The 72,089-nt window shown below is 37.2% G+C and overlaps 1 protein-coding gene and 1 pseudogene across 2 annotated transcripts; one reads left to right on the forward strand and one right to left on the reverse strand.

Moving 5' to 3' along the window:
* Window positions 1-1,658: 1,658 nt before the first annotated feature.
* Window positions 1,659-49,484, reverse strand: CAND1 (cullin associated and neddylation dissociated 1). Of its 2 annotated transcripts, XM_003824783.5 has the most exons (15): window positions 46,877-49,484; window positions 34,604-34,747; window positions 23,879-24,033; window positions 21,497-21,620; window positions 18,990-19,246; window positions 18,800-18,905; window positions 17,558-17,703; window positions 14,036-14,328; window positions 11,906-12,047; window positions 10,055-11,548; window positions 9,160-9,255; window positions 6,577-6,746; window positions 6,331-6,495; window positions 4,717-4,824; window positions 1,659-3,894 (listed from the first exon to the last, which is right to left on the reverse strand). In XM_003824783.5, the coding sequence occupies exons 1-15, from the start codon at window positions 46,942-46,944 to the stop codon at window positions 3,670-3,672; spliced, it is 3,693 nt and encodes a 1,230-aa protein (XP_003824831.3). In that variant the 5' UTR covers window positions 46,945-49,484; the 3' UTR covers window positions 1,659-3,669. The 2 variants fall into 2 exon arrangements, with proteins under 2 accessions (XP_003824831.3, XP_034791375.1); XM_034935484.3 differs by lacking the exons at window positions 1,659-3,894; window positions 4,717-4,824 and adding an exon at window positions 4,831-5,606.
* Window positions 49,485-49,594: 110 nt separating this feature from the next.
* Window positions 49,595-57,447, forward strand: LOC100994203 (N-acetyllactosaminide alpha-1,3-galactosyltransferase-like; annotated as a pseudogene).
* The last annotated feature ends 14,642 nt before the right edge of the window (window positions 57,448-72,089 follow it).

Here is a 72,089-nt window from a genome sequence, read left to right on the forward strand (position 1 = left end):
GAGCAAAAACATGTTGCTGAAAGATCTTGCCTGAAACTACAGCAAAGGTGTTTACAAAATTTTTTCTGGTATTAATAGGAAAACAAGCAATTTACTGTATTGGAAAAGGAAAACGTATGATTTCATTTTGCATTTCCTTTAAGAAAACAGCCTTATCTGATGAGGTTTTGGTAGCCTGTAGCCAAATACTTCCACTGTGTTCCACTTTTGCAACCAAAATTATCAAATGAATTTTATTTAAATGGAAAAGTCAGTTAAAACCAGAATATCCTTTGTTCAATCAGTCAATAAACTATTACCATACTGTCAATTTTCCATTCCATAAACAAGATTTCAAAAACAGGTATGAATCTGGGGTAGCAGTGATTTGAAAATTAGGATTCAATTTAAAACAGAGCTAGAATCCAAAATTTACTTGCTGAAATGTTTAAGGTCTTTAATTTCAAAACACTTACTAAGCATAATATATCTAGAGATTGGCAATTAATTTTAACAATTTAGGTCTTTAGTAAAATTAATGTGGGCAGAAAATGTTACTTCATTACAAAGTGTTACTATATACTTTGTCTTGTGACTAACTAGAGCTTACAGGAGTATAAATAAGTTTACCGAATTTTTCAGTGGCTGAGGATTTTGTATGCTTCCTCATTTTGAACTTCAATCATGACTATATAATCATATTCATACATCTGAGACTGAACTAGATATAAAGATATCACAACACCCACTAGAACTGGTTAATTAGATATGCCCGTTATTTCTTCACTATTTACCGAAGAAAAGTATGAAGAAAAAAAGACTAATTTGGTTTAATTATGGTTACATAAAAATTATGTAAATATTCAAACATTTGATGAAATCATCATACTCCAACCATAAAGAATTGTAATTCCTAATGGTTAAGCAGCTTTCAGATATCATTAATAAAATACATGACTGTCATTAAAAAAATTATCATTCAGTGCTATTGATTTTATAAATAACCTTTTAGGTTAGGCCCTGCCATACCAAATTTCCTTTCTGCCTTTTTTTTTTTTTTTTTTGAGACAGACTCTCGCTCTGTTGCCCAGGCCAGAGTGCAGTGGCGTGATCTCGGCTCACTGCCAGCTCCGCCTCCTGGGTTCACGCCATTCTCCTGCCTCAGCTGTAGCAGCTAGGACTACAGGCATCTGCCACCACGCCCGGCTAATTTTTTGTATTTTCAGTAGAGATGGGTTTTCACAGTGTTAGCCAGGATAGTCTCGATCTCCTGACCTCGTGATCCACCCGCCTCGGCCTCCCAAAGTGCTGGGATTACAGGCGTAAGCCACTGCGTCCAGCCCTCTGCCTTCTTTTAAAATAAATCAGGTAGACCTAAACTAACTTAAATGTTCTCATGAAAATCAGTAAACAGCTTGGTTTTGTATTAACTTTTAGATCTCCTCAGGAACCTACATGTGACAAATTGCTAAGTTTAACACCTTAATATTACTAGTAAGTAGCATGAGTGGTAGACTATGTCTGGACTCCACATCCTGCCACTTCCATTCCAGTATCTGGACCACATCACCACTAGGAGTATGGAGTTAATCATCAGTATGACACAGCATTGAAATTCTAAGCACTGCTGTTACTAATTTTGTTAATGTATGCATATAAACAGGTATATAAACACTAAAGCCATAAAAGAGCAGTATCTATTTCTTTAGTACTAAAAGAATTTCAACTGTTAGAAAAATGAATTGGCTTAAAAGACAAAAACAAAGCAAAACAAAACAAAACATGCATCTTGAAAGTTAAAAACAAACAAACAAGAAAAAGCCAGTTGAAGTATTTGGATTTAACTTTACCCAACTAAGACATTCACACAACATATGCATGTCAGTCTCCTGTTCAGTCCTAGAGCCTGCAGTATTGTAATTTATTGTGAAACCATGTAACCAAATACTTAAATATATCCACAACATCTATACCACAGAAATGCATAGTACATAATATACTAACATCTCAAAATAAACTTCTATTACAGTTTTATGCAAATTATGGTAAAAGATTATCACCTGCCACATTTTGAAATGGCACCAACTTCAACATCAATGCACTAGTCAAAATCCTTACTAGAAGTGATGTCTTCTGCATTATCATCTGAACATTCAAAATCAAGCTGTTAATCTAATAACCACAGTATGTTATCATTTAAAATCACTGTATATTTGGATGTTAAAGCAGGTAGTAATACAGCAGGAAAAGTGTTTCTAATTCACAGTTTCAAAAATAAAGGGTGCAGTTTTCAAATATCTGATTGCTTAAAATTGGTCACTCAATTTAATAACTGCCTCCTTCAATACATGTAAACTATGTTTGCACAGCATTAGGAGATGTCTTTTATTTCAGAATTAGTTCTTACTGTTACAGGAGCACCACAAATTTTAAGGAAGAGGCTACAGTGTGAAATGAGCTCACTGAAGGATATGTTAAATAAAATTTTAACTACAATATAAGGTACTGCAAAAGCTTTGTTCCCCAGCACAGATCCCTTAATCAGGAAAAGTAGTGAACACTTACCCAATACAATATGTAAATTCGCTCTACAGGAGATGGGGAAAAACCTAACTCAACTAAAAGAAAATACTATTGTTAGCTAACAAACCTGTGATAGCTGGCTTCAGAATTTTCCTAAAAATAAAATTCAAAAGCATACACGGTATTTATATCCTTTGATAAGGAATGTAGACATCCAAACGGAATGAAAGAAAAATCAGGTTTTAAGAATTTCTAAGTGGAATCACACGCACACAAATGGGTAACTGAGAAAAACTGAGCACTTAAATATTCAAAATTTAAGTAAGAAGATTTATAATAGAAAAAAGTGGCAAATTGTTACTGTGACTTGATTTTCTGAAAACATCTGCAAATTCACACTGGCATTAAGAAAACCCAAGTCTCAAAAATTCTCCTTTCTTTCTCTCCAGATAATGTGTTTTCTGTGCAAAAATAAATATCTGAAAATTGCACTAATACTTATTTTAACTTCTATATTATGAATAATCTGCACATGCTGCTTTACAGACGATACATATTTGTAAACTTGCTCATGCAAAATTAGTGTGCGCAACAGGGATATTGTTAATTTTCATACTTAAAAATGATACCTTATTATCTTTTAAAAATTGCCAAACTCTCTGAAATGGTTAACGAATCTTATATGGATATTCTTGTCTGCCAGCTAAAAATCAATTTATGTTGCTGAAAACAAAAAGTTATACAAGAAAAAGAAACATGGTTTTTGTTTTGCAAGATTTTTGATTTTTAAATGAGAAAATTTATAAAAGAAAGAAATTCATGGTCACAAAATTTTAACATTTTAATCCTAAACATTACAGGGTAAATAGATACTGGACCCTATCTCCATACTCCATAAAATCCTAACTTTTAGTTTCCATTTCAAATGTTGCTGTAACCACTAAAACACTAGTGGTTTTACAACCTCTGGATTATGGAAATACACATTTCTGAAATAAATGCTACAAAAACAACAATGGAAGAAAGCCAAACAAACAGTCTCCATGAAGGAAAAAAAGTGGAACATTTTGAAGCTTTTAGACACTTCTCTTTCCATGTCTTATGATTAACCTGTCAATTCAGTGCATTGTATGGTCATATGTAATGGTCCCCATGGTGAACAAACATCTAACTAGTGTCCATTGATTCCAAGTTAGTAGATGATGAATCTTTCTGGATACTTTCAAAGATAGCCGCCAGCTCAGGGTTTGAACTGATCTGTGACTGGAATTCACTCATCAGTGGACTCTTCTCTGCTTCTGGAATGGTTAGCAGTGCTGCTACTGCTCTCATGGCAGATCGCTTTAATTCATCTTGTTTTTCAAACTCCTGCTTTACTGAGTTTGCCTTTACCTGTAAGATGGAGCAAACTTAGATTACATGCTATAAAAGGCAGCTCTTACATGAACAAAATTTAAGCACATAAGATCTTCCTGGTAAAAGCTATTCTCGTAGGTCCATAAGGCATATTACATTCTAAGAACAACTGTTTTTAAACTTATTTTTAAAGTAGCTGTCTCCTTTTCTTTTAAGGGAGTATTTTACACAAAGCCCCATTATAAAAACAGAAAATCTAGACCCAAATGATTCTAACAAAGAGAGGAGGACACTCTTTGTTTCAACTATCTGCTTAGCAAGTCTCACACTTTAGCCCCCATCAAGAAAGTACTCCTCTAGCTACCCTATTCTTTGCTATACTCTATTATTCACTTTTTCAAACACACCATATGATGACATCTCCAGGCCTTTATTCAAAGCCCGTTTCATCTTCTTGGTGTAAAAAAAAAAATCTTGATTTTTCGAGGTTCATTGCAAATGTTGTCACCCTAATATGAAACCTTCTGACTCCCCTTCCAACCAGAATTAAAAACTTCCTCTTTTGTGGCCTGATCACATTTTATCCCATATCAGTACTTCAAGTATGTATCAGTACTTCAAATATGTATCAGTACTTCAAAATGTTAACATATTGATATAGCAATAAACAAAAACTTTTAAGAATAGCCATTAACAGTGCTAAGTTTTATAAAATATCAGTATTCGATAGGTTAACTTTTTAAACCAACTGCTACACAGAGCACTGGAATAGTTATATTTGGAAAGCTAGAGAAAAGAATTGGCTAGGAATCCCCAATACACCAAGTCTGACCTAGGTTGATACTTATCATTTCTTACCTTAGTTGTACATGTTGCACGTAATGGCTCAACAAGTCGGTCCAACCTCTGCAGTACTGCACTTGGACAAAGGGTAGACAGTCTCACCAACATTAAAAATGTCAGCATCTATTAGGAATAAAAAAGACAGAATTTAGATTTGACATCATTTTCTAAAAACAAAATTCTAAATTCTGACAAATCCTTTAAAGGAAAATAACTAGCATGCCAAGTAAAGCTTCCTTTTAATGTAATCTGCCAATCAGAATCAGACAGATTTGTCTCAAACCTTACCTGAATTAAGTGCTAAAGAGACCTCACCAGATTGTATTTTAGGTGAGGTCTATCGAGCAGCATATTATAGGTGAGGTCTCTTTAGCATTTAACTCAGATAAGGTTTGAGACAAATCTGTCTCAAACAGATACAAGAACTAGAAAAGTGGTTTTCAATCTTGGTTGCACATTAGAATCATCCAGAAAGCTTTAGAAACATACCCATTCTTCAAGCCCCATCCCCAGAGAGTTTTACTGAACCTGTCAGAATACGGCACACATTTTTTTTTTATTATTATTTTTTAAAGCTCATGTGCACCAGAATTGAGAATCATAGAACTAGAAAATTACTGAACTGGAACACAGTTTCATAATAAGTTTCCACTATCATAACAGAGTTGACCAGTTATTCAGATTAATCCATGTAAAACCTGATAACCCATAAACCTTTTTCTCTTGGACTATAAACTCATAGAATTAAACAAGCACGTCCTTTTACGTCTTGGTGGGGAGGCCCTCTTCATTGAACTTTGAGAGGCTCAGGTCACTACCACACATGGAAACCTAAGAGTAGGAGTTCGGGTAGTATGGCTCAATTACTGCTGAGTTACCACTTTTGTCCCGCTTGGCCAAAAGCCCTAAATGGAAGAGTAGATGAAAAAGACACAATGCATGTATTTTTCATTTTTCAAATCACCCTTTTACTGTTCACATTTTAAATGGAGATGAACACACAGGAAAACAAAGAACACTTATATGCAAAATTCATTATCCAAACATAAGACGCAGTATGATTTCTCTCAAGTAGCTTCTACAGATTGTTTTGTATATCTGAAAAGTTCCATGTCCTATAACAAAATTCTTGATATTAAACACAGTACATTATATTGAAAAACAAAAATTCCTCATTCAGGTAAATGATACAGTTACAATTCAGACTAGCCCCCAGGGTAGCTCAGGAGAATTAATCAAGACAATGCTAAGAAAACCCTCCATGGGTAGCAACTATGGTCCAATGTTAAGACAGGCCAAAAAGTTACAGATTTATACTTTAAACAGCACAATCTGTCGGGACTTTTTTGAGGGAAAGGATCTAGGGACTATTCACTAAGCAAGTGGGCACACAGCATTTTGCATCCACTGCCACTTCCTCCTCCAATAAAAAGGGCTCTGGATCTTTCTTACATGTCAACTGGTGTTACACTGCCTATTACTTTTGCACTTTATAGTTTACAATATGTTTATCAAAATCTTGACAGACAACCTGATTTTTCTCAGACACATGAGGAAATTACAAGGGTGAAAGTTGCTCTAGCAAATTCTTCTTCTAAAACATTGTATAAATAGGCACAAACATCTTACCTTAATATCATAATGGTCCTTCAAACCATCTTCAACATGATTTAGAAATTCAAAGATATCAAGTCTATCAAGACAACTGTCTAGAAGTGTGTACATACACTCAAATGCTGCCTTTCTAATATCCAGACCATCATCAACTGTATGTTTAAATGGACCCATTTCTACCTGTTAAAGCAAAAAAGAACATGTGGATATACAATACTTACGTCAAAGACAAGCTCAAATAAACAGTGTGATCTAACTTACCTCTCTTATAAGCTCCTTTCTAACTTTTGTTTCATTGTAAAGATGCGGAAGAACAGTATCCAATAGATCCCTTATTAATGATGGCTTGTTATGTGCTGCTGAATTAAATGTGACCAAGGCTACTCTTCTCACATTCAAATCTGGGTCTTCCAAAGTTTTTAGGAAATCACCTGAAATATTACAAGAAAAGCAACAGACAGACATGATAAACTTAAAATACAATATACATTATATTTTCTCTAAGTTGATATAATTTATTTTTGGTGGTGTCATTGTTATTTCTTCAGTGACGGTCAGGGAAGAACCTGATGAAACACTAAGTGAACCATAAAGTTTCTTTCAGCAGCAAGGCAACTATCATTTCTGAAGGTGAATATATTTTCAATTAATAATCCACTCTCAGCACTTACAATGCAGAGGGTATGGAAGAAGAGTCCATAAAGTTCCTCAATATCACTTCTATAGATATAAGATATGACAGAGACAGCAGCTAAAAAGACTAATCACATGCATGATTCTCCTTGTAGTTCACTAAAAGCAGCAACAAAAATATTTTTAAACTAAGTTCAAAATAAGAATAAAAAAATGAGGTGAAGACAGACCCACTGCTTAATAAAGATGGAGTACTATTAGCAGATATACAATTAATCAAATGAAAGAGAAACGTGCCTCCAAAAGCCCTACTTTATTTCTGTCTTCAGTAAGAAATACACGAATTCACAGGAAAATAATACAAAAGGAGAAAATTGAAAGCTAACATAGGACAAAAGCCAGAGAAGCCATCTAGGTATTTTAAAAGTCTGCTTACTCTTGCAAATGTGGGCAAGAAAGTATAATGCAAAGATCTTTGGAGTCACATGGTTGGTGGTTCAAATCATTTTACTTGTTAAATGTATGATTTTGTGCAAGTTACTTTAGGCAAGAACCTCAGTTTCTCAGTCAATAAAATGAGGATTATAAACCTTTTAGAGCTATACTGAGCAGAATAAATGGCGCATATATTGTTGAAGACAATGTCTAGTACACACTAAGTATTCACATGTAGCTATTATTCATCATTATATGATCTCAACTCTATCATCAGCAATCTTTTAGAATACACAGGGAAATGTAGGAGAGATAAAAGACTTGAATGCCAACTTGAAAAACCAGCAATTTGAAAATATGGGAGGAAAGAGAGACTTCAGATACTGTAGATTGGCAAACCCAATGTTGATATCCAAGAAAGTTCCAGCACTGATTTAAAAAAAAAAAAAAGTCTGAGAAACAGCGTGGTTTCAAAAACAATATAAATGTACCAAACTAATCTCCCCTCCCCTTTATTTGCATACTAAACTGGTAGATTAGAAGAGTAATTACAATAGAGTATATATCTGCTTTCAGTAAAGCATCTAAAATATTGCTATTATGGACAAAATGGTGTCATGAACTAGCAATTTCAATTTTTAAAAAGTTTCCCAGGTGGTTCTGATGTTCAAATAGTCACGAATACTTAACTAGATCATAATTCAATTAGAATGCTAACTACCTAGCTGAGTAACTGTATCAACAATGCATACTGGTTGACTGCTGTCAACATGGAAAGATATTTCTAGAGATATGGCATGGGCCTCTTCCTCTGTCCTATTTTGCATAATACCAATGTCCTCAATAAATATATCAAAGCAGAAAATGGGTGGGGGAAATGCCAATAAGAAGTTTCTCACATAGACTTTAAATAATTTCTAGGCCCTAGCAATAGAACCCATTTGTGCCTGTGCTTTCCTTATTCTGAATTGGCAATCCCTTTCTATGCAGTTCAAATTTTATATTGTATTTTTTTTCTTTCTGGCACACTGCAGAATGGCACAAAGCTACAAAGCTTCTTTGCCAAATCCCTCAGTCCTCCCTGATGGTTATCTCCATTATCCTGTCCTCAAGAAAGCAACAAACTAAATTCTAAGGTGTTTTTGGTTATTAGCAAACTCTAGGAAAACCAATGATAAAAACAAAATGCAAGGAGGTTATAAAATCAGAAATAATCCCAAAAGCTAATTCTTGTCTTCACAGAAATAGAGAAGCCCTAGTTTTTCTTGGGTTATCTCCTCTTAGTTCTTCTGGGAATTAGCTCTCCCCCGCTTTATTTTTTATTCTTAGGTTATTTTGACCTTAAATATGGAAATCTCCACAGATCTCCTTGGGTGTTAGAAGTAATAATTGAAATTTGAGGCCTTAATAGCTCAAGCAAGACTCGTTTAAATCTAGGGAGAAACTTCAGACTGGCCATATAAATGTAGTATCTTTTTGCTTTATCCACTAAAGCTATCTTAGGTCACCCCAAAAATATGGCTATCAAATCTGTAGTTGACTCTAAAGACATGCTGGTATATTACAACTTCATTTATGTGCAAAATCATCTAGGAATAATTACAAACAATATAGGCAAATGCAATTTGTTAAAAGTTGTAAGATCATATCAATTTTCTTTTAAACAATTATTTTATAAGCATTTTAATTCCTCGATATTTCTAGTTACTAAGTTCAAGAGTTTCTTGAGAATTCTAAAGTCCAAAAATCAGTATGTTTATCTTTGTTTCCACTTACCTATGCAGTTCTTTAACAGTGGATCAATAGGTTGTGGATGGTCAGAAATTGTAAATTTCACAGCCGTAACCACTGAGCTTCGGGCATATGATGAACCTAGTTAAAAATAAATTGCAAGTCTATTGGTATGTAGTCCACTAAAACTCACGGACATCATTTTTAAACCACTTCAAATAACACCAGTGTCTTCAATTCCTTAGAATTCTCCTTGGCCAAGAAGGGTATTTCTTATTGCACGCATGAATCCAAAGGAGCAAAATTAACTTACTTATGAGCACAAAATATAATCCCATTAGATTTCAAAAGAAACAATTCCTTCTGGGAAGGAGGGACTTGAAGCAGCAGTGGAGGATCTCGCCCTCACAAAACAGAACTAGCTAAATCCAAAACCGCTTAAAAATCTTCAAATTTTTTACTAAAACAGAAAGCAATGTCTAAGAATGAATGGCTATTACTGCTATTAATATTACTACCTTTTACTTGTTCTAATGGGGATGACACTGGTAAATCTGAAAATTCTTCCAGAATCTTCCATTTGAAAAAAGTACTATCACCAATTATACTTATTGTAATTAGTATCAACAAGCTCTTCAGATTATGTTAATTCATTAGATACGTCTTTTCCACATTTTAACACAATATAGTAACATTAAAATGTAGTTATCATGAGGAATTAGAACAGATTTAACCATTATCTAATTACCACTCTATCCTTTAAAACAACAAAATGTCATTTGAATATCACTCCATACTACGAAAGAGAGTTTTTTTCATCACATACTTAGCTTTTAGGTTTAAGAAAATATAGACATGGCTTAACTTCTTTATTAGGTGTCTTTTAAGGCAACCAACTATCAATAAAAAAATTTTTAAGTAAGAAAATCTAGATACCTACCTGATATCAAGTACCCCTTAAGCCGTGGAAGGAGAGTTTCTGGATCAATTAGAGTGAGTTTTCCTAGACATTCAGCAACAACATTTCTGGTTCCTTCCTCTGCACACTCACAGTGCTTTAGTAATAAGGCCCAGATGTTTTCAACATATGGTTTAAGGCCCACCACTGATGCAGAGCTAATAATTTCCTTCAAGGAATGAAGTAAAAGATACTGCCTTTTGGGCTGACTAGTTATTTCTTGCAGGACAAATGGCAGATATTCAGGAAGGTTGCCCACACTAATGCTGCCTAATGCATAGGATGCAGCTGATTTGACTTCTTCACTAGGAGATGAGAAAGCTTCTAGTATTACAGATTTTAGTTCCAACTGTCCACTTAAGTCAATATGATGCCCAACTTCTCCAAGAGAAAGTAGAGCTAAGAGACGAATGGAATCTGTAGACCTTGAGTTCTTGACATCTTGAATAAACTGACCTACTACAGCTGGTCCCTCTTTAGGGCATGCTCGAGTAAGGGCAGCTACACATTTGGCAATGGAATAATAAGACTGCTTATGAGTAAGAGCTGTGCTCTGAGAGTAAACTGGACCAGTCAGCATGCGCAACAAATCCATGTATCCTAAATTATTTGTTCCAGTGACAACCAGAGCTTGGAAAAAGTCTAGCATGGCACTAAGAGCTCCCCCCTGCAATAAGGGTGATCTCACAAGTCCAATAAGTTCATTGAGAATGGATCCGCTTATCTTTGAAAGGGAGGAGGGATATACTTTTGCCAAAGTGGTAAGAAAACTAATGGCCATTTGTGAAACATGCATATCACTTTCGCTGATAAGAGGTGGGAGCTCATCTAGAACTGCATCAATCATGGCAGCTGTCAAGCTGTCACTATAGTTTTTTATTAGAATATCAAGGGCAGAAAGAGTACCCAGTTTCAAAGCTCTCTGGTTTTTTCTAAGAAATGAAGCAAGGATAGGAACCCCTTCTCCCAGAACAGGCCTCAAATCTATCTTCAAAGGTGACCCAGCAATCAGTGTCAATGCCTTTACTGTAGTTAACCTGGTAATTTCATTCTTTAGTCTCTCCAAGAAAATCTGAAGTGTATTAGGCAAGTCAGAACCCAAATTGTCTCCAAGGTTGCAAATAATTTGTCCCATACAGGAAATAGCCCTTTCCTTGACTTCCTGATCAATGTCAGCTGCTTTTAATCTCTTAATGGTACAGGTAAATAGATCTTTGATATAAGGAGTTGCATCAAACGAGGAAGGCTGATCTAAAGGACGAATTACTTTGACAAGCTGTTGAGTAACAAGAAGTGCTTCAGATGTAATTTTGTAAAATGGGTCTCCAACACAAGCCACCACTGGAGGAACCAAAGCCTGAACGTGAGGATGGAAGACTTGAGGAGAATGGTTACAGAGGATTACGTATAGACATGACAAAGCATCGATCTTCAAATTCGATGAGCTTGATTTATCATTCAGTGAGAAAATGATTCCTAAAAAGCCAACAAAAAATCCAATCATTGCTGTGCAGACTATTAAGAAAGAAAAATTAAAAATCAACCCCTATAGTACTGCTAATGTTCCCACTTCATTATATTATTTCTATAAGTAGAAATTTTCACCATCTACAATAAATATTACAGCCAAATATTTTAGGGTAAGACTTTTAACCTTTTACTTACAAATTTCTAACTTCAGGTATTCAAGATTGTTAGATTAAAAAGTTAGCTCTATGTGCATATTAAGTTGTCATATATATTCCTTTAAAAGGAAACAATTATTTAAGCTTATCTAAGTCCTAACAAAAAGGCTACAATAAGTCCCAAAAGAGATTTATGTTTCTTTCATACCTGGTACAAGTACAGGAATGTGTTGAGTTAGGGCCCCAGGTAATACATTTACCAGCTCAGTTAACATGTTAAAACAACACTGTCGGGTCTTCACACTTTTTTCTTTCATCTGTTTGTGAAGAGCTTTAACAATGTTGGGAACCTGCAATTATCATATACTCATTAGCTGGTTCAGCTGTTGGTGTTTCCTCAGTACACTTAACATGAATTATGGAGAATGAGGATAAAGGGAAGAGTTTATCTTTTTTTGTTAAATTCCTAATTCAGCTATCTACTGCTATTGCTAACACAAGATCAAGTTTGTTGCATGTATTATATATGTTCTCTTGTAACTATATTTGCTTGATACTGATAAGAAATTACAGAAAAGCTATCATTTAGCTTTCCAGAGAGCAACAAAATAGTCTTCCCTACTTAATTTTTAATTGTGAAACATACATGACTAAAAAGAAATTAATAGGCTGGGCACAGTGGCTCACGCCTGTAATCCCAGCACTTTGGGAAGCTGAGGCAGGCAGATCACGAGGTCAAGAAATCAAGACCATTCTGGCCAACATGGTGAAACCCCGTCTCTATTAAAAATACAAAAATTAGCTGGGCGTAGCGGTGCATGCCTGTACTCCCAGCTACTCGGGAAGCTGATACAGGAGAATCGCTTGAACCCAGGAGGTGGAGGTTGCAGTGAGCCGAGATAGCACCATTGCGCTCCAGCCTGGCAACAGAGCAAGACTCCATCTCAAAAAAAAAAAAAAAAAAAGAAAGAAATTAATCAAATCATATTTTCAATCAAAAATTTAGGAGGTTAATTTATAAATGGTATTTTGAATGACAACAGCACAGATAAAAATCAAAGGAAACAAGACAAATTATGGAAAAGCAACCATCGAACAGGTCCTTTTCTTACTTTCCATTTGCTGTTACAAGGAATCAACCTCACTTCAAATGTAGCTACAAGCAGCAGGGGTATGATTAAAAGACATCTGCTCTAAACTTCCTAATGTTTTGCTAGTCAGTAAAACAAATAGGGTCTCTACTAACAAATCTTACGGATGCAAAGCTATCAATGGAGCTTCTAGAATACCTCAACAGCAAAGCAAGTAGAGAGTAAAAACAAAAAAACCAAGAAAAATCCCAACAACCAAACTACATGGACACATACCCTAATTACACAATGATCTAAGAACTAGACAAAACAAAAAAATGGTCTAACTTTCCATAGCATTGTCAGAATTCCTGGCAACTCTACTGAGCAATATCTGACTTCTATATACTCACTCACTTGCATATATCCTCCATACACTTTATCTCATTTCCTTCTACAATTAATCTTCAACATTCACCTTTATGAGTAAGTTCACCCCAAAAATGTATTTATTTGTACTACTTAAAAACAAGATAGATACAGTATGTGTGTCCCGTCCTCTCCACTGGTTTAATCCCTGGCAATATCTGTTTTGTAATCTATAAAAATTGACCTACTATTTGTGCATCCCATAGGGCTGCTGTAGAGATTACATATAAGATAGGAGAATGCCTGGTATGTAATAAATATTCAATAAATGGGAGCAATATAATAGCTCTAATGTTTAGGATCTTAGAAAACAAATGCCCTCAAGTGAAAAAATGTGTATTTTATTAGTAAGTACTGGCATATATCAAGCATATATGTAGTAGGCACTACACTGAATGCTCTACACAGATCATCCAGCTCTCACAACCACAGGTAGATATTTCTAAGTACGTTCTTATTACAAATAAGAAAAGTGAGGTTTAATAAAATGACTAAATAACTTGCCCAAGATCACACACCTAAATTAGAAATGAAGTCAGTTATGTGATCGCAAGTAGTATGACTCCACAGCTCTAAGACTTCTCTATTAACATCAAAGATAAAGATTACTTTACTGAATCTTAAAATTATTTAAATATTGTTTATCATGTAAAGCCAAGAATACTTCAATTAGAATAGTTTACAAGTAACATAATATGAACATGCATTAACTATATAAACATATCCTAGAACTTTCTGCTTCTCTATAGATATTCTGGAACTCACCTTTCCATATAAAGACAATTTTAAAAGCATTGCATTTACTATCATGATTTTCTAAACTTTACTTTAAAACCCACCTGACTCTGAAGCATTGTTAAAGGTGTTTCTCCCTGTTCCATTGCATCAGGGTCACATAGCCAACTTTGCACAGGACGAGTTTGCTTCAAAAGAGAAAGGTATGCGTGAAAAACATCTGCCTTTACATTCTCTTCACGCTCTTTAAATCTGGATATTAGTGCAGGAGAGACGGTCTTGTAGAATTCTGGAAGCATTTCATGCCTTGTGCTAACTACAGCATCCAAGCACTTCGCAGCTGCACGTCTCACTTTCCAACTCATGTCATCATCATCACTGTATTCATCATCACTCCCTAAGGGTAAGTTTTAATGTAAACAGGCTATTAATGACAAGAGAAGTATATCATTTAAAACAGAAAATGAATTGATATTCTTAACCAAATCAGTTAATCTAACTTTCCGGTAACATATACAGCAACAGGTAGGTTTCAACAGAACTAGAACTTGAACAAAGAGCTTGTTATTTCTGTAAATCTGCACATAAATTAAACTTAAAAAACAAACATAATGGTATTTTTAATTAGTTAAACATTTTCTCATTTACTTTGTAATGAACTGCTGCTTATTTTAACCCTTTAAAATCATCAATTAACACATTCAACTTCTTTAGAATATAAATATTTATAGTCATAAATTTCCCAGCCTTTGAAACAAAATTCAAAGAACTTACTTAACAGCATAGGAAAAATCAAGCAAACAATCAGGGACTTTATAAGACAAACCATGAAATGGATTTGTGGTAATAGAGTAGGTGATAAAAAGAATGGTTACCAATCCCAAAACACTGTAGAACTAATTTGCTGGGAATAAAAAGAAGGTTGACATCAGCTTTGTGACTACAAGGCTTTTCACTCAACTTGTTGATAAGCTGTGAGGAACAAATATGTATATTCTAAACCTTTCACAATTTTGTCTTAATGTACTTTAACAAAACCATTTTTGCTTAATTATACCAAGAAAATGCTGCACACTTAACAGAGGACCATTTTTTTCCCCCTAATGCTAAACCTTAAACATTCAAAGCAAAAGCACTAAGAATTGTATCTCACTTATCTATACTTGATGGATAACATGTGTGTGAAATCTCCAGAAAGTCTTTCTTTCTAACACCATCAGGTTTAATTAGTTGGGTAATATGAAGTCAGAAAGGTGGCAGAAATATTAGCAGTTATCATGACAGTCTAAAATTATCTCACAATAATTTCTTTATTCTTAGATAAAACTATACATAGCCTTGAAATAATAGAGCGGAGTAGTAAACTTTTTACTGGCTTTTATTCCAATTAGCTTAGTTTGACAGTCAAATGTAGCCAGCTAGGCCTTAGAAGATTCTACAGTATACAACAAAATAATAAAATTTTCCAACTCAAAAGCTTAAAATTCACCTTAGCACATTACAGGAAAATACAACCAAATACTGCTAAATGCAAGACGTTTGCTTATTTACCAATATCTATTCAAATAAAGTTAAAAGATACTGCCAAAATACACTATCAAGTTAACAGCACATAAAATTTTTTCCATGTCAATACACTATGGCAATTGCCTCCCAGAAATATAAGCTTTATTAAAAACAAGATTATAAAAAATTAACAAATGTCCTTATTCACTAAAATTATGTTGATTTTATAAATCACAAAAACACCATGGTAGAAAGTCATTTAATGGGTATAATTCATATTAAGTGATAAAGCAGGTGAAGTACCTAGTTTGTTATACAGCACACAAAAAAACAAAATTCAAAACCTGGAATATACATTGCTACTGCTTTCTTCAAAAGATATTCATATTAAAATATAAGCTAAAGTTTCCCTTCATTAATACAACCCATTTATTGATTGCCTGTGTGTCAAGCACTGTCCTAGGCACTGGAATAAAGCAGTCAATCAAGAGATTAAAACATCTAGCCTTCATGAAACTTATATTCTAATAGGTAGGAGACCATCAATTACAGTATGTCAGAAAGTTACTAAGTGTGATAAACAAAATAAAAACAATAAAATGAAAGATAGTTCTGAGGTGGAAGACTAGCTGAGGGATGTGTGAAAAAGGAATCAGGTATGACTGCAAGGTTTTTGACCTGATCAACTAAGAAGAATGGAGGTACCATTCTGAGATGGAAAAGGCTAAAGAAGAACAGGTTAGGTGGGAGATGGGGAAGGGGCAGGGAAAAGATATTTTAGGTATCCAAGCAGCAATATTAATTAAGCAGTTGCATATGAATCTGGATTCACAAGTGAGATCTGGATTAAAGATAGGATCTGGGTTGCCAGCATATTGATATTAAAGCCAGGAGACTAGATGAGATCAACAAAAAAATCAAGAGTATAACAGGTAAGTTCAAGGACTGAGCCTTGGGATACTCTAAGTACAGTGGTCAGGGTGAAGAAGAAGAAACAGCATGGAAGACTGGAGTAATCACAATGATAGGACTACATCCAGGCTAGAATGGTATCCCAGAAGCTAAATAAAGAAATGTTGCTGAGAATGAGTAATACGATAGGCAGAGTCAAACATCTGCAATCTCATCCATCACTGGAGGAGTGGATTCAAGAGAGAATGGAAAAAAGAAAACGGAACTGCATTCTTTTAAGAAGCTCTGTTGTGGAGGAGAGAAACTAGGCAGCAGCTGCTAGAGGAGTATATGGTGTTAAGAAACTCTTTTGGTAGTTGTTTTTTAAAGATGGGTGAAATTACTGACTTGATAGGAAAGCTGTTATGTAAATTCATTCAAAGAATCAAACTAAAAAGTATTCTCAAAAATAACAAAAAATCCACCAACCTGTTTACCTAGTAATTTACCAACTTAAATATTTGTTATTATGATTCTTCCAATACAAACAGAAACAACTGACAATGAGCAACCCCTATGTCCTTGAAGTGCTGCTACTACTTTCCAGAGTAAATGTCATAAATCATCATGTGATGACATCAATCTTAGGAGCCTCAGAAATGTTGTAAGCTATTAATGAACGTTAAATGGGGCCTCGAACAGTATTTAGAATTTTTCATGAACTATGAATAAACAAACTAATATTCTTTCAAGCCAAGCTGCCCTAAATATGTATATCTACAGATTCAATTCTTTCTAAAACCTTGGTTTATCTCCTTACAAAAATGCTTTGTAGAAAATTTGAATAGTACTTAAAACCAAAAATCATACATAGTTCCTAGCCAAGAGAAAACAAGTGGTAATAGTACTAGTTGTAAATATACAGATTTTTTTCTGTATACTTAAAGAAATAAAATTGGGATATGGTGAGCAATTTTTGCTACATACTTTTCACTCACCTTATTAATAGCATTAATGAATGATTTTTAGACATGATTTTTTAATGTGCTGCATAACAGTTCAATACATGGATGCCCTCTAACTTAATTTGCTGTTGTCAAATATTGAGATCATTTCCCTTTTCACTATTATAACTAAATAAAACAAACAGTACAATTTCCACTAAGAATCATCTCCATCTATAAGTGTCTTTCACAAAAATTCAAAAGATTCTATTTAATTTGAAATACCTTGATCATCATCATCACCACCATCAGCATCCATTGCATTTTCATCTTCATCTTCATCATCGTAATTATAATTTGGATCATAGGTAAGATATTTAAGACAAATATTTATAATGGTAGAAACATGAGGATATACTTCCTTAGGACATCTAAAGACAAAAACAAAAGCTGCCTTGAAGAGCTGCATTTTACTCCTTGATTCATTACCTGCCACATTTTGCTTTATTACCAGCAATAACATAGGACAGTAGTTCCCAGACTGCCTAGCACCAATGATTCTTGCTCTTTCTCTCCCATGGACTTACTATTTTAAAAGGTTTACCTTTCAAATTGTACTTATTAAATCAATTTTAAGATGAACTCCCCTAATCCCGATTTTAACTATGTTATGGTTAATGTATGGCAGTATAGACAGAAATCGGTATATAATCAACATGTTATTAGAAAACCAAACCCAGATGAATGTGCTCTTCAGTAACTAGGATTATCTGTGGAAATGCCAGTGCATATTCACCTAGGCTTGGTCTTCTAGCGATGTAATGAGAGGACAGAACATATAAATGCCCACAGGGCCAGCAAATAAAAGAATACTTTGTGTTTCTCAACTAAAGGAACAAAAATGAATCCAACAATTTCTGATTTTCACAATATGGTATGATTAAAAGCCACTTCTCAAAACCAGGAGTGTCAAGGGATAAATGCAGAAAACAACCAGTAAGGTCTCAAGACACCATGCTACTGCATTAGTCAAGAGGAAAAATAATGTTACTTATCTTGTATTGCCTTCTAGTACACAAATACACAACTTTTACTAAGCTTTTAAAAAATATATTAGAATCAGTTTCCAAATTGAGAATCACTGACCTAGCAAAATGGATGTGACCTAAGAAATTGTTGAAAAGGCAATTCACTACTTATTTCTGACGAATAATTTATCCTGCTGGGCTTTCAGTACAGACTACATTATTACACTGGCATTTCTTCCCTTCTAAAGTAAACCCAAAATAATTATAAATACCTTTCCAAAATTCTTTAAATAAAGTCCTAACAATGACAAGGAAAATTTTCAAAATAAATGTGATGACCACATTTTATAATAGCAAGATGACATTAGTTTCAAATACTGTATTGTCTGTTATATCTGAAATCCAAAAGGCTGCTTCTCCTCACACACCTAATGTAGACCTTATGATTCTATTCTTAAGGAAAAACTTTTTGTAAAAAATAGAGATCTTAAAAACTTACCTTCTTACAAATGATTCAAAGGCTTGAATACAGTACTCTCTTAATTCATCATCATCTACATTGCAAAATTTTACCACCAAAGGAATTATCTTCTCAAGGTATTCACCTAATAAAAACATAATGGTTCTTTAAAAACATGCATTAATTTTTTTAATTAAAGAAAACTGTAAAACTTTTAAAGATTTCTTACCTATTCTATGACCAGCTTGCCTACTAATAGCAGCAATACATTGTATGTAGGTTCTTGTTGTTGACATAGAATCATTTTTGGACAACTCTGACAACAGATGTTCAATAAGATCTACAAAAACTATATTTCCACAGCTCATAACCAGATGGCCAAGAGCGATAATGGTTCTTTTCCTCACTGCAAGTCTAGGGCTGGTCAACTGGGGAAGTAGACAGGTCAGAATTGAAGGATGGAAATTAACAAGAAGTCCTCCTTGCCTTAAAATAAAATAAAAAAAAGAAAGAAAACAACAAATGAATTCAAGATGCCTGGCCACTACTAAATGTCTGGCCTCTGACCTCAATGCAAATATTCAGAACACAAATTTAGTTGAGACTAATTCATAGTGAAAGAAAAATTAAATTATCACTTTATCTACCAATGCAACTGAAACCTGAGCTAAGTGAATGCAGCACTGAAATTTACATTGCCAAACTGACTCCGGGAATCTAGACCTAAATCCCCAATTATAGGATATCTAATTGATTGGCTTGGGAAAATATTAAAAAAAACAACAACAAAAACCACAAGGTTGGGTGTGAAGGCTCACACCTGTAATCCCGGCACTTTGGGAGGCTGAGGCAGGCAGATCGCTTGACCCCAGGAGTTCGAGACCAGCCTGGGCAACATGGCAAAACCTCATCTCTACAAAAAACACAAAAATTAGCTGCGTGTGGTGGTGCATGCCTGTAGTCCCAGCTGCTCAGGAGGCTGAAGTGGGAGGATCACCTGAGCCTGGTAAATTGAGGCTGCAATGAGCCATGATCATGCCAATGCACTCCAGCCTGGGCCAAAACCTGTCTCAAAACCAAAACCAAACACAAACAACAACAACCCAAACCACACAATGATCTTGTCACTTTCTCCTTCCAAAATCTCTAAATGATTTTCTGTGCCAGGCATGATGGCTCATGCCTATAATCCCAGCACTTTGGGAGGCTCAGGCGGGTGGATAACTTGAGGTTAGGCGTTCGAGACCACCCTGGCCAACATGGTAAAACCCTGCCTCTACTAAAAATACAAAAATTAGCCAGTGGAGGTGGTGGGCACCTGTAATCCCAGCTACTCAGAAAGCTGAGGCAGGAGAATCACTTGAACCCAGGAGGCGGAGGCTGCAGTAAGCTGAGATCACAGAACTGCACTCCAGCCTGGGTGACAGAGTGAGACTCCATCTCAAGAAAGAAAAAAAAAAGAAATCTAAATGATTTTCTGTATTCTGACTTTCTGTATTGCTTTTTTAGGGGGGGATTCACAACACTAAAAAAACTGACCTTCTCTTGAGTTCTCCCTCTCCCTTATTGGCTTTCCTCTATATATAGTTTCATTGTTCCTGTTGTTCCAACACCCCTCTTCCAAATCATCTCAAATGTATAGTTCAATGAGTCACTACTACCCAAACCTGTGCCAGGACAATCAGTGTTCATGATTAAATCACGCACAGGACAAAAAGTCTGAATTTTCAGTTTATCAAATTAGACATAAATTCCTCATCCACCTCAACATGACCCCAACCTATCAGAATGATTTCCTACTGCTTTTCTATTCATTCTATATTCTAGGAAACTAGAATATGCTTCCCCATTCGCATACTACTTATGTATTCTACACCTGGGCACATCTACCTATTGAAGGGCTACCCATTCTTCAAAACCCAATTCAAACGCCACTTTCCATAAAAACAATTTTCTTGAATCCTTCCATTTTAAAACCCAAAACACACTATGCTCCCAGTTAGTCTTTAGTCCCATTCTGCCCTGTAGCCATCTGTGTTCTTATGTCCTATCGTAAAGTATAAGCTCTTTCAGTGCCAGGATGATAGCTCCTCACTTTATACACACACACCCACACACCCACGTGAAGGCACTTGATGGTTTTTAAGTTGACATGAATTTGCCACAAAAAACACACAAATAATGGTGGCCTATAATGAATATGAGAATCAGAAATTGACAGGTCCTTTAAGGTATTTTCTCCTAGGAGTTGCTTAGGTCTGTCTATGTTCTAACATCTGACTTCCAAAGGAAAGTGAAAAAGCAACAAATACATAAAAGCCAAGGTCCTCCCTCTCCTAAAATATGCACTATTAATATGGTTACCGAAGATTACCAGCATTCTTTTAACTGGAAAATCCGTAACTACCAGCACATCTCCTTATCTAAATACACCACTGAATGCAAGAATATATGAGTAAAACAAAACATGAACTGTGCTAAAAAAAATTTAAAATCACAAATTTTATTAATTACTTTAAAGAACTACAAAATGTTTACTATACAGTATTATATACTTATATGTTAGTGTAATTAGCTTACTTCCCCCTCACTCCCAATCACACAAATTGATAAAACAGCCACCATTTAAATATGAATAATTTCTGACCAAGTTTTATTGTATTTACTAGAAAGGGTTTTTAGTAAATTAATGTAGCATCTGTATTACAAGTAACGGAAATAAACAGGCACACTTACCTGCTCAACATATCAGCCATAATATCCAAGGCTTCTAGCTGAACAGAGACATCTTCCTGTTTTGCTATTGCACTTGTAAGACGTCCAGTAATCTTTTTACATACATTAGCAGCTAATGCAGAGCCTGCATGAATAAGAAGCCAATAATAATTTCAAGGCAAGCATGTTGAATTCCCTCTTATATTCATGGTAGTTACCAAATATTTAACAACTCCACACTTGATCATGAGACACAAGAGATCCAGGGCAGAAAAACACATCTTTCAAAACAGGCTGCTTTTCAATAAAATAACTTATAGAAATAAACAAGAATTAGACCAAATATTTAACAACTCCACACCTGATCATGAGACACAGGAGATCTGTGGGAGAAAAACACATCTTTCAAAACAGGCTGCTTTTCAATAAAATAACTTACTGGACATAAACAAGAATTAGAGATGACAACTTCAGAAGGGGTAAAGGACACAGAAAACAATACAGATGTCAGCAGATTCTTTCTACTGGATAATAGTAGATATTATAGATAATAGATAACTAGTAATAGTTGATAGATAACTATTCTATCTACTGGATAATCTGTATGCATTGGTATGAACGCTAGCTATGGAGCCAGTAGTAGCTGTAGAGCTTGCACACCTAGATTGAAAAGCAGCAAGGAGAGTTTTCTCTATTTGAGTCTTTTCTAGTAGACTAGCCTTTTAAACTTCAGTGAATTAAAAAGCATATATTCTGAGCTCCAATGCTTAGCAGCTTCTTTTAAAAAAAAAATTAGCCATAACTTTTAATAAGGTCCTTTCCAACCCAAAGATTCCGTAACTTCATTATAAAGCAGAAACCTCGTTCCAGGACTCATAAATCAGAATTGTTACTACTTACAGTAGGTCATGTTGTTACTGATGAGAGAAGAAAAAGAACAAGTCACTGTGAAAGTAAGAATCTGAATGGTTAAAAAAATTCTTGTAAGAACCGGAAATTGGCTCAATGCAAACACATTTCAATGAGAGAAAAAAAATTAAAAAATATATACATAGCTAATACAATTATAAATAACATACTTCTGAGTTGGTGAAATGTTTTATTGAAATAAGTAACTATTTAATAAAGGTAAAATAACACTGGTATGATACATTGAAGAAAGCATCCTTTTTGGATTAAAAGATAATGGATTTGAATCTTCACCCAATTACTCACCCAACTTCGGGTGAATTAACCTAATCTCTCTGAATTTCAGTTCTCCCATCTACAAACTAGAAGGAACAGTAAGACCTCCCATATGATTGATGTTTAGACTAGTTTACGTATGCAGCCTTTAGCATGAAAACTAGTACAGTGAATGATTTAAGTACATGAGTGGAAATAACATACCCAGACTACATTATTTTTTTGTTTTTTTATTTTTTTTGACATGGAGTTTCGCTCTTGTTCCCTAGGCTGGAATGCAATGGCACCATCTCGGCTCACCGCAACCTCCGCCTCCTGAGTTAAAGTGATTTTCCTGCCTCAGCCTCCCAAGTAGCTGGGATTACAGGCATGCACCACCACGCCCGGCTAATTTTGTATTTTTAGTAGAGATGGGGTTTCTCCACGTTGGTCAGGCTGGTCTCGAACTCCCGACCTCAGGTGATCCACCTGCCTTGGCCTCCCAAAGCGCTGGGATTATAGGCGTGAGCCACCTCGCCCGGCCCCCAGACTACATTATTACCAATCTAAATCTTCCCATGAAATAGGTGATAATCTCACCTTTTGCAGATGAGACAAAAACTTTTAGCCTAATAATTTTAGCAATAGTTTAGTAGTCAAGACCAATTCTAAAATTTATATTACCTACACATTTCTATCAAAGGCCAAAAGCTAATTAGTTGACAAATACGTTAATCATAGTTTTAAATTTGTTTAATTACCAAGTAGCTGTAAAAGGCTCAGCTTTAATTAAAGCTACTAGTAAACTGAACTATTCCACAGCTATGTCTGAATGGTGTTAAATTTTACATAGCAAATACTGACGCAAAGTAAAATTAATACTGGAAACAGTGAACTCATCAGGACGCAATATTTTGGTTATCTCTTCCCTCACTGCATAGGTTGGCATAACTCTAGTCTGCAGTCATGGTACACACAGTATAAAATCTTGCTCCAACATATAAAAATCCTTCACTGAAATTCATATTACATACAAGTTCAATCGAAATATTCATTTAACATTTATTTCTAAGAAAAATAAGGCTTCATGCTTTAATTTTCTTAATTGTCCAAAGGGATTCCTATGAACATCTGTAAGGACAGCCACCTCCCTCCCTCCTTGGCCAGAAGGGGAAAAAAGGGTGGGGAGAAATACCTCCACACAAAAAGAAATAGGAAGAAAAATGTGCTCTTGCTTACCACTGGAAGCTGGAGGAAGTTCTCCAATTACTGTTTTAAGACCAATACTTGAAATGTCTCGAAGTTGTTCTTTATCAGAAAGCATGTTAGTGCAGAGGGTATCTACAATTGTCTCTACTTGGTATTCTTTCACTTTACTCACTAAAGGACCAAGACTGTAATACAAAGAAGAAATTGTTTAAAAAAAGCTAGATAAGCACAAAAACAGGAAAATACATAAGTAGAAATGTTAACCTTTCTGCCTAGAACTTTCAAGATAAAGTATATACCATGTCTGTATCACAAATAGCATACAAATGACATAAAAAATTGTGATTGGTTAAGATTTTTGCAGTTGGTTTCCAAGTTTTTCTCATTGATTTCCATCCTAGTATCATGAAACTGAAGCTGCTTTCCGTATCATACCCCACGTCATACCCCTAAAGCTAATTAGTTGACAAATATACAGAAAACTTATTTTTTATTTTTTTGAGAGACAGGGTCTCACTGTTGTTCACACTGGCCTTGAACTCCTGGGCTCAAGCAATCCTCCCACTTCAGCCTCCTGAGTAACTAGGACTACAAGGGCACAACACCATGGCTGGCATAAAACTTTTTAATAGTAAGGTAAGGCCAGATGCAGTGGCTCATACCTGTAATCCCAGCACTTCGGGACGACCAGGCGGGTGGATCACTTGAGGCCAGGAGTTCAAGACCAGCCTGGCCAACATGGTGAAACCCCGTGCCTACTAAAAATACAAAAAAAATTAGCTGGGCGTTGCTGGTATGTGCCCGTAGTCCCAGCTACTTGGGAAGCTGCACAAGAATTGCTTAAACCCAGGAGGCGGAGGTTGCAGTGAGCCGAGATTGTACCACTGCACTCTAGCCTGGGCCAGAGGAGACTCTGTCTCAATTAATCAATCAATCAATAGGTGAATTAGGAGTCTGCTCCTAACAAGAAGTTTTTCCTACAATGGAAGTTCCATCCAACATATAGATTTAGCATCCCTCATCTAAAAATTCAAAACCCTCTGAGTGCCATGGTGGAAAATTCCACACCTGACCTCATGTGCTGGTCAGTCAAAGCTTTGTTTCGTGCAGAGAATTCTTTTTTTCCCTTCCTATCTTCAATGTACAGAATTACTAAAAATATCATATAAAATTACCTTCGGGCTATGTGTATAAGAGATATATATGAAACATAAATTAATTTCATGTTTAGACTTGGGTTCCATCCCCAAGTTATCTCATTTTGTATATGCAAATATTCCAAAATCTGGAAAAATACAAAATATGAAACACTCTGGTCACAAGCATTTCAGATAAAGGACACTAAACCTGCATCACTTTGCCAACTTTGACCCTTTCTTTCTATTACCAAACACCACCTCGTGAACCAAAAGAATTTCCACTGCCCTTGAATCTCCTTGAGGAGATTTATAAAACAATGTGCCTTTTATATTCTTGTCTAAATGTTAAAAGCATAAAGTAACTGGTTGTAAAGATGAAAACAAGTCAATACTACACTACCCTGTGCTCCCAAAGCACCTTGCATATACTTTTCTCATTACTATTATGGATGTTGTTACAAGTTTGCATTATGTCCACCAATTGAACCATTTCTTGAGGATGGAGGAAAGTCCTTCCTTTGTGTTCTTCCCATAGATTTTAGTAGGTAAGTTTGGTACATGAATCTCATTAAGACAGCAGTTCCCGACCATTTTGGCAGCAGGGACCGATTTCATGGAAGACAATTTTTCCACAGATTTGCAGGGGAGGCAGTTTCAGGATAAACTGTTCGACCTCAGATCATCAGGTATTAGATTCTCATAAGGAGCATGCAACCTAGATCCCTTGCACGCACAGTTTACGATAGGGTTCGTGCTCCTATGAGAATCGAATGCCACCGCTGATCTGACAGGAGGCAAAGCTCAGGCAGTAATGCTGGCTCGCCCTCTGCTCTCCTCCTGCTGTGCAGCCCAGTTCCCAACAGGCCAAGGATCTGTATGGGTCCATGGCCCAGGGTTTAAGGACCCCTATATTAAGAAGTCACTGTATTCAAAATTATTGAATAACAAAGACAGTATGGCCCCTATCTTCAAAAACTTAACCATCTGGTTGATGAACTAAGGAACTCACGTAACTATTTATGAAATGAAGGCATTCACTACTCTGGCATGATTAAAAACAAATTTAAAAAAACTTTTAAATGCAATGTCAGCATTTACAGGGTAAGAGACTGAACATTAACAGTCAGATTTTTAGGTATTAAGTTTTTTTTTTTTTTTTTTTTTGAGACACTGTCTTGCTTTGTCGCCAGGCTGGAGTGCAGTGGTGTGATGTTGGCTCACTGTAACCTTAGCCTCCGAGGTTCAAGTGATTCTCATGCCTCAGCCTCCCAAGTAGCTGGGACTACAAGTGTGTACCAACATGTCCCATTACTTTTTGCATTTTTAGTAGAGACGGGGTTTCACCATGTTGACTAGGCTGGTCTCGAACTCCTGACCTCAAGTGATCCACCCGCCTTGGCTTCCCAAAGTGCTGGGATTATAGGCATAAGCCACCACGCCAGGCTGGTACTGAGCTTTCATGAGATAGTGAGAAAAGAAAAGCATTTCAAATGAGGAAACAAGTTCTTGTAAAGAACAGAGACTAAAACAAGTAGAATGCATATTGAAACAAATTAGGAATAAAAAGAACTGCTTTATACAAAAGGCAGATGGAAAACACCATAGGAAAAATAACCACCTATGATATTACAGAGAAGTCTTAATGTCTGGTCAATGACTTGAAATGTGATAAAACTGGAAGCCAATGCATTTTTTCAAGCATAAGTAACATCATGAAAATTTAATTTGATAAATGCTCAGATCAGTGTCTCAAATAGATGCTCAATTGATGACTGCTGACTGCTTGACCAGAGAAGTAGTAGGCAGGTCAATTTGGTGATTTAAAAGAAAAGATAAAAATAAAAAAACTGAAAGGTTAAACATAGCCTAATCCAAAATGAAGACAGTGATAACTGAAACATGGCAGATACATGGAGAGACCGAATATAAAATAATAAAAATTGGGAGTGAAGTTAAAAGGAACTCAAAAAATGAATTTAAAGAGTTCTAGCTTTCAGCAGAATAGTGGCGAGTCACGATTGTAATCCGAGCACTCTGGGAGACTGAGGCGAGTGGGCTCCTTGAGCTTGCCCAGCCTGGGCAACATGGTGAAACCCTGTCTCTAACAAAAATACTAAAATTAGCTGGGTGTGGTGGCATGCACCTGTGGTCCCAGCTACTCAGGAGGCTGAGGTGAGGATCACTGGAGCCCAGGAAGTCAAGGCTGCAGTGAGCCATGATCACACCACTGCACCCTCACCTGGGTGACAGGGTGAGACCCTGCCTTAAAAAAAGAGAATGTTATTATTAATTAGCTGGACATGGTGGTGCATGCCTGTAATCCCAGCTACTCCGGAGGCTGGGGCAGGAGAATCACTTGAACCTGGGAGGCACAGGTTGTGGTTAGCTGAGATGGCACCACCGCACTCTAGCCTAGGCAACAAGAGCAAAACTCCATCTCAAACAAATAAAATAAAAATAATAAAAAATTTAAATGCTGTATTTAAAAAACTAAAAATAAAAAATAAAGGGCAGAAATTATAAAACTGAATAAAAGAAAAAACAAGACTTAACTACCTGCTATCTACAACAAACAATTTTAAAATAAAAACAGACAAAACAAGAAATAAAGAAGATACATATGCACATACACCAATCTTGAAACAAACGGGAGTGGCTATATTACTAACATCAGAGAAAATATATTTCAAGGTAAGGTGTATTACCAGAGATAAAGAGAAATGTCTTATATTCATAAAAGGGTCATACATCAAGAAGACACCACTACTATAAATGTTTATGTACCTAGTCATTGACAAAGACTCTCTGACCAAACTTCACTAAGCCACGTCTGAGCCCTCTTCTCAACAAGCAGTTCTTGACCCTGGGCCCCTGTCCTTGCCAGGCCTACATAGCCCAACTGTAGTGAGAATCTCACCAACCCTGATGTTTGCTCTTGTGTAATGTTCCATCTCTGACTGACTCTTTCCGCTCTTTGGCTACAAATTTCCACTTGTCATAGTATTTGAAGTTGAGACCAATCTCTTTCGCCTATTGCAATAGTCTTTACACCTATCACAATAGTCCTGATTAAAGTATTTCTTACTGTTTAAACAAATATCAGAACAATTTTGTCTTTAACATTATACAGCTTTAAAATGCAAGAAAAAGAAACTGACTTTACTGCAGGGAAAAGTAATACATAGTTGAAAGTTTTAACATCCTTCTCAACAGTCAACAGATCAACTAAACAAAAAATCAGAAAGGACGGCCAGGCATGGTGGCTTATGTTTAAAATACCAGCTCTTTGGGAGGCGGAGGTGGGTGGATTACTTGAGGTCAGGAGTTCGAGACCAGCCTGGCCAACATGGTGAAACCCTGTCTCTACAAAAATACAAAAATTAGCCAAGAGTGATGGTGTGCGCCTGTAACCACAGTTACTTGGGAGGCAGTCTGAGAATCGCTTGAATCTGGGAGGTGGAGGTTGCAGTGAGCAAAGATCACACCACCGCACTCCAGCCTTGGTGACAGACTGGAGTCTTAAAAAAAAAAAAAAATTCAGAAAAGATATAAATCTGAACACTATCAAATACCTTGACCTGACACTTATAAAACACTTTACCCAACAACTGCAGAATATACTTTCAAGTATATATAAAATATTTGCCAAGACCTACCATGTGGTACACCACAAAACAAATCTCAATAAATGTTAAAAGAAGGTGCCCTGACCACAGTAGAATTCAATTATAAACCAGTAAAAAAATAGATAACCTCCAAATATTTGGAAACTGCTTCTAAATAACCAATGGACTAAAAAAAAAAAAAAAAAAAAAATCACATCAAAAATTAAAAATATTTCAAACTGAATAATGAATATACCCAAATTTGTAGGATGTAGCTAAAGACATACTTAGAGGAAAATATATACCTTTATATGTTTAAATTAGAAAGAAAGCCATTAGGAAAGCAATAATCACAGAAAAAATCAATGAAACAGACAACAGACAAAATTAATAAACCTACAAGTCAGGTATTTGATTAAGATTAGTAAAGCTGGTAAGTTCCTGATTCAATTAATTGATGATTAAAAAAAAAAGGAACATAAATCACCAAAATTAGGATTGAAAGAAAGGGATATTCACTGATGACGATTGTTTAGGTAGAAAATCCTGAGGACTCAGCAAAAACGACTTTAACAAGTATGAGATACTATGGTTCATGGTTGAAAGACTAAGTATTGTTAATACACAAATTCTTCTCAAATACTCCTAAAGCTTCGACAGACACAATTTTAATCAAAATTCAAGCAAGCTTATTTTTAAGAATAAAAGCTGACAATTCTAAAATTTACATGGAAATATAAAGGACCTAAAAAACTAAACTACTCTTGAGAAAGGAAGAATGAAGCTAGAGAACTTAAATTACCTTTTACTTTACACGTATCTACACCCATGTTTCTCAACAGGGCAATTTTTGCTCTCCAAGAAACATTTTTGATTGTTACAATTGGGAGAGGTGGGAATGCTATTGGCCAGGGATGCTGCTAAACACTCTACAATACACAGAATACATAGCTCCCAACAACAAAAAGAATTATCTGGCCCAAAGAGTAAGTAATGCCAAAGCTGATAAACCCTGAGTTACAATGAATGCAACTGTTGTACTGGTATAAGTATAGACAAATAAACCAATGGAACAAAACAGCATCTAAAAACAGACCCACACTTTTATAGTCAATTGATTTTTTGACGAAGATGCCAAAGTAATTCAGAAGGGAAGGAAGGTCTTTTCAATAAATGGTGCTGCATCAACTGGATATCCATTTGGAGAAAAAAAGAAAAAGTTAATTCCTACCTCACATCCTTTGCAAAAATAAATTCAAGATAGATCATAGAACTAAAAGTAAAGCTAAAATTAGAAATCTTATTTGGAGAAAACCTTTACAACCTAAGGTAAACAAAGATTTCTTAGGACACAGAAAACAATAACCATAAAAGAAAATTTTAAATTAACTTATAAATTAAATCAAACTAAAGTAAATTCAAAACCAAAATTAAAAACTTAAGCTCATCAAATTCAGAGAAGAACTACAACTTGATAATAAAAAGTCCATGCACAAAAAAACAAATGGCCAAAAAACACAGGAAACAGTGCTTGACATCATTAGTTATCAGGGAAATAGAAATTAAAACCACACTTACACCCCTACTGAAGTGGCTAAAATTAAAAACTGACACAACCAAATGGCTGGTGAGAATGTGGAGCAACTGGTACTTTCACATAAAGTGGTAGATAGACTTTGGGAAACAATTTGGCGTTTTCATAAAAAGCTAAGTGAACAAGAGCAGTTTCACTCTTGGGTATCAGTGAAAAATAAAGACGGCAGGGCGCGGTGGCTCAAGCCTGTAATCCCAGTACTTTGGGAAGCCGAGGTGGGCGGATCACGAGGTCAGGAGATCGCGACCATCCTGGCTAACATGGTGAAACCCCGTCTCTACTTAAAAAATACAAAAAAATTAGTTGGTCGTGGTGGCGGGCGCCTGTAGTCCCAGCTAGTCAGGAGGCTCAGGCAGGAGAATGGAGTGAACCCGGGAGGCGGAGCTTGCAGTGAGCAGAGATCCAGCCACTGCACACCAGCCAGGGCGACTGAGCGAGACTCTGTCTCAAAAAAATAATAATAATAAATAAAATAAAACAAAGACACATGTCCTAAAAGGGACTTGTACACGAAACGTTCACTGTATATTTATTCACAGTAGTCAAATCCATGAAAGAAACCAAATGAATAAACAAACCATCAATGGACTACTAATCATTAATAAAAAGGCATGAACTACTAATATACACAACATGGATGAACTTGTGGTGTTACGAGAGCAAAAATAGCCAGACACAGGAACACATACTATGTAATTCCATTTATATGAGTTTTGTAACAGGCAAAACTAATTTATGGTAAATAAAACATGAATAATAGTGACCTTGATTGGAGATGTTGTATGATAAAATTATACAATTTTATCAAACAATTATCCAGTCATTTGAAAAAGGTCCATCTTTTTCTCAGTGATGCCACCTTCATAACATACTTTACATTCTATTTTACCTCACTGGTCTATTAATGCCCCACTACCTCACTGCTTTGATTATAGAGACATAATATTTATAGGGCTAACCAACACCTCTCTACCTTCAGCAATTGTTCTACCTGTTCAGAGTTTTCTTAACTATCTTCAGCACATGCTCACTCTCAACCCTAATATACTTTAGTCAATTTGTCTAGTTTCTGGAAAAAAACTTAATGATTTTTATAATTAGTTTAGCATAAAAGTAACCTGAAGAGAACCAAAAACTTTATGATGTGGAGTTATCCCATCCAAGGACATGAAATATCTCTCTGCTTGTTCAAGTACATTTTTGTATCTTGAAGTATTTTAAAATTTTTCTCCCATAAATTTGGAACAACAGCAAACTGTAATCTTACCTTACACTACACAACACTGCAATACAAGGTCACCACTGTAACAATTCTTGTTACATTTACTCCTACGTTGTCTTTCTGTTGCTATAATAAATGGGTGTTCCTTTCTATTGTATCTTCTGATTGCCCATATGAAAAGCTACTTATCAAAAGCTTATATGAAAAGCTACTAATTTTGTAAATTTTACATCCTACCTCACTGAATTCTTTTTGTAAATTCAATTTTTCTTAATTGACTTGTTTTTCCCACATATACTTTTCAATTCTTATGCCTCTAACTTTCTTCCTACCCCTCTGTCTTAAAGTGGTTAATACCCTCAAAAGAAACAGCAGAGAGATACACATATTTGCCTTGTCCCTGACTTTAGGGTGAATGTATCTGGTATTTTATAACTTTTGGGCTGAAGTAAGTGTGTGTATGTGTGTGTGTCGGGGGCGGGGGCTGAAGTGTGTGTGTGTGTATGTGTGCATGGGCTGAAGAAAGTTTGTGTGTGTGTGTGTGTACATGCATGTGTACTCTTTTAAGGACCTATCAATTCCTATGTTGTTACATGTTTTACCTGGAACAGATGATGAATTCTGTCAAGTGGGATAATACATCTTCAACCTGTTCTTCACTCTAATGACAAATCAAGTATGATGCTGGTTTTTGGAAGTTCTTTACCTCCCTAATTATACTAAGTAAACTAAGTGCTTTTGTTTGTTTTGTTTTAATCAAGAGTCAATGTTGACTCTTACCAGTGTCTTGACAACTAACCAGATAGTTTTTTCTCCCTTTGACCTACTAACATAATAACTGTATTAATAAAGCATATAATACTGAACTGCCCCCTTAAAATCTTAGTCACAGTATGTTACTAATAATACACTGCTATATTTTATTTTGAACATTTAAATGAAGCTAGTCTATAGTTTTCTTTCTTTTTTTTTTAAGTATTATCATTAGTAAGGATCTGTTATCAGTACTTAATTTAAATAAAAGTCTGGAAGGTTTTCATACTTACCCTATGTTCTAGAACAGTACTACAACTCTGTACTGGAATTATCTGTTCTTTGAGGTTTTAAAGACATCTGTGAAATATTTCTGGATCTTTCTTTTGGGTGATGAATTCTTTGTTCAATTTTTCCAAAAATGGAAAGTTTTTGTTCAATTTTTCCAATTTTTTGATATGGCTGCTTAATAATTGATATATGGCTGCTTAATAATCTATTGGGATTTTCCATCCTCCAAGACCCAGCTCTTAGATTATTTACTATCATTTTATCCCCTACTCTATTTATTTATATCCTAATTCCTTTATTTTCTTGAATATATGTTATTTCTCCCCAACTCCTCTAATTATAAATATAAAATATCAACAGAAGGTCAAGAAACTCAGGTTCCTAATGAGTAAAGATACATACTAAAGTGACTAAGAAGTACGTACCTCCCAACTCTCAATATGGGACAAAGATTACTTTTTTAAAGACTTATTTTTTTAAAAGGTTGAGAAACATTCAGGATATATTTTGAACAAAGTTTAATTTTGTTTATTAGGCACATGGCAAAAAGATATTAAAAGATAAAGAATTAAAGTAAAATTACTGACTCATCTGTATCATTCTATAACACTTTTTTTTTTTTTTTGAGACACAGTCTTGCTCTGTCGTCCAGGCTGGCATGCAGTGGCACGATCTTGGCTCCCTGCAACCTCCGCCTTCCAGGTTCAAGTGATTCTGCTGCCTCAGCCTCCCAAGTAGCAGGGATTACAGGCGTGCGCCACCATGCCTGGCTAATTTTCATATTTTAGTAGAGACAGGGTTTCTACATGTTGCCCAGGCTGGTCTCCAACTCCTGACCTCAGGTGATCCACCTGCCTCGGCCTCCCAAAGTGCTAGGATTACAGGTGTGAGCCACCACTCCCATACAACACCATTTTTTGAAAGACCCATTTTATTTTAAACTTGCAAATGTCCCAAGTTAAAGAAATTTGTATTGCATGTCTGGAAATTCTATGCTGACAAATTAGTTCTCATATTTTTATTTACTTTTACAAGGGATATGTAAAAGTTTAGGCTAAAACAAATTTAAAACCCTTTAAAAAGAAGTAACAATGGGATAATGCTTTATTTAAATTGATACCAAATATAATGATGTACAAAAAGACATAATTCCATAATTTTTATGAGGCTAAAGGTTATACTAATAACTATGTAAATTAAGGGTTTCTAAAAGTTGACATTCATAAACTAAATCAGTATGTTAATGGAATTTATTGAGAACTCAAATTCTTTACCCTACTAAAAATAAGAAACCAAACTGCCAACATCATGCATAGCAAGAAGCTCCCACTGCAATGTATACACAAAGACAATCAGAATCTCCATATTTCTTAGAAAAGACTCTCTGTAACTATCGTATATGTATATTGTATCAACTGATGATATATATATTGTATCATCAGTGTTGTTTTGAGTTAACTATGGTTTAACTGCTGCTATTCTTTATTAAGAATTTTATTATTATTAGTTTTTTGGCTGGGCATGGTGGCTCATGCCTATAATCCCAGCACTTTGGGAGGCCAAGGTGGGAGGATCACTTGAGCCCAGGACTTAGAGACCAGCCTGGGCCACAGAGTGAGACCTTGTCTCTACAAGAAAATTTTAAAAAATGAGGCAGGAGGATTTTAGCCCAGGAGGTCAAGGCTGCAGCGAGCTGTAATCACACCACTGCACTCTCACCTGGGAGACAAGGTGAGACCCTGCCTTAAAAAAAAAGAATGTTATTATTATTAGTTTTTAATTTTCCTTAATCATTTCATTTTAAAATTTCATCCCCACTGGAATACAGAGATACATAGAGGCAAGTAGGCCTTTAACTCAGCTAAAAATGTAGACTATAGTGAAACAAATGAGAGAACCATTGTTTTTGGAGTTCCCTACATGCACTTCGTAAGAATTAAAAGAAAATACCATTTAGTAACTTATATGCTGTAAGGAAATACACTATATATACCATATACAAACACTAAACATTAGTCACCTAAAAATTCTACACACAAACACTAGAAAGAGATAGTACAAGGCTAAGATAATTTACTAGTTATCATACAGTTTTTAAAAACAGGGTTGGGGGAGCAGGAAGAAAGACTCAACCAGTAAAAAACAACTTACCATTTGACAGCTAAATTCTGTACCTCTCCATTTTTATCTTCCAATAACTTTAAAATCATTTTCACTACTTTCCTTTCACTATCATCATCCAACTTGATGGAATCTTTCTGCAGTTCCGTCATCAAATCATTTGTAGCCATAAACCTATCAAAAAAATAAGATTTGTTAATTTTAAAATTTTAAAGCATTAATTTAAAAAGATAATGATTTTTCAAATCCACTGCTATACCATTCACTCAACAGAAACATCTTTTATTATAAAACTCATCCACTTTTTAAAAAAAGTGATCATAAATTTAATCTAAAAGCTACCGAGGAAAAGAGCAATAATGTACTTAAAATTCATTGTATCCAGAGAGACGGTGAGATTTTTTAAGTACTGATTTGCTTTTGTATGAGGTACCACTATCCAAAATTATTTTCCCCAGGTCAGTCTTGATCTCAAATTGACTACCAGGACCTACAGTGAGTACTCTTTCATTCTAATTAATTGCATCACTGCTTTTAGGTGAGAAAAGTTCCTCTTTACTTTTTCTTTACATGAGATTTGAATTCTATCTAGGAAGCCCTTAACCAAAAACATTAAGAACACCTTCCAAACATTAAGAACACTTTCAAAACAAGTATGTTGCATTGCAGGGGATGATCACATATTACTGGAAATTTTCCAAAATACCCATCACTAGGTATCAGGCCTATTTTCTTTTTCATTCTCTTTTTTTGGTAGAGGGAGTCTTGCTCTGTCGCCCAGGCTGGAGTGCAGTGGCAGGATCTCGGCTCACCGCAACCTCCGCCTCCCAGGTTCAAGCTATTTTCCTGCCTCAGCCTCTCAAGCAGTTGGGATTACAGGCACCTGTCACCACGCCCAGCTAATTTTTGTATTTTTAATATTTACTATACAAAAATAATAATTTAGTATTATTTATAATAATTATAATTTATAAAAAATAATTTATAAAAAAAAATTTAGTATTATTGTATTTTAGGGTTTCACCATGTTGCCCAGGCTGGTCTTGAACTCCTGACCTCAGGGAATCCGCCTGCCTCGGCCTCCCACAGTGTTGGGATTACAAGCAGGAGCCACTGTGCCCAGCCACCAGGCTTATTTTCAAAATAGTGAAGAGGTGATTCTAGAAAGTAGCTCTTCCCCCTGACATCTCCCACCTCCCCTCCCCTTAAGAACCACTGCCAAAGGAAGGTTTAACAGTGTGTTGCCTGGCAAAAACCCAGAGTGATCAATCATCTAATCTGAGCTTTAAATGAAAAGGACTGAATGGTGGACAAGATAAATAGAGTCTCAGGTAAAATAAGGTATAAACAGCATCTCAGATTTTCTTCTCCATATGCCTCACCAAACAATTCATTGTTTTAAAAGTGATTTCTCAGAATATGAGATAATCACATTCAAATAAAGCCCTAAGACCTCCTTAAAAGCCAAATGAACTTGTCCCATAATTCTTGGCTCCCCTCCACTTACGGAAGCAATCCAACTAAGATAACTAGTTAACACTTTTTTCTTTTATTTGAACCAGATACAGTTTTAGTAAAAATACATTATTTTGTACACTACAGAGAAATGTCAAAATCCATGTTTAAACAAAAAAACAACTATTGGAGCTGAATTGATAAACAGCTACGGAGATAGTCCGCAACATGGGTAATAAACTGTGTGGTAAAGGTTGGCAAAACAACTTAATAATTTAGAAATGCATTACATGTACGGTAATTTTAAGGATAATTCCAATAACTAGTATGTTCATTTAATGCTGATCTGACAAAGTTTTACACTACATGCAAGTATGTATTATGGCAAAAACCACAATTACTTTTGCACCAACCTAATAGTTTAATTCTTACCACGTTCTGTAAAACTGCTTATTTTTTAAAAAGCTTATATTTGCATTGGGGCAATACAAGATCAATTAAGCATGTACTTTTAAAAAATGGACACAGCTCTCCTAATTGGAAGCCCCTCACCCATTTTATAATGTGACAAAACAAAATTAAAACTACATGACTAATTTTCATTAATATTCTGGAAAGTGGAAAAATTGCATAACACATTAATGCAGGCACTCCTGCACACAAAGTACTGAAAAAATCTTAACTGTTTTACTTAAACAAAATCCATTAAATAACCATAATAGTTATGACCTCTAAGAACCACTGCAGTGCCAGTTATCTGCTTCGAGAGAAAACAGGGATCATCAATTTAAGTAGAAAAACATAATCCCAAGTAAAAAGTTGTTTTATGGTCCTGTATGGTTCTACCGGCACAAATTCATTCTTTACTTATTGTTTATTTATTCACTGTCTATTATGTAAGAAACTCTGGACTAAGAAATCAGGACAGATAAAAGTTGAATACAGTTTGGCCCCCCTAACATCAAGAAGCTTACTTATATTGTAATAAAGAAGCCTGCTGATTTTCAAAAATCTATGATTAATGGTTAAATATTTTAAAAAGTTGAAATGAGCACTATCAAAATTAGCAATAGATATTTTTAAAAAGCAGAAAAAGTAGATTATTATAATACCAAGAGTTGCTTTTAAATGGTGACCCTGAAATCATAAAGTTCTGGGAATAATTTATTCCTTCTATAAATGTGGTATTAAAAATTTACACTATTAATCTTATTAAGGAAGCTGTTTGACCAGTTTGAAAGCTGTCCATGTCTCTTCAGCATTTACTCTTTTAGGTATGGTGCTAAGGGCACAGATCTCAATACATTTTATAAAACACTACTCAAGAGCATATGGAAATTATCACACCCAAGAGTTGACTGTTAGGTTGGATCTCAAAGGATGAATAGGGGTTTGCATGGGAAAAATTGGTTTGGAATTTAAATTACTTTTTTTTTTTTTTTGGTGGTGGGGAAGGACAGAGCACCTCAGAGTGAAGGACTAAGGAAACAGTTCAGTATGTGGAGCACAGAAACCTAATAGGAAGATGATGGGAATATAGGCTGAGGTCAAAATGGGAATGGCGTTATATACTCATACACTATGTAATAAGAACCTACTACATATCAGGTACTGTACTAGTTGTTGCTGATATAAGGGCTAACCAAAGCACACACAATTCTTGCTGTCTTGGAGCTTACATTGCAGTCTAGTAAAAGGCATATTAACTTTTTAAATTGCATGTATGAGTAAGCACCTGTAGAACTAAGAACTAAGATAAATGCTATGAAGGAAAGTGTTATCAAGAAAACACTATGGGGCCAGGTGCCAGTGGCTCACGCCTGTAATCCCAGCACTTTGGGAGGCCGAGGCAGGCAGATCTCCTGAGGTCAGGAGTTCGAGACCAGCCTGGCCAACATGGTGAAACCCCGTCTCTACTAAAATTACAAAAATTAGCTGGGTGTGGTGGTGTACACCTGTATTCTCACCTACTTGGGAAGCTAACGCAGGAGAATCGCTTGAACCTGGGAGACAGAGGTTGCAGTGAGCCGAGATTGAGCCACTGCACTACAGCCTAGGTGACAGAGTGAGATTCATCCCAAAACAAGAAAGCACTATCGTATAAACAAAGTAACATGACCTAGACTGAACTGCGGGTTGTGTCAGGAAAGACTGATCTAAAGAGTAGGAGCTGGGCATGGTGGCTCACACCTGTAATCCCAGCACTTTGGGAGACCTAGGCAGGTGGAGGTCAGGAGTTCCAAACCAGCCTGGACAACATGGTGAAACCCCGTCTCTACCAAAAATACAAAATTAGCCAGGCATGGTAGTACATGCCTGTAATCCCACCTATTTGGGAGGCTGAGGCAGGGGAAATGCTTGAACCTGGGAGGCAGTCGCTTGAAGCCGGGCGGTGGAGGTTGCAGTGAGTCAAGATCACGTCACTGCACCCCAGCCTGAGCAAAAAAGTGACACTCTGTCTCAAAAATAAAGAGTAGGCAAAATTATGGTGAAGCAGGAGGAAATTAGTGCCAGGTAAGCAAGGGCCAGGAATTTAAAGGATTTGTAGACCATATCAGGATTTTAGCCTTTATTCTAAGAGCAATGGGAAGCTACTGAAAAACAACTGGGTTACAGATGGGGAATAAATGCAATGATCAGATTTACATTTCAGAAACATTACTCCAGCTATACTGTGGACCATACTGTGGAGAGAACAAATCTTCATTTGGCCATACTGAATGGAGACTAGTTAGGAGAATGACTAAGTGAGAAATTATGATAGCCTGACTTAGGTTATGGCAATCAATGAAGATGGAAAAAAAAATGACATACAGTTGATTCTCATTATTCCCAGGTTCCATATTTGCAAATTCACCTACTCATTAACATTTATTTGTAAAGCCAAAATTAATGCTTCCTGTTTCACAGTCATTTGGATGAGTGTCGAGTGGTGAAAATTTTGAGTAATCCAACACATACATTCCCAGCTGTGGTGGCACAAAGCAACACTCTGCCTTCTAGCTCCAGCTCTCATGTTGTAAACAAGCATCTTCTTCTTGGCCTATTTCAGCCCATGTTTTTCACATGTTTGTGCTTTTTCTTGGTGCTCTTGTTGTTTAATATGGCCTCCAAGCACAGTGCTGAAATGCTGTCTAGCATTCCTAAGTGCAAGAAGGCTATAATGTGCCTTCTGAAAAAAACATATGTGTTAGATAAGCTTCTTTATTGGCTGTGAATTCAATGTTAATAAATCAGCAATATATATTAAGACAACTTTAAAAGAAACACTCATAAAACAAGGTTACAAACTCATCAACTGATTAAAATAATGTGACTCAGGACTCATAGAAACTAATTCCATAATTCCCTCAGAAGCAATGGTTCAGTACTTGCTAACTCAGTGTTTGTGATAATGTTACAAAACGTACTACAAATAATGAGAACTAGTTGGTTTGAATTTTACAAACTAAAATTAATAGTTCTTCAAAATGGATTAGATATAGGGATGGTAAGGATGAGCTAGCAGGAAAGAAGTAAAAGGAAAACCACAAGACTGGGTAATACAGTCAGCTAACATATCCTTGTCCAGAGTCTTAATGTTACCCTGCAGCCACTGTCACATCAGATGAATAAACTGCTCATCTTACAACAGAAGAAAGGATTAACTTTGGTTAAACTGCAAACGACATGGAATGGATATTCCTCTGATCTTAACAAAATCTCCGCCATAGTGAAGATGTGAAAATCAAAAATTAATGTCCTGCAGCCCAACTTTGTCTACCCTTGGCCAAAAGTGGGCACTGATAAAGAAAAAAACAGCAGCCTCCACATTCCAGAAACTTACCTGAGACTCATAACTAAACCTCAGTGTTATTACTAACCGATCTGATGCTTAACAGCTAAGGCATATTGTTTTCTTGGACATAAACAATCTCACAGAACATCCATTTCGGACAAGGTCACTGAGCAATACAAAATACCAAACATTCCCCTCTCCAGTTAAATGAGTGACTGATACTTCTTTACCAACTACAGCTTTCCCCCTGCTTAGGTCAGCCCTCCCTATAAAATTTATTAAGAGGCCGAATCATAGAATTGACCTCACTTTCTGACAACACTCAACCTAAAGCAAGGCTTCACTTCCTTAGACTCTTTCCCAAATTACCCAAATGAATAGGTTCCTTCTAACATCCTCTGATACCCTAAAGTGTGTGTTTTCCCTGACTATTACGGACAAAAACCCAACTCGTGTCAGGATGCCCATATAAGAGAATTCCAAGAAGGAAAAAGTGATTTTAAAAAATATACCAAATAGATGAGCAAAGAAAATATCCACTAAATGAGTTATATTAGGAGACTAGGGAGACTGTTAGGGATTTTAGGAGAGCAGTCTCTACGAATTCAGATGGGCAACAGCTAAGAAATCTGGAGTTTATCTTGTAGTCAATGGAAATTAGTAAGGGAGGCAATGATCAGCTGCAGTATATAGGAAGAAAATTCTAATGGCCAGAGGGAACAAACTGGGTTAGGAAGAGGCCTGAGACAGCAAGATTAATTTGAGAAATACTCATCAGGAGACTAAAGAAGACAGACGGGAGAAGGGTGATATCAAAGATTTTCTGCTTGTGACTTTCAGTGGATGGTAATTTAACAGGCCAAAATAAGGATAAAGAAGGCATTAAGATGGGAAAAGAAAAAGATAAATGTTTACGTTTCAGACTTCAATGGAATTCCCAGGTTGATATGACCTGTAGGCAGTGCCATCTCATTCCTTAATTCAACAAGTATTTTGAGGGCACCAACATAAGGAACTCTACTCTGCAAACACAGTGATGAGTAACACAGTCTGGAACTTAACACTAGGTATGCACTAGATTGATAGATACCTTGCACTCACAATAACTCTCACCACAGTCTCTCCCATCATACATAAACACAATTTTACTCTTGCTTCCAACCAGAAATCTAGTTGATATGGTCAATTTTATCACTCAGTACACCAATTACCTTTCAGAGATCCTGCACATACACCACTGCTATTTCACTTTTCCTCAGTTATTCCTTAAGAGTGCTATGAATTAAGTTGGAACAGTTTTTTTTTTTTTTCTTTTTGAGACAGTCTCCCTCTGTCGCCCAGGCCACAGTGCAGTGGTGCAATCTCGGCTCACTGCAACCTCTGCCTCACAGGTTCAAGCAATTCTGCTGCCTCAGCCTCGCGAGTAGCTGGGATTACAGGTATGCACCACCATGCCCGGCTAATTTTTGTATTTTTAGTAGAGATGGGGTTTCACCATGTTGTCCAGGCTGGTCATGAACTCCTGACCTCAGATGATCTGCCTGCCTTGGCCTCCCAAAGTGCTGGAATTACAGTCATGAGCCACCACACAAGGCCTAAATTGGAATAGTCTTAATATTGTTCACGTAAAGAAATCTAATTTTTACTAATCTTTCTTCCCAGTTTTCTCTGTGAGGTCCCTTCCTCCTCTTTCTCAGTGGTGAGCCCTAATCGCTGCTGATAACCAGTTAGCATAGCATATATCAAGAAAAAAACATCAAAGTAAAATCAAGAAAGTTACTGCCATCAACCTGCTAAGTATTTTTAAAAGTGCCCAGAAATCACCTTCTTAATCTCTGCAAATCTATTTCTTCTGATTAAACCTGCTTTTCTCCAAGCACAAGTACTTAAGATAATTTCACTATTTCCTGTTATGTTATTGTAAATGCCCACCCACACTGTACTTTCAGCTATATGATAGGATCTCTAAGGTTCCTTCCAGCTCTGAAAACCTGATTCCTTAAAAGGCTTGAGTTTTTTTTACAAGCATTTTAAACAGTTTCCAAAAGAAAATACCGTCCAATATCCAAAACACTTAAATAAATAAATCTGGTAATATAAACCTTTATCAAATTGGGAAAAACTTGCATTCCAAAATGGGGTGAATTATTTTAAGAAGATTCTATCAAGTGGTATTTAAACAAACAGTTTAGTTGATTTTACAATGGTTTTCTGGAGGTTCCTAAAATCCCTATATAATGGAAATAAAATCCAATTCTACTTAAACAAGCCCCTACTGAGAACCCACATGGCCCAGAGCCAGACAAAGAGAACGATTCCGTTTAGTAAGACAAGGTCCCTATTCTTAAGGAGTTCTGTGGACAATATCCATCCAGCTACAGTCAGGTTATCTATTCCCTCTTCCCCAGTGAAGTTTTGTATCGTGTGCTTTACATTTTCACTTTCTATGTAGAGTTTCATTTTCAACACCTGGCTCAAATCTCTCCATGGACATGAATCTTCTTGCTTTAATATTCTCTGCCACTTAATGCCTGACAATTATATATTGCCCTGGGTTATTCATCTTTTTACAATAGTGTCTTAACTATTCAACAAGCATGTAGATTTAGGGAAAGTAAGCACTAGATCTTAAACTTTTTGTAGTCTTCAGGAATTATTAAAAGCATCTTCTAGCATGAAATATTCTATAAGCCTAATTTTAGAGGGAAATGAAATTTAAGGCCTGAATCTTAACATCCCCTAGTCTAAACCCTGGAGAAGTGACATAGCTGCGTGGTTAAGAGTTCATGTTCTGGGGGTAAAGAGATCCTATAAGTCCCAGACCTACTATCTAACTGACCTTAAACAAGTACTTAATCTCTCCAAATCTCAGTTTCTTCAACTGTAAACGAGATTATTATTATCCTCTTTTACTAAAGTTGTAAGGATAAACAAAAATCAAGCTCACAGTAAGCATTAATATTAACTATTATATATAGAGAGATAATGATATTTTCTTTAGCTCTTGATTCCTTGGAATATTTTAAATCAACTGGTGGTTGAAGAATATGAAAATAAAAGAAGTGGCTGGGCACAGTGGCTCAAGCCTGTAATCCCAGCACTTTGGGAGGCCAAGGTGGGCAGATTGCCGGAAATCAAGAGTTTGAGACCAGCCTGGGAAACATGGTGATACCCATCTCTATAAAAAAAATTAGCTGAGTTTGGTGGTGCGCACCTGTAGTCCCAGCTACTCTGGGGGCTGAGGTGGGAAGAAAATCGCTTGAGCCCAGGAGGTTGAAGCTGCAGTGAATTGAGGTGGTGCCACTGCACTCCAGTGTGGGTGACAGAGCGAGACCCTATCTCTAAAAAAAAAAAAAAAAAAAAAAAGAAAAGAACTTAGTTACCTCAACCTACCAAATATTCAATATTAATATTCACAAATGGAGTGTCACATGGTTCATCCACATTAAAGCTTTCACTCTGGTATCAACCGAATCCCCTATCTATTGGCTACATTATAAGGTTTACTCTTTATTCCTTTATGGAACATGCACCCCTAGAGGTCCTTAAAATAACTATATACACTGGTACAAATGTTTTCTGGCAAAAAGTCTCAGTACACTCCAGAAGTGTTTCTTTTAGGAAGGAAGTGATGAGAAGCACTGTTCTAAGGTACTGTCCCAAGGAATGTTTCTTCATTTTTCTTCTGAAGGTTTTATTTGAATTGGCATTCATTAATAACTTTTCTCTAAACCGAGGCTAGTAAGTAACAGGCACTATCCTGGTAATTAAGACACACAAATGCCTCCTCCTTTTTTTTTTTATAAAAGAGCTCCTAGTCTCCTTTTTTAAAAACAAACAAACAAAAAACCCTGCATGGGTGGATGCGGTGCTCCCCTGTAATCCCAGCAATTTGGGAGGCCCAGGCAGGCAGATCACGAGGTTAGAAGATCGAGACCATGCTGGCGAACATGGTGAAACCCCATCTTGACTAAAATACAAAAAATTAGCCAGGCGTGGTGGTGCGTGCCTGTAATCCCAGCTACTTGGGAGGCTGAGGCAAGGGAGTTGCTTGAACCTGGGAGGCGGAGGTTGAAGTGAGCTGAGATGGCGCCCCTGCACTACAGCCTGGCGACAGAAAAGACTCCGTCTCAAAAAAACAAACAAAAAAACCCAAAACAACAACAACAACAACAAAAACCCTGCATATGGCAGAGTTCCTAATCTCAGCATTTCTCATCCTAATGCTTCCCCATTTCTCCTGTCTTAATATCTCATTTTTAAATAATGCACAATACTAAAACACAAAAGAAATATTACAATTTTTCAATGAATTGAGCCTATTAAGTCCTACAAAAAGATTCTTTTAAAACGCAGAAATTTCCAAATTTTTAAGCCTGCATTCATTTCTTTAGCTTCTCTGTATTAATGAACTATGTAATTATATAAATAGACCTGAAATTTTATGCCTATAAGCAACCTTTTGTAATTAGTCATGTCCATGCCTCTCAGAAGTGAAAATGTAATCTCAAATTAAATAGCTTGCATAAGATCTTACAGTTCATAACAAAGAATCACACATGATTAGAACCCAGATCTTGTGACTAGGTCAAATTCTCTTTGGATTCTACCATGAGGATAATAAAATTTGCTCTTCATTTTGGCAGCATTTGTTTCTTCTCTCGTCCTTAGTATACAGGCAGAGTGCTTTGCACATGTTGGTCATTCCATAATGTTAACCTTGCCCTCAAGATCCTTCTAGTGCTAGGTATTTTTAAAATATGTAGCCACAAATCTTGGTATTTAAGCCAAAATAAATAAACTTCTAATGAGAACAAGGCATCATTTTTTTAAAAAAGAGCAAATTAAAATAAATGCCTATACTAAAAATATGCAGGAAAAATTTCAAAATTCTTGACTCCAAACGCTCACTAATTAATTATTAAATGTCTGTTTAAACTAAATATATAAAGTGCTTTAGTTCCAAAGACTTGTTTATTAACTAGATGGCTACAGCGCATTATAAAAATGTTTTTTAGAAGAGAGTTGATAAAAATATCTTAATGATGCCAAATTACTGGAAATCACGTACTGCTCCTAAACATACCTTGTTTAGCATTCACCAACTATTAGGAATATATCAATATTACACTAATCCTCCAGGCAATGTTTTAATTCAGTACAACCAAAATTCATAGATAATCTTTACCAAATTCAGCAGTGACTGTCATTTAGTATCAGAGCATTATTTCTTTCATGTAATTTATTTAAGAAAAAAACAACTAGGTATGTACATGTTATCTTTCTTTCACAGGAAATTTAAGAAAGCAAGCTTCAGTCAATAATCACATGTATGGTATCACCACATAATTTCTTTAGCCTTTCTAAACTTATACCCATACAGGAGTCTGACTAGTTGAACAAAATTGTATTATTATAAAGTGCTACCTTCAGACTGAAATTGACCACAATCAGAATGAAATTTACCACCTTTACAGGATGAGCCAAACTGACAGCAATGGGGAGGAAATCACGCCACACACCTCATCCATTACTTGAATTGGAAGCAAGCAAAGCCCCAAAAATCAAACGGCATTCCAACCCGTAAAACAACACAAAACCTTTATTTCCCCCAAGAATCTTAATTTTGGCCCTAGAACTACACAAATCTAAAACACACAAAACAAACATGTCACCTCCAAAAAGTTACAATACTAAAATTGTTACCATTAGCGAACTGATTTTTAAGTTTTAAATACATTTAAGAGCTGCCTACGTAGAAATATTTTTTAAAGTAATACGTGGTTTTGTGGTCATTGACTATTTTAATAAGCCAGTATATCAATTTAATCAGGAACACAATTACTACTTTTTCATGGTTCTCCTTTCACAAATCCGAAAAGTTCTTCCCAGTCCACACGGTTCGGACACATTTTCAGGTGTTAAAACATATTGTTCATACAAAACAAACAAGCTCTTTAGTCACAATTTTAGTTGAAGACTATTTGTTATTTCCTTTAAAATGCACCCAAATTACAACCACTAAGCATTAGAGAACAAAACAGGTATAAGGAAATAAGCAATTTTTTTTTTTTTTTTTTTTTTTTAGATTGAGAACTTATTTGTGGAGAGATGGGAAGCGGGAAAGAATGCAACAATCACCGAGGCGTCCAAGGAAAAATAAAAACAAAGATAACCTGTAAAAATATAATAAATCTTCACTATGCATATTACAACACGTTGGAACCAACAGTACCGATCTCCTGAACAGAACTGCTGTAATAAAGCTTCATATTCACCAGGTCCGTATTAAACATCTCTTCCTTTTGAAGATCCGTCTGCTATGATTAAGATCCAGCAATCCACCCCTTTGGCAGTGATTTTGGATATGAGGACATGAGACTGAAACCCCGAGTTCCTAAGTTGGTTTTACCTGACAAGAGGAACTGACAGTGATGCTGGCGGGAAAACCCTATGAGCGAAGTTTCCTCCATCCTGGCTCCCCTCCCCCTTCTTCCCACCTTCAAGAAAATTAATAATCCAAAAAAGAACTATGTATCAGCCAAGAGCGCAAAAGTTCATCATTCCACCTGAATGCAGCAAGGCCCACGCGCACCTGCGGGCAGAGAGGAGGCTGCCGGGTCCCCGAGTGGGCAGCAGCTTGGGCCCCAGCGAGCACGGCGGCCTAGCGCCGCAGGATGGCAAGCGAATAGGCCCGGCGCCCGGTCTCCCGGCCTAGAGCAACTCCCTTCTCCACAATGGTGGGTGGTTTAGCCCCTTCGCGCTACCTGAAACGCAAGAATCGCCTCCTGGTGGGGCAGGGAAGGATGTGGGGGCGCTAAGACAAGCAAACGGGGCCTAGAGACCGCGGCGGGCAACTGCCTAGGAGAAAGAATGGGGGGAGGGGGTTGCAAGAGGGGAGAGGAAAGGGGCTCCGCAGGGATCGGGAGGCCAGCGGACCGGTGGGCTGGAGACTTCGGGGCAGAGAAGCTACCGGCTACGGCCGAAGGGGTGGGGCAAGGCCTGCGTGACGGCCAGGGCCGCGGCTGCGAGAACCCCGAGGTGGGGTGAGGGTCGGATCTCGGCCTCACCTAAAGTCCTTGTCGCTGGATGTCATTTTTTCCAGCAAATTGGAAATGTGGTACGAGGCGCTCGCCATGTTGACGGCCTCGATCCCGCCCGCTGGCGCTGCTGGAGCTGCCGCCCGCTGCCGCTGCCGCTGCCGCCGCCGCCGCCGCCGCCGCCGCCGCCGCCGCCGCCACTGGAGCTCCCCCTCTCGCTCGCGGCGGCTCCCGCTTCCAGGGTCGCAGCGCGACGCCGACGCTTACTAGGGAGGCGCCTCGACGGGCTGCCCCCTCCCTGGCGAGGCGTGGGCCTGTCCCAGGGTAAGCCGAGGCTACAGAGCCAGCCTAACGACGGCGCTGTTCGCGTGAGAACGAGCTCATGGGCGGCGGGGCGTACAGTAGGGCCTCTACGGGGAGCCAGACACTTCCACTCAGGGCCGTCTCGCTCCCACTCGCTCCGCACTCGCTCCCTAGGGCAAAAGGCCAAAGCCCGCCTCCTTCGCTCCGGGGGCGGGGGCGGCAGACGCGGGACGCTACGGAAAGCTAAGGTCAGAGTTCACGGAGGCCTCCCCACGCACGCTGTGGAGAAGAGAGTTAAAAGACAATTCGGTTGGCTGAAACCTGTGTCAGTTTTCGTGTGACCCGCCTTTTGGAGGCATGACAACACAAAAAAAGGGGCTGTTCTCGCGAGACTCTAAAGCGACGGTTAAGGGACAGGAGACGAGTGGAGCAAGTGGGCCTTAATCTGAAAATAACTTGATTATTTAATGACATTAAGAGAAAAAGATTACGAGCTTTGAGAAGGAGGAAGCCTAGGAGTAACGACAGTTAAGGAGTTAGCTTGCGGAACCAACATAAGAATTTATAACAGGGAGGTGTCGTTTGGGATCAGACGCGTGGCCTGCATTGCCTTAACCACCCTGGTGTAATGTTGCCACGTGAAAACCACAAATCCCAGAATTCAGTCGGGTGATATACTGGCTCAGAATGTGATTGGCTGCGGGAACTAGTAGCTTCCTCATTGGCTCCCGTGGAAGGAGTGAATGCTGGGATTTGCAGTCTGATGGGGGAGCCGTGCTGGGTAAAAACCTTAGAATCGTCGCGCACTCCGTTTCTGCCGCGGATTCTTATATTCTCTAATACAGGCTTTTTCTGTTATGCGGTATCTGCAGAGCAGGCTGCTGCAGTTTGGCCAGGCGCATTGCGGAACAGTTGGTGTTCTTGCCAGAGGCCTAGCAGCAACTTCCTAGCGCTACTACTTGCACCTCCCAAGGCAGCTGAGCCTCCCCACTTCTCTGGCCAGACACACTCCTACCGTGCATCGTAGAACCACCTCTCTGACGCCAGCAGGACCTTAGTAAGAGTAGTGGGTATGCGACGGATGGCTGTAGTCAGGCCCTACTGATTTCAAAATAGCTAAAAGACTATCTCTGTAGTTAGCTTTTGTGGCCTTGATGGACCTGCAGCTGTGTATTGTTCCCTCAGACATACAAATTCGTGGAGATGAGTTATGAAAGTATTTAGTATCCAAGTTTTTCATCTGCTTAATATTTGGGATTTTAAACACAAGTTTTGCCAGCTAGGGATCAACATCCCTGAAAGTGTTAGGGATGGAGCTAGCTGACAGGACTTTCTAAAAGAACAGAGAGCCTGGTGAAGAGATGAAAAATCAATCTCACTTGATACTCCTGTTAAAAACAACAACAAACCTTTAAATAGCTCTCTACTAACACATAACTCAAATCCGATCAAATCTACCTGACCTTTACCATTGTTTTCTGTATTCATCAACTATTACTGAGTACTTCAAAGTCAGGCAATAGGAGTTAATAAAACAGATGAAACTTGATTTAGCCTCATAATATGTGTCTAAATTTCACACATACCTCTGATCTGCTCTCATGTATCCTTTTACTTAAATGTATGTAATATAAAGGCCGGGTGCGGTGGCTCATGCCTGTAACCCCACCACTTTGGGAGGCCGAGGCGGGCAGATCAGGGCATCAGGAGTTCGAGACCAGCCTGGCCAATATGGTGAAACCCCATCTCTACTAAAAATACAAAAATTAGCTGGGCATGGTGGCGCGCCTGTAGTCACAGCTACTCGGGAGGCTGACGCAGAAAAATTGCTTGAACCCAGGAGGCGGAGGTTGCAGTGAGCCGAGATCGTGCCACTGCACTCCAGCCTGGGCGACAGAGTGAGACAACGTCTTAAAATGATGATAATAATATATACGAAATATATGATATTTTTTCTCCCCAGTAATGCCATATTTCATTTTACCAATCTGCCATGATTAATATATCTTTCATCAGACTGTCCTTAGTGCTTCAGCCACAATTAATTGCCTTTTGCTCTGAATAGCCTTTCCACCGTATTTAATGTAAAACACACACACACACACACACACACACACACACACACACACACAAAGAAGCAGGTCTTTTTTTGTATGTGTGGACCTCAAGGCCTCAGTCATTTGGTATTATCAATAATACTTTCTTTTAGCCTGTGTCCACTCAGAAAGCAAATCATGGTTTGTCTTTTTCTGTGTGTAAATTTTTTCACTTTTGAATTTCCAGCTGAACTATAATATTTGGAGTCAGATTCCTTAAATATAAATCATGTTTACAGCCACTTACTTGGTGTCATAGGCAATTCATTTTCATCTTTCTCAACTTCAGTTTCTTCGTGGGTAAATGATGATCAGGATATTACCTCGGGTTGTTTTAAGAGTTAAATAACTCCTAACCTCAGGTGATCCACTGGCCTCAGCCTCCCAAAGTGCTGGGACTACAGGCATGAGCCACCATGCCTGGCCCAGCCAAATATGGTGAAACCCTTTCTCTACTAAAAATACAAAAATTAGCTGGGCATGGTGGCAGGCACCTGTAATCCCAGCTACTCAGGAGGCTGAGGCAAGGAGCATCTCTTGAACCCGGGAGGCAGAGGTTACAGTGAGCCGAGATCGCGCCATTGCACTCCAGCCTGGGCAGCAAGAGCAAAACTCCATCTCAAAAAAAAAAAAGTTAAATAAAATATCCTATATAAGGTGCCTAGCACATTTCCTAGACCATAATAATAATATTTATAACTAATATTTCCTACATACTTAACGAAGGTCCAGAAAAGCATAAACATTAGCTATTGTTATATTATTTTAATCTTTTATTTGTTCCTATTCCCAAGTCATTCTACACAACCACTTCAGAGTTGTCCAAAACATTGTTTTTATAGTACTACTTACTTATTGAAAACATTCAGTGGCTGACTATTACAGAATAAAGTCCAAATGTTTTGGTAGTTGGTGGCCTTCATTTGTCCCTAAGCTTTTCTTTCTGACCTTTCTGTCACTGTTCTAATATAGAAATTGCTTCTACTAAAGTTTTGAGTCCTTCAAAGACAAAAGTACAAGTCTTTATATATAATAATTGTTATAATTATGAGCATTTTTAAAATTTATTTTTTTTTTGAGACAGAGTCTTGCTCTGTAGCCCAGGCTGGAGTGCAATGGCGCAATCTCGGCTCACTGCAACCTCTGCTTCCCAGGTTCAAGCGATTCTCCCTGCCTCAGCCTCGCACGTAGCTGGGATTACAGCACGCCCGGCTAATTTTTGTATTTTTAGTAGAGACAGGGTTTCACTATGTTGTCCAAGCTGGTCATGAACTCCTGACCTCAGTGATCTGCCCACCTCGCCCTCCCAAAGTTCTGAGATTACAGGTGTGAGCCACTGCGCCCGGCCTTTATGAGCATTTTTTTTTTCCTTGAGAGGGAGTCTCACTCTGTTGCCCAGGCTGGAGTTCAGTGGCACAATCTCCACTCACTGCAACCTCCGCCTCCCATGTTCAAGCAATTCTCATGCCTCAGCCTCCCAAGTAGCTGGGATTACAGGTGCCTGCCACCATGCCTGGCTGATTTTTTTATTTCTAATAGAGACGGCAGGGTTTCACCATGTTGGCCAGGCTGGTCTTGAACTCCTGACCTCAGGTGATCTGTCCACGTCAGCCTCCCAAAGTGCTGGGATTACAGGCGTGAGCCACCATGCCCTGCCGAGCACTTATTTATGAGTCAGGCATTGTATTAACTCAATCCTCAGAACAGCCCTATGAGATTGGTGTTTTTCACATTTTAAGTATGAGAGGCACAAAGAGGGTAAGTAACTTCATAAAGGTCACCCCTGCTCGAGACTAGGAATGTGAAATAAAAGTAAATGGAATTAAAACCCTCTAAATTTTCACTAAAGCAATTCTGATATGGCATGAAATAAAGAAAACATCAAAATTCTTAGGGGAAAAAAGACCCTCCAGGGCTTTGTATGGCTTTCCATTCTTCTGCCCTGTTATTACAGGGAAGCTCTGCTGTAGGATTTCCCAAGTTGTGAAACCTAGAACACTAGTTCCATAAAATAATAGAAGCAAATACTCTTGGGTCTTGGGTTATGTGTTGGCTGGGGAAAGGGGATGTTGTTGCTGAGGAGGGTTGTGGTTAAGAGAAGAAGTGCAGGAAACAGTTTTCTTAATAGTACCATGTCTCCAAACTTTTTTTTTTTTTTTGAGACATAGTCTCACCCTGTCACCCAGGCTGGAGTGTGCAGTGGTGCAATCTCGGCTCACTGCAACCTCCACCTCCCGGGTTCAAGTGATTTCCCTGTCTCAGCCTCCTGAGTAGCTGGGATTACAGGTGCGCCCCCTTGCCCGGCTAATTTTTGTATTTTTAGTAGAGACGGGGTTTCACCATGTTGGCCAGGCTGGTCTTGAACTCCTGACCTCAAATGATCGGCCCGCCTCGGCCTCCCAAAGTGCTGGGATTACAGCCACAGCGCCCGGCCCACAGAACATTTAATATGGCAGCATGTAAGAGGAATATGTAGTATGCAGCTGCTTGACACATTTGAGCATAGAATTTAAAGTTGTACCTGTATCATCTCAAGGAAAGAGAATACCGTGACCATGAAACATAATTTGAAAACCGTTGTTCTGTAGGTAATTTTTTCTGAACCTAGTGCTGAATGGATGATGGGGAGGAGAGAGTCTTGGCAGAAAATTAGTTTGATGTTCATTTTTAAAACAGCCTTCTGCCAAGTACATGTGGCCCGTGCTCAATTTCTACATTTGTTGTAAATGAGTTAAAGGGAATAAATAGATCTATATTTATTCAACTGGTTGGTAATTTCTGAAATAAAATTCTGAGTTGAATGTCAAAGCCGATACGTTTTCCCGGCAGGCCTTGCTGGGCTGGGGCGGACGCGGCTAGGCGGCTGATCCGAGCGCCCAGGGGCCACCTGGGCGGGGAGGGAGGCGGAGTCTTACCTAGGGTCCCTCGCGACGCGCCAGCCCTAGGCGCCCGGGTTCTGCCAGTCAAGAGTTGGAACGCAGCACCTTCCCTTCCTTGAACTCTTCCTTCTGCAGAAGGGAGCTCAGTAGAACTTTGTTGTTTTGCCTTTTACTCTGGGGTGAAAGAAGCAGATGATAAGGAGAAAATAATGAATGTCAAAGGAAACGTAATTCCTCCAATGCTGGTTGTCTCAACTGCGATTGTTGTGGTTTGGAAATGTATCAACACCCAAGAAGGCTCTCTCTTGTGGATGTATCACTTAAAACACCCAGAAGTTGTTGACGGCGGCGGGCAGAAGGGCCGGTGGTTTCCAAGCTGCTTCAACAATGGGACCCACAATCCTTAAGCAGAGGAAGAAGAAGACATAGACAAAGAAAAAGAGAAATAAAAAAGAAAAGAAGATGACAAAAAAAGAGCTTCGGCTATGGAACTGGTTTAATCCATACGATCGCCCAGAGGTGCTGACGGTGACCAGTTGGAATGAGCCGGTTGTGTGGGAAGGCACTTAGAACAGAACCATCCTAGAAAATTATTATGCCAAACAGAAAATTACTGTGGGTTGACGGTTTTTGCTGTCGGAAGACATGTAGAGTATTACTTGAAGGAGTTCATAGCATCTGCTGATAGGTACTTCATGGTAAGCCACAAAGTCATGTTTTACATCATGGCCGATAATATCTCCAGGATGCCGTTGATAGAGCTGGGTCCTCTGCGTTTCTTCAGAGTGTTTGAGATCAAGCCCGAGAAGAGGTAGCAGGTCATCAGCATCATGGGCATGAAGACCAACAGGGAGCACATGTTGGCCCACATCCAACAGGAAGTTGACTTCCTCTTCTGCATGGATGTGGACCAAGTGTTGCAAGACAATTTTGGAGTGGAGACCCTGGGCCAGTCCGTGGCTCAGCTATAGGCCTGGTGGTACTGGACACATCCTGAGGAGAATACTTAGGAGAGGCAGAAGGAGTCGGTGGCATACATTCCATTTGGCCAGGGGGATTTTTATTACCACGCAGCCATTTTTGGTGGAACACCCATTCACTTTCTCAACATCACCCAGGGGTGCTTTAAGGGAATCCTCCAGGACAGGAAAAATGACCTCGAAGCCAAGTGGCATGATGAAAGCCACCTAAACAAGTATTTCTTCCTCAACATACCCTCTAAGATCTTATCACCAGAATGCTGCTGGGATTATCATTATAGGCCATCATGCAGATATTAAAATTGTCAAGCTATCTTGGCAGCAAAAAGAATATACGTTGGTTAGAAATGATGACTGACTTCAAATTGTGCCAACAGTTTTTTGAATTTGAGAGAATTATTATTCTGGCTACTTCCTCAGAAAACAATTTTAACTTTAAGAAAATATTAATGAAACACCAACATTGCAATCACATACTATCTCTCCTTGTAACTTTGAGCATTGTAATATGAGAGAATGAATCTATGGTAATCAGGTGTAAATTCCCAGTGATTTCTTATGTATTCTGAATTTGGGGGAAGTACTATCGGCTGAACCAGAAAGAACTTGTCATAGGCAAAGATAAAGCCAGAAACAGGCCAGGCACGGCGGCTCATGCCTGTAATCCCAGTACTTTGGGAGGCCAAGGGGGTGGATCACCTGAGGTCAGGAGTTCAAGACCAGCTTGGCCAACATGGTGAAATCCAGTCTCCACTAAAAATTCAAAAAATTAGCCGGGCATGGTGGCGCACACCTGTAATCCCACCTACTCAGGAGGCTGAGGCAGGAGAATCACTTGAACCTGGGAGGCAGAGGTTGCAGTGAGCCAGATTGTACCATTGTACTCCAGCCTGGGCAGCAAGAGTGAAATTCCATCTAAAAACAAACAAACAAAACTCTACATGTGTCAGATAACATCCTGGAGAAAATCAGGTGGTAAGGGAAGTGTTGGCAGCGAGATATGGTTGTAGGGGGTTATACCCTTGATTTCAATGTTTTCCTGTTTCCGATGGATCTAAAGAACATGGAGTTTTTATTTGCAGCAGGGGAACTTTCAGTAAGGACACCGTTTGCCTTGGCAATCCTCAAAATACTTCAAGAACAGATTGTTTCGGGCCATCTGTAGTCCATTCTTTTCTCATCAGGATGTCATTTGGTTTCTGTGTGAAAGTTTGGTGGAGATTCCCAGTAGATATTATGATGGTGCATGGTCAGAGTCCCAGGGAACCTGAATGAACCAAGGTGCTCAATGTGAAGTGAAAACAGCCTCAACATGAGTGCCATGAAATAGCAAAGAGAGAGTGCAAGAGAGGGGCTGATCGCTGTGGGGCAGTGCCACCTTGCAGGAACACATGCCATGAGGTTGGTGCTTAAATACATCATGGATCCAGGCACTGAATGGGAGGCAGTATGGGTGATTTCCAGCTTGGTTGACCCCATGACTGACAAACAGCAGGGACTTGAATGGAAGGTGCTTCTTGTTTTGCCCAAGTTGTATTCGGTCTACCAGACTCTGCAACTTATGTCTTCAGATCCTTGGTGAGGAGATATGGATGCTGTCAGAGAAGGCAAACGCCTGCAGTGGATAGAAGAGGTTTTCAAGGAGTTCCATTTCCAGAATGTGGGCTTCATCAGAGGACAATGGATCATCAGCTAGTCCCACCACTTAGCTAGTCTGGACCTCAGGGTTCCCGTGCCCCTCATACCCCAACTTGGAGGGCTGACATCAAAGAGTAAACTGAAGAAATCAAGTAACCTCTCATTTTTCATCTGCACTATGGAAGTGTAACAACTAGACGTGTAACCAGCAAAAGGGTTCGGCCATTTGTTTATAGAAAGGAGTCAAAATAATAATGAGATGTGAAAGAAAGAGAGCAAGACTTTACTACTTGTGTTAGCAAGGGGAAGAATGGGTGAAATTTTAAAAAATTTCCACTCTTCCCTTTGTGGAGGGAAGATAGAGATTTTTAAGGAGAGAGGGGTTTGGAATGTAGGAGAGGAAGTGGGTATGAGGTGGCACGGTTTGTTTTAATGACTTATTGTGAATTGTTGTTTTATTTGGTGAAGGCCCTGGTGTCATTTTGGGCTTTAATTAGGTTACAAATTAATTGCAGTCAATTTTATGGTCAATTTTTGTTTTTTCTTGGAGATGGGGTCTCACTCTGTCTCCCAGGCTGGAGTGCAGTGGTGTGATCTTGGCTCAATGCAGTCTTGACCTCCCAGGCTCAGGTGATCCTCTCCTACCTCAGCCTCCCTAGTAGCTAGGGCCACAGGCATGCACCACCCAGCACAGCTAACTTTTTGTATTTTTTTTTGGTGGAGACGGGGTTTCACCATGTTGCCCAGACTGGTCTCAAATTCCTGGGCTCAAGCAGTCCTCCCACCTCGGCCTCACGAAGTGCTGGGATTACAGGTGTGAGCCTTTGCATCTGGCCTATAGTCAGTTTTTAGCTGGGAGTGAGTTTCAGTCTTGACTGGGGAGAGAATTTTGGAGGTGTCTGGTTTGTGTTAGGATTTGGCCTTTGACATTTTGTGAGTATGGCATGTACTTAACAAGGATGTAAGTAAATAAATATGCATAAGGCATGGGAGTATAGTATGGGAAAGAAGGGGAGTGGCAATTTATAGTACATTTTGAGGCTGTATTTTAAGGCAAAAGGAAGCAGATATATAGTTTGTCTAAAGTTATATTTTGAGATTGGGAGAAGGGAGGAAAGAAAACATTTTGAGGTTGTAAAACACATTTGTGGTTTATTTTCAAGTTATATTTTGAGACTGGGGAGAAAGTTGGAAAGGAAAAAAAGTTTTAAAATGCAGTTTGAAGTTAAGCTGTTTGGTTGTAATTTTTATTGTCAAATTTTATTTTATTTGTATGGAAAATGGCTGCCATAATTGTTTTGGCTATTTTTTTGTTGAGAAGGGGCATAGTTTGGGGGTATTAGAATGGAATTGATTTATTTGGATTTGGAAATATTTATGAGTATTTGGGCCTATAGACAATCTTTATTGGAGTGTTATAGTTTGAGGTTTAGAAAGTTTTGGGGAAAGTCTGTCTTACAGTTTTACACAGAGGGTATAATAGTAGTAAGTTTTGTAACACAGGGATATATCTACCCCTGTAGGCCAGGCCAATGTTATAAGTAGTTTTTGTCACTAACATGGTCCTGACCTGAATTAGAATGTCCCCTATTGATTTAGTGACAATGTAGGGTCACACATAGATTTAATTTTTTGGTGTATATTTTGTAGGGCTATTTGAGGCATTTTTGAATTTTTTAATTATGTAGGGTTTTTATTGTTAATTGTAATTGGATGTGATGACAGGTTGGCTAATATATATATTTAATAGGCTGTAAATAGGGATATGAATATTTATGAAGGTGGCTTTAAGTCTTGTTTAGTTTATGAGGGTGGATTAGTTTAGTTAGTTGTTTTATTTAGAAGGTAGTATTGTACATGGGCTAGGCCTTTTTATGTGATGAAGGCAGAAAAAAGTTTATTAAGAGGCATTTTTATGGAAATGGAAAAGCAAAGATTAATGTTGGAAACTATTTGGATGTTAAAGTACTTTTAGTTATAGAGGAGGAAGGCATTAGTAATTTGACGTTTTCTTTGTCTGTGTTATAAGGAATAAGCTTTAGTTTGTAAGGCCTCAGGAAAGAGGTAGTAGTAATTTTATTGAGTTTAAGTTAGAAAAATAAAAGAAAAAAATTGAAAATATTAGTTTGGAAATTTGTACTCTAGAAAAAATTTAGGATTTAGTTAAAATTATAGAAAATAATAAAAACTCAAAAACAGTGGATAAGACTAGAATTTAATTACAGGTGTATTATAGTTAGGTTTTTTTGAAACTTTTTTTTAGTTTTTGTTTTTATTAAAGACAAATTATAATAGGACAAATTTATAGGCAAAATAAGTTTTAGTTTTATTATATTTGGCTTGTGTATTTGTATAAAGTCAGTAAGAATAATTATTTGTCATATAGGCTTTTTTAAAAATTGGCTTTGTTGGAACTTTGTTATAGTGAATTTTAGATTAGATCTTTTGAAGTTTTGAGTCCAGTCATGGGTTTATTTGTGTCTTTAAATATTTGTATTAAATGGGCAAATTTTTTCTTTTGAGGTCTCAAGAAAACTTGGGGCTGTGGTTCCTGTTAGAAAGTGACACTTTTTATTTGTTATAGGTTAAGAATTTTGTATAGACACTGTATAGGCAAGGTATGAGGTTAGTTTTTTAAGTGGTTTTTATTGGCTTTATAGGTTAATTTTGATATTTTAAAGTAGTTTGTAAGTATGTTTTTTAAATTAAAATTTTGGTAAAATAGTGTTTTTAATTTTGTGTTATAAAAGAAAATAGATTTTTATTGAATTTATGTAAATAATAATGTTGTTATAAATTAAGTATATGTATAAATAGTTTGTAAATTTTGGAGAGATTAGCTAGAGAAAAATATGTCTTAAATTTTCTTTATAGGAGTGTATTTTATCTGACTATTGAAAGTTGTCAATAGCTAAAAAGAAAAAGTTTTTTGGACTTTGTAAAACAGAAGAATTAACAGTGTTTTAAATAAAAAGTTATAAAAATATTTTTTATTAGTATAGTTTATGTAATTAATTTGTTTTGTTTGATATGTATGAACACAGTAGGTTTTATGGGAGTCTTGAATTTTTTTTATTTTACTGGCATAATTTTTAAAGTTATTAGATATTTGTATTTAAGAGTATTTATTAGAGTTTTCTAGTTGATTATAAAATTGTTTTGAAAATAATTAAAACAATTGTGGATGACAAAAGTTTTAAAGTCATCATGGTTAAAGCTTGGTTACTTTTGTGGCACATAATAACTTCATATAATTATTATCGATATATATTGAAACAGAATTATAGGAATTTTATATAGTTTTGGAATATATATTGACAATATATTTATGTAAATATAGCTTAAAGAAGAAAGTCAAACACTATTTTATCCTTAACAATCTTTTTGTATAATTTTAATACATTAAATGTCAAATTGATTTTCTTGGACTTTAAGGGACTTAATATTTAAAGAGTCGATTAGATTACAAGAAGGCTTAAAGCCAGGTATGATGGCTTGCCCCTGTAATCTCAGCACTTTCAGAGGCTGAGGTGGGAAGATTGCTTGAGCCCAGGAATTTAAGACCAGCCTGGGAAACATGGGGAAACCGCGTCTCTATAAAAAAATTTAAAAATTAGCCAAGTGTAGTTGTGCACGTCTGTAGTCCCAGCTACTGGGGAGGCTGAGGTGGGAGGATCACTTAAGCCTGGTAGATGGAGGTTGTAGTGAACCATAATTGTGCCACTGGACTCCAGCCTGGGCGAGAGAGTGAGACACTGTCTCAAAAAAAAAAAAGAAAAGAAAAGAAAAGAAAAAAGGCTTAATTTAGAATTTGACTTTGAAAAGTTTGTCAAGTATTCTAGGCTTAAATACTTGATATTATAAAATAAATAAAATTTTAGGTTATTGTCAGTTATTTAGTACAAGTGATAAATAAAAAAAATTTAAGACAAAAATCTCTACTCATTGATAGAGGGAGACTGTTTTTTAAATAGGATCCAATAAAAACAGCATGAGGCCAGCATGTCTCTTTTTTTTCTTCTTTATTTGTTGCTTATTTAAAAGGCAAATAAAAATCTTTTATTGTTTTTAATATTATATGAAAGTGTTGTTTAAAAGAGAAAGGTAAATTTTACTTTTGTATTTGTGTATTATTAATGTTAAACCCAATTTTTAATAAAACTTTGTTTATTTAATTATAATGACTATAAGGTAAAATTTTTATAAAATTTTTATAACTATAACTTTTTGTTAAAAAGTAGATTAATTTTTTGAGAAAACCCTGTTATTTAGACACACGGTCCCATATTTTGGCCCTGGATTAGTATATTTTTATTTTAATGTTTAACCAATGGAGAGACTAAATAATTCCCTTTAAATTTTAGTCAACTTGTTTATGCTTATAGAACTTTTAAAATAAGATGAACTCTTTACAAATTTTTTACATTTATTTAAATTTTTAATTTTGTTTTGTTAAGGTAATTTTTAAAACTCTTTGGATTAGACAAAATTATATTTTTTAACAAAAATCATATATACATATATATATATATATATATATATATTTTTTTTTTTTTTTTTGAGACAGAGTTTTGCTCTCGCTGCCCAGGCTGGAGTGCAATGGCACATTCTTGGCTCACTGCAATCTCCAGCTCCCAGGTTCAAGCGATTCTCCTGCCTCAGCATCCCGAGTAGCTGGGATTACAGGTGCCCGCCACCACACCTGGCTAATTTTGTATTTTTAGTAGAAACGGGGTTTCTCCATGTTGGTCAGGCTGGTCTCAAACTCCCGACCTCAGGTGATTCACCTGCCTCGGCCTTTCAAAGTGCTGGGATTACAGGCGTGAACCACTGTGCCCGGCCAAAAAATTGTATTTTTATACCATTTATAACTTTTTACTAAGAGCAGATTTAATTTTTTAAATATATTTTTTGTATATTTTGTATGTAAAACTGTTTTTTAGTAGTTTTAGCTTTTTTTTCAGACAGTCTTGCTCTGTTGCCCAGGCTGGAGTGCAGTGGCACCATCTCCGCTCACTGCAACCTTCACCTTCTGGGTTCAAGCGATTCTCCTGCCTCAGCCTCCTGAGTACCTGGGATTACAGGCATATGCCACCACACCTGGCTAATTTTCATAATTTTAGTAGAGACAGGGTTTCACCGTGTTGGTCAGGCTGGTCTCGAACTCCAGACCTCGTGATCCGCCCACCTCGGCCTCCCAAAGTGCTGGCATTATAGGTGTGAGCCACTGTGCCCAGCCAAGTTTTAGCATTTTATAGATGAGAACCATTCTACAATTTTGGAATATGTTTTTCATATAATAAATTTTTTAATTGGAAATGGCACAGACATTTAATAAGCATCTATAATGATTTTAAGATTTTAAATTATGTACAAAGTTTACTTATAAGCATTTATCTCATACATACTCAATTTTTTATTTTAATTGTTTATTTAGATTACTTTTGAAAACAGATATTATATAGGGATGGTCATGATTTAAAGTTATTTTTTTCTTAACTATTTCAAAGTTTATGAACATAAGGTGTTTAAGAATTTAAACATTAAACACATGGACATTTTGTTGATCATTTAGAAGATTTAGTTGCTTTTATTCAATATTAAGTGTTTTATTTATTAAAAATTATATAAGCAAAAATATTTTGGTTTTGGGTGGGTTTATACTTTTATAATTTTTATGCCAAATTTTGACGCCTAATAATATTTGGCAGATATGAATATGAAACCATTTAATAAATAGACTCAAACAAAAATATACGTTAATAGTTTTTTAAACATTTTAAATGTTATTTTATTAATAATTTTTAAGGCAGGCTTATTTATCAAAGGTGCATGTGAACTTGAAAAGCATTTGGGCTTGATTTTATTTTTTTGAGACAGGATCTCACTCTGTCACCCAGGCTGCAGTGCAATGGTGTGATCATGGCTCACTGCAGCCTCAGCCTCCCCAGGCTCAAGTGATCCTCTCACCTCAGCCTCCAGAGTAGCTGGGCTACAGGCATCATCACTATACTCAGCTAGTTTTTATATTTTTTTAAGAGACAGGGTTTCGCCCTGTTGCCCAGGCTGGTCTCAAACTCCTGGGTTCAAGCAGTCCACCTTCCTCAGCCTCCCAAAGTGCTGAGATTACTGGCATGAGCCACTTCACCCATCCGGGATTAATTTATGAGTATTCACTTACCTACATGTCAATTTGATAGTATGTTAGACACAAGACAGAATGTAACTATTATATTATGTACCCATAGCTAAACATATATACATACATACACAAAGATTCAATAGCTTTTACCTTGGAGCTCTAGTCATGAGACAGCACCACCAACTCACAGACATATAAAAGATAGCTGACTCTTAGGTTATTTTTTTGATAAAATTGGAACCTGTTCACATGGCTAAACTTGGTTTGCCCTGCTAGGTAATCTAAGCAAGGCTGTGAACCAAAATCTGGGGTAAAGTAGTCTTTATGGCAGTTTGGTTTAACAAAACCTTTTTAAAATATATACTTTAAATGAGTTTTAATGTTTATATTGTAGTTAGGCCATAAATAATGAGTCTTCTCTCAGTACTAGCAGTTTAGTAACAGTAGATTTAAAGCAGGCAGGAAAAAGGAAGATAGAGTTTTATAAGACTCTATTTAACTCTATAGTGTAGGTTCACTCTTTGAGCTTTGAATTTTTTTGTTGTAATTTGTCTATCAGTTTAAAATGTGCAGAGAAATGGGCCATAATATGTAACCACTTGGAGTTTCAAAGAGAAGAACAAAATTAGAGGCCAGAATGTTGGAAACTGTTTTTCCCTTTCAAAGTTAGACCCCTAGATTGAACAGAACAAGGGAAAGAGAAAAGAAAGGAATGGAGAGGAAAGAGGTCAAGTTTTACAGGAGGGCTTGTGAGCCTTTCAGCTACTGTAGGTGTGGGGTCAGTACCCCCAACCCACCCTTATTTATCTCCCATCAGGGAGAGCCTTAGCACCCCAGACCTACATGGAGTGGGACAAATATCTCCCACCTCCACAAGTCGCCAGTCAAGGTGAGCCATTTCCAGCCAGAGGGAGTTAAGGGTGCTTTGGGCCCAGAGGAGTAAGGCTGTGGGTAGCTTCCAAGATAATCAAGAGGATGAAGTTGGAAGAAGGGGAAAGAGAGAGATCAGGGCCCATACACACACAAATATCACAAAACGGCCCCCCAGGTGACAGAGTTGGATGTGAGCAAAGCCCTGAGGATGCCACAAATACAAACAAATACAAATGTGTACAAATGGCTTGCTTCCAAACAAATCCCCATACGGGTCTGGGTAGAGTTCCACATTTCATATCTTAATTTTAACCTGTCCTCCTAGATGATTGAGTCGATGCGAGCAAAGCCCTGAGTGTGTCACAAGTACAAATGCATAAAAATGCCTAAATGGTGATGCCAGCAGCTAAGTCTAAACAGAGCAGAGCCCCAGCAACACCCCAAAAGAGGCAGAGGAAGGTTGGGTGCACACCAACAACTCAGTTCCAAAGTTTGTCAACTTCTTCAAAATGTCACTTTCTTTTTATCAGCAAAGCATTGGAAGCAGCAGATGCCATGGCAGGAAAAGAAAGGGAGGTTCCCTGAAACAAAGGTGCCCAGGCAGCTGCTGGGAGCTCCTCTAATGTTCTGGCCACAGGGTCAGCTAGCCACGAGCAGCTGGCACTCACAGGAGGCTCCATGCCCTGTCTGACAGGGGATCGGTCTGGCAGGCCCAGGGCCCCCTGGAATGCACGGTGCTCTCCGAACTGGCCACCAAAAATTGTATCCGGCAAAAGGGGTCCACGGTTTGTTGTTTGTGAAAAGAAGTCAAAATAATAATGAGGTGTGATAGAAAGAGAGCAAGACTTTATTATCCATGTTAGCAAGGATAAGAGCAGGTGGGATTCTTTCCAAAAATGTCCACTTTCCCTTGGCGGAGGGAGCACAGGTTTTTGTTTTGTTTTGTTTTGTTTTGTTTTTGTAGAGAGGGGTTTGGAATGCGGGAGAAGAAGGGGGCTAGGAGTTGCCGGGTGGTGCAATCTGCTGCAGTTGCTTATTTTTAATTACTGTTTTATTTGGTGAAGGGGCCAATGCCATTTTGGGCCCAAATAGATTATAAATTACTCAGTCAATCTTTTGGTCAATCTCTAGCTGGGAGTGAGTTTCTGCCTTTACTGGGGAGAGATTTTCAAAGGTGTCTGGTCCATATCAGGATCTGGCCTCTGAAGCTTTTAAGGAAATATATGACCAGATATGTGAGTGTGTCACGCACTTAAGAAGCATTCAAGTAAATAAATATGCAGAAGACATGGGAGTATAGTACAGGAAAAGAAAGGGAGTGGAGGTTTATAATACATTTTGAGGCTGTATTTTAAGATGAAAGGAAGCACATATGTATTTTGTCTCGAAGTTATATCTTGAGATTGGGGAGAACAGAGGAAAGAAAATATTTTGAGGATATAAAACACATGTGTAGTTTATTTTAGAACTGTATCTTGAGACTGGGGAGAAAAGAGGAAAGGAAAAAAGGTTTTAAAACCTGGTTTGAAGCTAAGCTGTTTGGTTTGTAGAGACAGGGGTTTCACCATGTTGCCCAGGCTGGTCTCAAACTCCTAAACTCAAGTGATTGACCTGCCTGAGCCTTCTAAAGTGTTAGGATTACAGGCATGAGCCACCGCATCTGGCCTATTTGTTTCCATTGCCAAGCGATTTATTTGAAGAGCCATTGCACTAGTTTGATGCATAGTGCAGTGGGCTTCTTTGATAAAATGAAATTTACATTTTTCTCTACCATTTCACTGTGTCTCCTACTTCAATCCTTGCCAAAAAAACTCACATCCAATAAAATAAAACAATTAAAAAAAACACAAAAATCCTGAATTAGTGAGCTTTGAAGGAGAAGAAGTAGACTACACATCAGTTAAGAATCTTGCTTCTCTATTACTCAAGTTGTCTTGGATCCAGTCTGGAGTAGGGAGAATTTAATGGTTTAAGTCCTGAACCAAAGAAATGATCTAGCCTGAAAGTTTAGAGAAAAGGGTTGCTTCGGAGTCAATTTTTTGATTTTTAAAAAATTCACTAAAATTTAAATCTCCAATGGACAAATTCAAGATCTCGTTAATGGTAATTATGGTTATTCTTTTTGTTTGTTTGTTTGTTTTGGTTTGGTTTGGTTTTTTGAGACGGAGTCTCAGTCTGTTGCCCAGGCTGGAGGGCAGTGGCACGATCACGGCTCACTGCAACCTCCACCTCCTGGGTTCAAGTGATTCTCCCGAGTAGCTGGGATTACAGGTGCACGCCACCACACCCAGCTAATTTTTTTGTATTTTTAGTAGAGACGGTTTCACCGTGTTGCCCAGGCTGGTCTAGAACTCCTGAGCTCAGGCAATCCACCCGCCTCATCCTCCCAAAGTGCTAGCAGGCCTGAGCCACTGCACCCGGCATTAATGGTTATTCTTAAATGGTTTTTAAAAATAAAATTCCTGCTTTACAATTAAATAAATTATTTTCTCAGTTAAAAAAAAAGCTGATATGTTAATGGGGAAAAGGGCAGTTCTGATTTATGTTTCAGTGTAGACAGCTTCACACTCGAACAGACACAAAATGCTTCCTGTTACGTATCATTTATCAATACTGAACTCAATTTAGATACAAAAGGAAGTAAATGCTACATAAGACTAATCTCGAGGAGATTTATTTCCAATTGTTGGGAAACAACCCAACAGCTAGAGATGTTCCTGTGATCTCCTCTCTTCTAAACAACTGCTAGAAGGTCTTGGTTAATATTTAGTGGCACTCTAAATCAAATGTAATTGTGATTCTGTGAAAGGATTTTTTTTTTTAGAGTTAGAAATACATTTGCAGCATATTAGAGAAAATGACAAAGATTATTTATGTCACAGAGGTACTTCCTTTGGAATATCTACTAGTTTTATTCTTACCTTTGACTTTAATGATGGTATTATATTATCCATCATCTGGCATTTAAAGATAATAACATTTTCTGATACGAATTGATAAGTGCACTGTCCGGGATTTTCAGACAACTAAAAATATAACTTTATAATGTAAAGATGGTTATCAATTTTGACAGAAGGATGCAGAAAAAAGTGCTAGAATTCAGCAAATGCTGCAATTTGCTTCAAATATAGATGTTGTGCTGATGACTTACCTATTGCTTTAAAAGGTATTCTGCTCACTACCAAGTGCAAGTTTTGATTTTTGAAAAAAAAAAGATGTTAAAGAGTAGAGAGAAATTATGAACCCAAAGGATTAGGGACTGGAAAAAATTATGATAAAATGAAGCTGAATAAATAGGAATTTTAATGAAAATAAATGTGATGAAATAGTACTGAGATTTTTTTAGCAATGGATATTTTATGCAATGATATTAGTCCATCGTTACTACTTATACTAGTAAATGAAGTAGTAAACATATTCCATTCTAGAAAAGTGCTGATTATATAAAATGTGTTTTGCTATATTAACATCTTTTTGGAAAAAGTAAACTTTTCTATGTGACCTAAGAAGAGAAACTGAAGTAAACACTCTTTGTATTTAATGAAGAAAGCAATAAAAACTTTGCATCAATTCCTAGCAAGTGTCAGGGCTTTGCTATAAAGAATGTGGTTATTAACATTTAAGATATGTCACAATCTATAATTGGTTTAGAGAAAAATATTGATTGATTTTGTAAATGATTACTTTTAACAGTTTAACCATGATTTAAAACAAGAGAAAATATTTGCAAAACATGTATTTGACAAAAGACTTGTATTCAGAATATGTAATCAATTCACACAACTCAGTAATAAGAAGACAGAAATCCTGATTTCAAAACATGCAAAAGATTTGACCAGGCATATCACCAAAGAAGCTACAGGATGACAAATAAACACATGAAAAGGTGCTCAAAATCATTAGTATCAGAGAAAGACAAAGCTACAATGAGATACCACTAAATGTTTCTTAGAATCATTAAAATTTAAAAGGCTTATCATACTAAGTGTTGATAAAGATATGGGGCAACTGGAACTCCTATACATGGCTGCTAGAAACAGTTTGGTAGTTTCTTAAAAAGTTAAACATACATCTGCAGCCATTCCATTCCTAGGTATTTACCTAAGAGAAATGAAAGCATATGTCCATACAAAGACAAAGAACATGAATATTCATAACATCTATTTGCCATAATCCCAAACTGTAACAAACTACCTGTCTACCAAAAGATGAATGGATAAACAAATTGTGTTACTTCCAAGCAATACAGAAGAGTGAAGCATGTATACACGGATGCATTTCTTTTTTTCTTTTCTTTTCTTTTCCTTTTCTTCTTTTCTTTTCTTTTTCTTTTTTTTTTTTTTTTTTTTGACGGGGTCTTGCTCTGTCGCCCAAGCTGGAGTGCAGTGGCGCAATCTTGACTCACTGCAGCCTCTGCCTCCAGGGTTCAAGTGAGTCTCCTGCCTTAGCCTCCCAAGTAGCTGAGACTACAGGCATGCACCACCATGCCTGGCTAAGTTTTGTATTTTTTAGTAGAGACGGGGTTTCACCATGTTGCCCAGGCTGGTCTGGAACTCCTGGGCTCAAGTGATCTGCCCGCCTCAGCCTCCCAAAGTGCTGCCTCCCAAAGTGGGCCATAGTGCCCACCCAAACATGGATGTATTTCAAAGTCATTCTAAGTGAAAGAAGTCAGGCAAAAAAAGAATAAAAGGTAAAATCTATGAGTCTATTTATAAATAATTCTAGGAACTGCAAACTAATCTGTAGAGACAAGAAGCACATCAGTGGTTACCTGGGGATGAGGATGGAGAGAGGGACTACCAAATAGATTAGAGTTCTTATTAAAGGGCTCATAAAGGGGCTCCCAAATAGATTAGAATGATGGAAATATTTGCTATTTTAATTGTGGTAATGATTTTACTTGTGTGTATATATGTCAAAACTCATCAATATGTGCACTTTAAATGTGTGCTGCTTATTGGATATCAATTATACCTCAATAAAGCTTTCAAATAATAAAAATAGAAACCATTTTTTAAATGGTTTAAATACAAATGAACTTATTTAGAATGCAAGAGTCAAAGTAACTCTAGGTTTTTTTTTTTTTTAGTTTCCTCCCAAAATGAGAGTATTTGGTCTAAGATACAAGAAGAGTAACTCAGTGTTGTCATCACTGATGAGCAAGAGATATTTATTACAAAGAAGGAACCAGGGATTGTATAAAATAGGGCATATCTGTCCTATTCAAGACTTTTTAGCAACTAGTGATAAAATATTTATGACACACAAAACTGTTTGTGCTAATGTTCCATTTAAAATTACTTACTAGATATATTTATAAACTATTAACTACTTACACTTATAATTAATCATTTTGCCTGTGCTTTAGACCTATTTCCAACTGCTCTGGCATATTTCTGCTTGGATATTACACAATCACCTTAAACTCAACATGAGTGGCTGTGGAGCAATTCAGAGTGCCAGCTCTCACTCACATAGACCTGGGCTCAAATCCTGATTATACCACTTATGCTGTAATCTCTTGGGAAACTTCTCTAAATGGGAATAATATGAATAGTCCCTATTTCATAGGGTTGTATAAGGCTTAAATTAGATCAATATAAAATACTTGGCGGAAGGTAAGTACTTTATAAATATTTCCTGTATTATTAAAAACCAAAATTATTTTTCTCCAGAAAATAAGCCCTCTTTTTTATTGGCACATTTTTTCCATAGGTCTACAAATATTTCAATATCCTAGGCTAGAAAATCTTGAGAAAATATTTGACATTGTATTTTCTTCATTATCTGTATTCACTTAAGCACCAACTCTTCATTAAAATATCATTTATTATTTTTTCTTTCTAATAAATTCCCAGTTCAATTGGTCTCTCCAGGCCATTTTCACTTCATTACTCATGTAATAATTCAGTAAACCTTAGCCAAACTAGATACCAGCCGGAAGTCTTAGACAAGTTATTTAACCTCTCTAAGCCTCAGTTTTCTCCACCACAAATTGGGGATTATAATATCTATCTCACAAAGTTAATGTGAAGATTAAACAATATGATGCACTAAACATCCTTTTTACTGTGCATAATACAAGAGTAATTGCCTTATAAGAGTAATTACTTACAAATGAAAGTAAGCTTTTACTGTCTCCTAATTGGTTTTTATTGTTGTTGTTGTTTGTTTGAGACAGGGTCTCACTTTGTTGCCCAGGGTGGAGTGCAGTGGCACTCACTGCAACCTCTTCCTCCCGGGCTCAAGCGATCCTCCTGCCTCAGCCTCCTGAGTAGCTGAGACTATAGGTGCACACCACCACGCCCGACTAATTTTTGTACTTTTTTGTAGAGATGGGCTTTGCTATGTTGCCCAGACTCATCTCAAATTCCTGAGCTCTAGCAATCCACCCGCCTCGGCCTCCCAAAGTGCCGGGATATTACAGGCATGAGCCACCGCGCCCAACCTACTATTTCCTAATTTTCTATTTGGTATCTACAACTAAGGATAATTTTAGCTTTTTCAGTTGCCACATCTCACAGGATCATTGGTTCATCGATCTCACAGTCCCACAGAATCCTTTAAACATTTCTATACATGCACTGGGCTATAGTTATTCCACTTACCACCCTTTCCTCTACTTCCATAGTTAGTGTATTATAGGTGATTCTCCACACTCACTGAACTTGAAATCCTTTGGAATGTGTTTTTAAAATGCTGATGCCCAGGTTGCACCCCAGGCCAATTAAATAAAAGTCTCCCCAGATAATTTTAATGTGTAACTGGCACTGAGAACCACAATTGTGCTTTGTTTGGCTTTTGTTTTGTTGTTCTTGTTTTGCTTTGTTTTGTTTGAGATCTAATTGTATAGCTTTGTTTCAATTTCTGATGATCATTTTGGATCTTGATTTTACCAGAGATGTTAGCTACTCCTTGGCATGAGCATCATGCCAGCAATATCCTGAACCAAATCATTTGGTGAAAAGAAGAGAGAGCAAGAGAGAGAGAGTAACTTACATCTGGAGAATTTGCCATAACATGGCATTAATTCATTAATCAGCACTTTGGGGAATATCATCAATAAAGTACTCTAATTACAAATCAACGTAATTGCACTTGATGATGCTTCTTAATCTGCAACATCATTCCTTCTATATCTTCTGCAAAGGAAGAGAACCTGTCAAAGGACTTCCTAACATCAAGATATATGTTATAATTCTATCTAAAAATATGAGCTTTTTCTGGCTTGATTAAAAAATAATAAACCTATTCAGTTTCCTCCTCATCACAAGTTTCCATTCTTAGCGCTTAAAGACTCAATAATTCACCCTAGAGTCTTACTGGGAGTCATATCAAGTTCTCAATCCCACAGTTTGCAGCATTCTTTTTAAAACAAAAAATTGGAGGTTTGATTTTTCTAACTCTAAATTTTAAGCCCCTCTTCGGTTCTCTCCAAATTCTCAAAGATTATCAATAGCCACTTAGTAACAGTCAATGGCCTTTTGATAGACTGAGATGCCAATCTTTCTGTCACCTTGAGATATTGATCATTCAGGCCTTGAGATAAACTAAAACAGATGGATATTTATTTACTATTTTATTCTCTTGGTCTCTCATTTCTTTGTGCTAATATTTATTTTGCTCTTTCTACATGATGATGTCTCCACAGAAAAGATAGAACATGCTTAAGGAGTTAGCTGAGTTAAAAAGAGTTAAGTAATTCAACTTAATTTCTTCTTTTTGGTAGCATTATGCCATTTACCCCATTCTGTAGCTTTTATGCCATTCTTGTTTCCTTAACTCACAAATAAAACTTTTTTTCTTGCTTAAATAATTTTCACAAGCCTGAGAATCTTCTGAGCTTTTAGCTTCACTGATATCATTTTTATGAATTCCTTGCTATTTCTCCAAATTATTTCTCATTAAAATTATAATTTATGAGCCTTTCTCTTATATTTCTTTTCAAACTTTCTCAACACTCCTAAGATATTAACTCACTGGAGAATTCTCCATGCATTCATATTCATCATGTTATGTATCTCCCATTTGCTCCCTCATCATTGTAGATCAGAGGTTGGCAAACTTTTTCTGTAAATTGATACAGACAGTAAATATTTTGGGCTTTGTGGGCTACTACTGTTGTAACTACTCAACTCTGCCATTGTTGCAGAAAAGCAACCACGGGAAATACATAAACAAATGAGTGTAGCTGTGTTTCAACAAAACTATATTTATGGACACTTAATTTTTGAGTTTCATATACATTTCACATATTATAAATGTTATTTTTTAATTTGAGAAAACCACTTAAAAATGTAAAAACTGTTCTTAGCTGATGGGCCTTATAAAAAGCAGATGGCTAGATGGAATTCCCATGTGGGTTATAAGTTCACTAACCTTACTGTAGAGGCGTCAAAGTGTGCAATACACACTACACTCAATAATAAGGAAAAATTGTTTTTTTCTCTTTCTTAGAAAACCTTGAATTGATTTTAAATGATGGATACAACATTTTCAGCCTCCAAAGAGTAACCTTAGCTTTAGAAGTCTCTCTATAGGAAATTTAGAAAAAGTTTTCAATTGCTATCCTGGAGGGCATTCTGGAAACTCCCTCTGGTGCTATTCTTTTATATATATATATATATATATATTATACTTTACGTTCTAGGGTACATGTGCACAATGTGCAGGTTTGTTACATATGTATACATGTGCCATGTTGGTGTGCTGCACTCATTAACTCGTCATTTACATTAGGTATATCTCCTAATGCTATCCCTCCCCGCTCCCCCAAACCCACAACAGGCCCCAGTGTGTGATGTTCCCCTTCCTGTGTCCATGTGTTCTCATTGTTCACTTCCCACCTATGAGTGAGAACATGCAGTGTTTGGTTTTTTGTCCTTACGATAGTTTGCTGAGAATGATGGTTTCCAGCTTCATCCATGTCCCTACAAAGGACATGAACTCATCATTTTTTATGGCTGCATAGTACTCCATGATGTATATGTGCCACATTTTCTTAATCCAGTCTATCATTGTTGGACATTTGGGTTGATTCCAAGTCTTTGCTACTGTGAGTAGTGCTGCAATAAACATACGTGTGCATGTGTCTTTACAGCAGCATGATTTATATTCCTTTGGGTATATACCCAGTAATGGAATGGCTGGGTCAAATGGTATTTCTAGTTCTATATCCCTGAGGAATGGCCACGCTATCTTCCACAGTGGTTGAACTAGTTTACGGTCCCACCAACAGTGTAAAAGTGTTCCTATTTACAAGGAGGAGCTGGTACCATTCCTTCTGAAATTATTCCAATCAATAGAAAAAGAGGGAATCCTCCCTAACTTATTTTATGAGGCCAGCATCATCCTGATACCAAAACCTGGCAGAGACACAACAAAAAAAGAGAATTTTAGACCAATATCCCTGATGAACATCGATGCAAAAATTCTCAATAAAATACTGACAAACTGAATCCAGCAGCACATCAAAAAGCTTATCCATCATGATCAAGTGGGCTTTGTCCCTGGGATGCAAGGCTGGTTCAACATACACAAACCAATAAACGTAATCCAGCATATAAACAGAATCAAAGACAAAAACCACATGATTATCTCAATAGATGCAGAAAAGGCCTTCAACAAAATTCAACAGCCCTTCATGCTAAAATCTCTCAATAAATTAGGTATTGATGAGACATATCTCAAAATAATAAGAGCTATTTATGACAAACCCACAGCCAATATCATACTGAATGGGCAAAAACTGGAAGCATTACCTTTGAAAACTGGCACATGACAGGGATGTCCTCTCTCACCACTCCTATTCAACATAGTGTTGGAAGTTCTGGCCAGGGCAATCAGGCAGGAGAAAGAAATAAATGGTATTCAATTAGGAAAAGAGGAAGTCAAATTGTCCCTGTTTGCGGATGACATGATTGTATATTTAGAAAACCCCATCGTCTCAGCCCCAAATCTCCTTAAGCTGATAAGCAACTTCTGCAAAGTCTCAGGATACAAAATCACTGTGCAAAAATCACAAACATTCTTATACACCAATAACAGACAAACAGAGAGCCAAATCGCTAGTAAACTCCCATTCACAATTGCTTCAATGAGAATGAAATACCTAGGAATCCAACTTACAAGGGATGTGAAGGACCTCTTCAAGGAGAACTACAAACCACTGCTCAACGAAATAAAAGAGGACACAAACAAATGGAAGAACATTCCATGCTCATGGATAGGAAGAATCAATATCATGAAAATGGCCATACTGCCCAAGGTAATTTATAGATTCAATGCCACCCCCATCAAGCTACCAATGACTTTCTTCACAGAATTGGAAAA

This window comes from Pan paniscus, chromosome 10, assembly GCF_029289425.2.
Source record: "Pan paniscus chromosome 10, NHGRI_mPanPan1-v2.0_pri, whole genome shotgun sequence".
Lineage (NCBI taxonomy): Eukaryota > Metazoa > Chordata > Mammalia > Primates > Hominidae > Pan > Pan paniscus.

Bases quoted from the DNA above. Each gene is read 5' to 3' on its own strand.
- CAND1 (XM_003824783.5), bottom strand. From the start codon at position 46,944: ATGGCGAGCGCCTCGTACCACATTTCCAATTTGCTGGAAAAAATGACA. The intron at 21,621-23,878 runs GTAAGCAAGAGC...TTATTCATGCAG, and splicing joins ACTTCCTCCAGCTTCCAGTG to GCTCTGCATTAGCTGCTAAT. The intron at 4,825-6,330 runs GTAAGATGTTTG...TATTCCTAATAG, and splicing joins AGGACCATTATGATATTAAG to ATGCTGACATTTTTAATGTT.